Below are 72,089 nucleotides of genomic sequence, written 5' to 3'. Positions count from 1 at the left end.
AATCGAACATGTTTTAAATGAAATAAATATTTCAAAGCCCTCTAGTTATTCATCGACGGCTCCCGGGTTGAGAACCGCTGGTTTAATATATAATCAGGTGATAATCTGTATAAGGTAAAACGCATAATAATCAAAAACTTAAGATTTATTTAAAAGTTCGTAATAAACTATTTCGGTTCACAGAATTAAATGTTTAACAACGTTAATTACATTAGAGCGTGATAAATAAATTTGAAATAGATGCATGTTTGTTACAGACGTAAGTATAATATCGTTAAATACAGTCCGCTTAACCGTATGCTAATCTCTTGTAATAATAAAGTCAGTTTTTTAAATTATCTGTTGTTTTTTTTATCTATTATCTTAATAAATATTTTAAGTTTTATATACCATCTTATGTAGATAAATATTTGGTTATCATTGTAACTTTGTAGTAACATTACGAACTTGAAGATTCATAATTTATAATATTATAATTTTCAATACGTCAATACATATTATTATACTCGAAAAATTGTTGAAAAAATTAAAATATTAATCATGTTATGACAATAATTTGTTGTATATTGGTCAACGGGCGTATATCACGAGGTTATATTAATTTATGATAAAATATATTTGTTGATTACCTATTAACAATACATTTTATGATATAAATTATTTTTTGGAAAGAAATTGTTTAAAAATGTATGATTTAATTAGGTTAAGTCATTAATATTTTATTTATTATAAATAAAATTTATAATTGTTATTTATTGTTGCTTTTATTATTGTTCTATGCTTATATCTTTCTGTGCTTCATTAACCTTCGATAGTGTTATCTTATATATAAATACATAAAAATGTAAAATTAAAACTCTATTTTTATTTTATAGAATAAAATAAAAATTGATATAATAATCTGTAAAAAATAATTCATGATATCTAATTATGACTATAAAATAAATAAAAAAAGAAAAAAAACAAAAGAAATTATTATTAAGATAGACAGTAACACATTATATTAATTTTGTAAAAATTATTCAAATTGTTTTTCCCAAGGACGTAAAAGACTATACTCAAGTACTACACAACCAAGTACATCATTTTTTATATTTTTTATCTTACATGTTAATTTATATTTTCCATAAAAATACACCTTAGGAAAGTTATGATCTGATAATTTCTTTATGTCAAGACCTGTTGTTGTATAATTTCCCTGAAAATTTGAAAGATAATTTGTTACAAATACATATCTGATAGAAGTAGTACACATACTTCTAAAGTACAGTTAAATTAATTAATGAATTTTAATTACAAGAACCTGTTATTTTTTTTTTTTGAAGAAGAAGAAAAATGTCTTTAAAATTAACGTAATTAAATGTCATAAAAATTTTAAATTTAAAACATATAAATTAATAAATTCAAAAGTAATCAATACTACTGTAAATATTTAACAACTAAACTTTATTTTATATTAAATATAAATCAAAACATAGTATTTTTACCGAAAATGTTACATTTAGGAAATGATGACAATTCCTAAAATCGGAAGGAAATAATATCATCGCTTAGTAATATTTTGTCATTTCTTAACGATAGCAAACAAAGATGCCACATTTTTTAAATTTAATCTCACTAATTTAAATATTACTTTTATCAAACATAATAAATTATCAATTTTATTACTCTACTATTACCTCAATAATTAAATCAATAATCAATAATAATAAATCAAACAAATATATTTTAACTTTTTCTCTTCATTTTAATTTATGTAGTTTAAGCTTTTTATTATTTTTTATAGTTACAACATAGTGTATATTTACACATTTTAGATTCATCTAATAATATTCCTTTCTTCTCTATAACCATTTTAATTTTAAATAGGTTAAGTAGGTATAGACATTGTTAATAATTAAACAAAAAAATCATTGCAAATATTATAATATGATAGCACTTAATATTAATTTTAATTCACTGATTTTTATTTCGTCACCTTTGTTCAATTTATTGTTAATATACAAAATAAATTACTTATTTTTTTTTACATTACCGATGGTATTGGACAGCTAGTATCGGAAACGTTATAAGACTTCAGTATTGAATTCCATACGTTCCCTAGGAGTTTTTTCCAATTACTACATGCATTCTTTGAGGTGTAAACCATAGAGTTTGGTTTCCAACCCCCAATTGAATCCCAAGATGCAGCGTTTACATCAAGCTAAAAACAACATAATACCTTATTTTAAGCATTATGCAATTAGAATATTTATAATGCAAGTAGAAATTTAATGTTTTTTTTTTCATTTCATTCATACACTCAATAATTGAGTCCTACCAAATATGAGAGATTGAAAGTCAAAATTTTTTTTTATCAGAGCAATAAGTAATAAGGCCTCTTCATTCGAAACATTATGATAATACATTTATTGTAAATTATATATAAAACAAAAAAAAAATGGTGTTATAATTTAAAAAGTTTTTTGGTAGTAAATTCTACTTAATAATTCTATAATCATTTATTCATTTTTGAGAAATACATTTTGGTTTTGCCATAAGATTGAACAAAAAATTTACCATATATTTCGATAAATATGGAACTATAATATTTCACTTATTTTAATAAAAATAAACTTACTATTAGAGTGTCATCCAAAGGTAACAAGAATGTTAAATTTCCTTTTATCTCAGTTAAACTTAATGTCTTTTTACTAAAGTAAAAATTTAATTGAAATACATTTTTTGACTCACAGGGATATATTTTCTCAAACGCCATACGATATTCTCCCTGTAGTAAGAGTAAGAAATATACATATTTTAATAGAAATATTAAAAAAAATAAATTATAATTATAAATCGTGATTTTAATAAAAACACATAATATATTTAATAAATTAAGAAGATTAATAGTTTACCAAAGGTAAGTTGGGCATAAAGCTAGTATTTGAGTTTGATAAAGAGAAAAATACAATAAGCATAATCACTTTTGTTATTATCATTTTTTTACTTTATTTTAACAGTGATACTTTATTTTATAAACGTTAATGGCAAGAATGATCTTATATTATATAAAATTATAAATTGATATATTGTAGAGAGTTGTTAACATCATGAGCTGTTACCTCGAAAAGTATATTATATATCCATAACTACATAATTATATAGTTAGATTTAATCGAAAAAAGTAATAAAGTGGTTCCGGAAATGTTATAAAAGCAAATTTTAACAGAATAGTACAAAATTAATTATATTATAATAACGTGTAGTATATAGTATTTATAACTGATCAGCTTATCATAAAGTGAAATTATTAATTGCAAAATCTAAATTTCAATTAAAACACGTAGAAGGCAATAAGTTATTGAGTTTGAAAATAGTTTTATGTTTGTTATAAATTGCATTGATCAAATAGATTTTTAACATTATTTTTGGTCTAATTAATATAAATCAAAATGTCCAATTTTCAAGCAGTTTTTAAGTTCTATACGTAACTTTGTTTTGGCTCCTGATTTTGAATATATACGATTGTTTCAACAGATCAATAGGAAATACACTTTTTTTTTAGTTTTCTAACTTAACAGTACCATTAAAATTGATGGCACACGATGCATTTAAAAGGCAATAATACGTGTATACAGAAATACAGAATGTCGGAAATGCATGTCTATACTTTATAGAGTGATGCATTAATGTATTGTCATTCAAACGAACACAATAATAAAATAATAACATTACGAACTTGAAGATTCATAATTCATAATATTAAAATTTTCAATACGTCAATACATATTATTATACTCGACACTCGACAGTATTTAACAAACTGTTGAAAAAATTAATAAGATGATTAGGTTATGACAATAATATGTTGTGTATCGGCCAACGGGCGTGTATCACGCGATCATATTAAATTATGATAAAATATATCTGTTGATTACCTATAAATGATACATTTTATGATACAAATTATTTCTTGGAAAAAAAATAATTAAAAATCGACTATTGCAGTAACACTGATTAGCAAGAAATAAACTTTATCTTAACAAACTTTGAAAATTGTTTAAAAATTAATGGCTTAACCTTTTTCAAAGTTTTAAACGCTAAAATTGTTTTAAAAACCTAAGTTAGGTTTAACCTAATTAAGTGTCACTGTATAATATTTCACTTATTGTATTAGAAACATACGTACTGTAAGAGTATCAACCAAAGGTAACGGAATTTAAAATTTCCTTTTAACTCGTTTACATGTTTTTTACTATAATGACCATCAAATTGAAATAAATTTGTTAACTCTTGAGGATATATTTTCCTATATATCAAACGATATTCTCCTTACAGTAAGAACAATAAGAACAATACATTTACATATAGTAATAGAAATTTTAAAATAAATATATTAAAAATTAATTTGTGTACATACAACCTTTTTTATTGTTCTGTTTATATTTTTCTGTACAACATTAACCTTCAAGGGTATTATCTTATATATAAATAAATAAAAATATAAAATTAAAACTCTATTTTTATTATATTTTATAAAATATAAATTTATATAATAATCTGTAGAAAATAATTCATGATATCTAATTATATAATTTATATTACTATAAAAAAAAAAAAAATCAAAAGAAATTATTATTAAGATAGACCGTAATACATTACATTTATTTTCTAAAAACTAATCAATTAATGTTTCCCAAGGTCGTACAAGACTGTGTTCTATTACCATACAACCAAGTACTTCATTCTTTACATTTTTTATCTTTGCCGTTAATTTATATTTTCCATAAAAATACTCTTTAGGAATGTTAAGATCTTCTAATTCCTTCAAGTCGACACCTGTTGATATGTATGTTCCCTAGAAAATTCAAAGATAAAAATTTACTACAAATACAAAATTGAATGAAGTAAATACATATAACATTAAGTAAACTTTTTATAAATATTACATTTAAATTATACGAAATTATTGTATTATTGAAGTACATAATAATATATATATATATATATATATATTTAAAATAAATTTAAATATTAAGTAAATCTACAATGAGGTTTCTTCCTTAAAATACATATTTTATATAAAATATTACACATTTAAACAGTTATAATTTTTCTGCTTTATACATTTCGAAATTTGTATCGGTTAAGTCATTTTTCTAATTTAATTTAAAATAAAAATGTAAATACAATTATTAAAAGAGGTACGTACTGTCGTCTTCGTAACAATGCATTATATCAATGAGTACCTATTCAAGTATAAATTCTGTAGAGTTCTTTGATGGTGATAAACTAGATATCTACATTCATTAAAATGATTCAATAAAGTTTAACATTACCTACGGTTCATTCACCATATATAATCATTTTTAATAATCAATCAAAGAAAATCATTAGTGAAAAACATTGGCTGATAATAATACTATTTTCATCAATATAATTTCATTGATTTTCAAGTCATCGCATTTGTTATGCCAATAGTTAGTATATAAAATGATTTAATCAATATATACTTTACCACTGGTATTGGACAGCTTGTATTGGAAACGTTAAATGACTTAAATAATGTATTCCATACATTTCCTAGAACTTTTTTCAAATTACTGCATGCATTCTTTGTGATGTAAACCACTGAGTTTGGTTTCCAACCCCCAATCGAATCCCAAGATGCAGTGTTTGCATCAAGCTATTAAAAAAATAGGTAAGTAATTACTAAATATACCTAAGTAGGATTTTAAACATTATGCAATTAATTGTATTCAATACATACTTACAGTAAAAGTATCATCAAAAGGTATTGTGTTTGTAAAATTTCCTTTCAGTTCAGTTATACTTAATGTCTTTTTATTAAAATAAACATTAATTTGAAATAAATTTGTTGACTCACAAGAATATATTTTCTCAAATACGATACGATATTCTCCCTACAGTAATAAATACACATATTGTATGAAAAATCTCAAAAACAAGTAAATAATAATTTTAAATCAAATTTTTTACGTAATATATTTAATAAATCAAGAAGATTATTAATTTACCAAAGGTAAGTTGGGCATATAATTGCTTTTTGAATTTGACAAAGAGAGAAATGCAATAAGCACAAACACTTTCATCATTATCGTTTTTATTGACATTTTATTGCAACACTGTTAGATTATTTTATTCATATGCATAAGCTAGAATTATTAAATATAAAATAAAAAAAAATTAATAAATTGTTGTAGATTTTTTGACATGCTTGAACTGTAACCTCTAAAAGTTACCGGAAGTATATAATTTATCCATACACACGTAATTATATTAGTATATCTAATCGGAAAAAAAATAGCTAAGTGGTTCCGGAAATGATACATTTGCAAATTTTTACAGAATAGTACAACATTTTCTATAGAACATAGCTTTGTTTTACAATAAGATAAGACTAATGTATTTTTATACAAATGCACAGTCCTAATTTTAATATTATTATTATTTACTTACTGTGTTATCAAAATGAATTCATTATGTATATACCTAATTTAAATATTATTTTTAATTTTATGTGTACTTTAAATGCGAAGACCAAGACATTAAAAACTGTTAAGAAGTCCTACACTATAATAAGTTTTTAAATTATGAGTATTGTCCGACAAAATAATAGACCTGTATATTTTCGTTATGTTTACATTAATGGAAAAAATAAAAACAAAATATATTATAAAACAAACATAGACGTGCGCAGACTTTGACCGCAGAGAGGGGGGCCTTAAAAAAGTCCGAACTAAAGATTCTTGTATGACGATAACTCATTAATTAATAACTTTATCACATTTATATTTGTTTTATACTATTAAATCTGGCTGTTTATATTTTTCTGTACAACATTAACCTTCAAGGGTATCATCTTTTATATAAATAAATAAAAATATAAAATAGTGTTAATAATTAATTAATGTATACATTACCACTGGTACTGGACAGCTAGTATTGGGAACATTATAAGCCATAGCTATTCTATTCCATGTGTTCCCTAGAATTTTTTTCAAACTACTACATGCATTTTTTGTGATGAAAACCATTGAATTTGGTTTCCAACCCCCAATTTAACCCCACGATGCAGCGTTTATATCAAGCTATTAAAAAAAAGTACGTTATTTTAGATATTACAAAATTAGAATATTTAATATTCGAGTAGAAATTAATTTTTTTTTCCACTTAATTTATAAAGTAGATTACTATACCGGATATAATAACATTTTATTCATTTCTGAGAAAAACGTTTTGCTTTACACCTGAACTAAATAATAACTAAATATCTTGGTAGGTTTTTAAATATTTTGCGATTAATTTGTATTCAATATTACTTACTGTAAGAGTATCATCAAAAGGTATTGTATTTGTAAAATTTCCTTTTAACTCGGTTACACTTAATGTTTTTTTACTATAATAAACATTAAATTTACATACATCTGTTGACTCACAGGAATATACTTTTTTGTGTACGATACGATATTCTCCCTGAGGTAAGAGTAATGAATACACAATAAATTGTATAAAAAATATCAAAAACAAATAAATTATAATTATAAAACGTGATCTTAGTAATTACTTAATATATATAATGAATCAAGCAGTTTATTAACAAGTTAACTGCCATGGCTTTTTTTAATGTTTATAACATGTTGCTAAGTGTACCATTTCTGGTACACGGCTGAACATTATTATCGAGCCACATGTACCATTTAATGTACATTCGATTCATTGATATTAGTAACACCATGCGCCAAAATGGGTACACGTAAATGCGATTTTCCTATTAATTATGTTTGTGTGGCCTCCTAGCAATGTTTTAGTAAAAATAGCGAAACAAGTTTATGATTTTTTAACATTTTAATCAATATTTTTTATTAATGACATGATACTATATGATTATTGTGTTATAGCGTAATGGACAAACATTGTAATTAATTGTATTAATTGCTTGGCAATACAACAGTGTACCATATATGGTATATATGGCAGTAAACCTGTTAATTTACCAAAGGTAAATTGTGCATAAAGTTGGTTTTCGAATTGGACAAAGAGAGAAATGCAATAAGAACAAACACTTTCATTATTATCATTTTTATTGATAACTTTTCAGCACCGAAAGATTATTTTACAAATTTTCAACAGCAATAATGTTTAAATTTCAAATATAAATAAATTGATAAATTATTGGCAGTTTTTTTTAATATGCTTTAGCTGTATTCTCTAAAAGTTACCGGAAGCGTATAATATAACCATGTACACATAATTTTATAATTATATGTAGTTGGAAAAAGTAACAAAGTGGTTCCGGAAATGTTACATTATTTGCTTATTTTAACAGACAAGTACACAATTAAATAAGCTATTATAAGTTGTTATATGTAGTAATTACTATTTAGTTTATCATAAGATAAATTTGTTTATTGCAAAATCTAAATTTTAACTATCACACATACAAAGCTATAATCTACAAGTTCTTTTTTTTTAAAAAAAATTGTTTATCATTATCAATGATATATTATGCTACTTTCCGTCTATTTAATAACAACATTTTCAGAATTTTTATTTTAAAAATTTTCAACTTTGAAATATTTGAATTACTATTATTTTTTGACGAGCTTGAGCTGTAACCTCTAAAAGATACCGAACGTTTACAATTTATTCATACACACATAATTATATTATTATATCTAATCGGGGGGAAAATAGCAAAGTGGTTACGGATATGTCACATTTGCAAATTTTAACAGAATAGTATAAAATTACCTATGCGGCTACGCAATAATTAATTTTGTTTTTTTTTTTTATTATTAATTTAAATCAGTTTATTATTAACATTTAAAAAATACTTTATGCATGAAGGCATTATAGTTTGAATTATAATTATTAATCATTGATTTTCTCTTAAATTAAATTTTTTTTTTAACTGTCATATAGTACCAAAAATACCTACAATGATTATTATTTATTACAATCATTGAAGACACAAAAAAAAATAAATATCAGCTGACTAAAGATTAAAATATATTATTTGATCAAAATTGTAGTATTTTAAAACTTAAAATGATTATGACATAAATTGATTATTATCGGAAATAGTTATTAATTATAAACTATAAATAATCATTATATAGTCATAAGTTCATGTGTATTGTGTATAAATTGTGTACATAACACAACTTATTATATTAATTATCATTAGATAATTATTCAAGATTCTACGCACATCACGTCATTAATATAAACACATGGTATAATAATAATTATAAAAATAAAACATAAGAAAATAATTTTTTGTGCAACAAGTAAGTTTAACTATAAATTTCTAATATTATTGATTTCGTTTAGTTATTCTCGTCAACCGTAGTATTATTTGTGAGGTATTCTACAAATAGTATAATTATATCTTTAATATATTAATTTATATAAATATAAGCCATTACATCTTATATTCTTCCCCTTTTATTTGACATGTATTTCAGTAATAACTTGTGATTTTATCATCTATCAAATAGCATTTAAACCCTTTTAAAAAAAATTATTACAATAATAAAATAAACAGACATTTTTAAAAGACAATAAATAATACGTCAAAATAGTTTTAAAATGTCAGTTTTTAGAGATGATAATTTAAGTAATATATTTAAATGTTTTTAAAAATACAATTTTAGAATAAAAAAGTATTGATAATAACTAAATTATAAATAAATTGAATAAACATCAAGATTAATTTTAACTTCATTTTCAACATCTACTTTAACTTTACTTCAACCTCAATAACATAATTTGAATTATAATATAAATACAATAATATAATATAAAAACAAAAAATAAAACTAGAAAAACGAATTCAATAATTTATTGCGAAATTTAAATTGAGGTATATGTAAATTATTCTATTGAAAGAAAGTCTCTTCAAGTTCACAACAACAATCTTATTTTAGATTTTAATTTAATTTTAAGTTTCTCGTATTATTTTACTGTTTGCCCTCTTCCACTCAAACTAGGATACTTACCTTTATTAATATACATTTTACCTATGCCTATCTTACTTCTAGGTTAAATTAATTTAAAACTAACTGTATTTTATTATGCAGATAATTAATTTGTATCAATTCCAACAAATTTGAATAATTATAATAGTTATACGCAATAAAACTTTCATAAAATATACACATTAATTTTAAAATTTTATAATATATTATTACTATTAACCTATTCACACGCCGTTTTAAAGTATTTAAAATAAGCTACAGATACATGTATATCATTCGAAAAAATATTAAACCAGCCTATCATGATACTATAAATAAAATAAAAGACTTAAAATATTATTCAAAAACATGTTATGAATACATTATATACGAGTACTTATAGTGGTAAATGCTGAAAAAAATAGTCTTAACTCAGATTCGTTTTACTTACCTTTTTTTCATATTGCTGTGATTCCACAAAATGTTATTATTCTTAAGGATAACATTTTCCATTACATTTGAATATTGGTTTTTTTAATTTTTTAGCAAATATTGAGATTTTTAAATTCACATAAGACAATTTAAGTTTAAAACTTTTAAAATAATTTTCTTCTATAAAATGCAACTTGATATTTTATTATGTAGTACCCAACTAGTAACTTATGTATTAAATCAGATATTAATTACAATAATAACAACACTGAAAGGAATTATAATTATAACAAAATATATCATATTTTAATATTGAAAAATTTAATCAAATTTTTTTTCTCAAGGCCGTACAAGACTTAACTCAAGTACTAAACAACCAAGTACATAATTTCTTATATTTTTCATCTTACCCGTTAATTTATATTTTCCATAAAAATACATCATTGGTATAAGTTGTGATCTGTTAGTTCCTTCAAGTCAACCTGTCATTATAGTATATGTTCCCTAAAAAGTTTAAATATAATATTAAAAAGAATGACTGTTTTTTTAGTAATAATTTACTATTAATTAATAAACTATAAATGAATGTATAAGCCCCGCAGAATTATCTACTGCGTGATGATGATATACTAACTACTATCTACGTTCATTAGATTAATTCTTCCCTACAGTTTTAATTAGCCTACGGTTCAATTTCATCATCTATAATCATTAATCAATGTTAATAATCAATCAAGGAAAATCATTTATGTGAAACATTGGCTGATGATATACATTTTTTATTAGTATAATTTTATTGATTTTTAAATTTTTTTATATTAATAGTTAGTGTACAAAATTAATTAATCAATGTATAAATTACCGCTGGTATTAGACACCTAGTATTGAAAACGAGAAATGACTTAAATAATGTATTCCATACATTTCCTAATATTTTTTTAACATTACTACATGCATTATTTGTGATGTTAACTATTAAGTTTGGTTTCCAACCTCCAATTGAACACCAAGATAAAACGTTTACATCAAGCTATTAAAAAAATATATAACATTATTTTACGTTTTTAGTATTTAAGTAGAAATTAAATGTTTTTTCACTTCATTCGTGAATTAGATTACTTTACCCTAACAAATATGCATGATTGAAAGTGAAAACTTATTTTTATCAAAGCATACTTATTCTCCTTACTTTAGTTGGAACATTAAGATAATGAATTTCATGCAAATTATGTATTCAACGAAAAAGAATTATATTGTTACAGTTTAAAAAAGTAATTGTATAGTATAATGGTATTTAATAATTTTATAATAATATATTCATTTCGAAGAAATACATTTTGTCCATAAACTTGAACTAAATAATAACCAAATACCTATAGGTAGGTTTCAAATATTTGCCATTAATTGTATTCAATATAATATTATACTTACTATAAGAGTATCATCAAAAGATAAAAAAATTGTACTATTTCCTTTTAACTCAATTACACTTAATGTCTTTTTACTGAAATAAAAATTGTATTGAATTACATTTGTTGACTCATAAGAATATATATTCTTGAATACGGTACGATATTCTCCATGTAGTAAGAATAAGAAATATACATATTTTAATAGAAATATCAAAAAAAATAAATTATAAGTATAAATCGTAATCTTAATAAATACGTAATATATTTAATAAATCAAGAAGATTAATGGTTTACCAAAGGTAAGTTGGGCATAATGTTAGTATTTGAAAAATGCAATAAGCATAAACACTTTTATTATAATCATTGTATTACTTTATTTTAACAGTGATAGTTTATTTTATAAACGTTAATGGCAAGAATGATCTTATATTATATAAAATTTAAAATTGATATATTGTAGAGAGTTTTTGACATACTTGAAGTGTTATCTCGAAAAGTATATTATACATCCATAACCACATAATTATATGGTTAGATTTAATTGAAAAAAGCAACAAAGTAATTCAGGAAATGTTATATAAGGAAACTTTAACAGAATGGTACAAAAATTAGTTATTTCATAATACGGTGTAGTATATAGTAATCATTTCTGATCAGTTCGACATAAAATAAAATTATTAATTGCAAAATCTAAATTTCAACTATCACACGTAGAAAGCTATAAGCTATTGAGTTTGAAATTGTTTTTAAATTTGTTAAATTACATTGATCAAGGGGATTTTTAACACTATTTTTAGTCTAATTAATATAAATCAAACTTTCTAATTTTCAAGCAGTTTTTAAATTATATGTAACTTTGTTTCAGTTCTTAGTTTTTAATATACGAATGTTTCAACAGATCAGTAGAGTATACACATTTTTTAGACTTCTATGAATTGCTTTAAGAAATATATACCAGAATTTATATTTTCAATATATTTTACTAAAAATTAATAATGAAGAAAAAAGTTATAATTTTATAAGTATTCTGATATACCTGCGCTGTATACACCTTCGATTTTTCTACGTTTTATAAATACAATAATATAATTTATTTTTTTATAAATGTATTTAATATACAATGTTTACGTTAATAAGTTTTGAAATTATGTGTGTGGTTCGACAAAATAATCGCTCTGTGTATTTTCATTATGTTTAAATTAATGCCAAAAATAAAAACAAAATATATTATAAAACAGAACAGGTTATTAAAGAGCGATTGATTTAAGGTGTGATAAGAAAGCTTTTTTAAAAATTCATATTTTAAAGATGATTTTACGAAAAGCTCACAAAAATTGAATCTTTTTTTATTATTATGAACCTAATAAATTATTAACTTCAAAAAATAAAATAGTAATGATGTAAGATTACTAGTTTAAACCATTTATTATATTTGATTATTTGATCTAAAATATCCAAATGATGGTGTAAATATCTGCGTAGTTTACTATTAACAAAGTAGCTCAAAGATGAGATAAAAACATGTCCATTACTAATTCGTTACGAGAATTGTAATACAGACATAGCTAGTAAATTTAAAAATATTATTTTACTAAAATTTAATGGATTCTGTTTTTAACTATGAAAAAACCCGTCGCACAGAATGATGGTGACATGGTGTACCTAAATTGTCTATCTAATGCGCCGTGTTAACATTAAGTTATTTTTGTGGTTTGAATATCGTAGGTAATTATTATAATAATTTAGAACTAGAAAAACTTTTATTTGATTTATATGTTATTAATTTGAATAATATTGGCAGCAGATGCATTGTATTTTTGACAAAGAACCTCCTCTGCTGTGGGTTTAACCGAAAAAAAAGTAACATAATGTGTATATTATAATATAAACATTGTATACTATAAAGTATTTTCCTATGCGTTTTTAAACATTTTCAATGTATTGTAATTTTTTTTTTTTTAGCTCGCTGAAATATTTATTATTTACGCTTATACTCGTATAACACCACCACTATGACTTCTATTGCCATCTGATTATTCCTATCACATTTAAATAATGTTATGTTTTAAATTACATTAACCAAGCTCTGAACTTAATATTTCACTTTTTAGCAAGATTTCGGTTGTAACTAGAAAATCATGATGATCACACGATATATTACAAATAAGATTACGTATTTTTTTTTTTTTTTTTTGAGAATATTTCCAACATTCTAATAATAGACTGAAAATTGAAGTTATTATTGAATATTTTTATTACCGATTTCGGTCTTACCTCTATTTTATTTATCAGTTTTTTCGGTTGGAGTGGAAATATCATCTACAAAATCAATAAACCAGCCATTATGGCCAACAAGTTTCTTCTTTTCGTTTAGTCGTTTGGCATCATTGTATTGATTATATTGTAAGATCGGCCCCGACTAAAATATGTTTTGCTGTATCTATCATGCGTAATTTAAGTTTTGTTTTTACCATAGGCAACACTTCTTTTTTTGTGAAATTAACTTGCAAAGGATGTGATTTTTTGTTTTTACTCAGACGAATGACTCTTATAATAGGAGCCAAAGAAAGTTCGCTCAACATTTTTCTAACCACATTTTCTTTATCTATACTAAATATAATAATACTTTTAGATTTTTCCATACGCCTTTGAACTCCATGAACAAATTTAAATTCGATGTCTACACCTAATAGGTACTTAAGTGAATCAAATGAATTCATATGTTTACGTAATATAACAAGTTCTGCTTTGAGAGCTCTATTAGATCAAACCGTAATTTTTTTTTTTATGTGATTTTTTTTACAAACTTTAAAATGGCCTTATAAACAGCTTAAACTTATTACAAATTACATCATTAAATATACTAACCACATTTATTTTTAAGCAAATATTGAATATTTCAACATAATTTATGTTTATAACTCTATTTTTGTATTATTCTGTATAATTTAACTTAATAAAATATTCTGTAGTAATAGTAATAAGTAAGTGATGTATGATATCAGATCTTGATAGGTACTTCCTAGTCTCAATCTAAAACCATTTTATTGTTCAGTGTTCACTGTTCATGCTACTTTCCGCCGACGTGGCGTAAATGATTTATATGTTACGGGTATTGTTGTACATTTGGATAAGGTTTACATTAGCCAGTTAATATTGAAAAATGTTAAAAGTTATATATTAAACATACTATAGAGTTTTTTTAGCATTCTATACAACAGTAAAGCGTGTGACTGCCAGAGTATAATGTTTAGGTTTATCCATAAGTTTTTCACAACTAACATTGGAGATAGAATGAGAATCTCTTTACCGAATATTGACAGAGGATGAGAAGATACAAAAAACAATAATATTTCTTAATATAAATTTGCAGTTGTGTCTGTTTAAAATGGCCAATATTATAAACTTGGCAATATTATTGTACTTTGCCACAGTTATTCGCCAGAAATCAGTTTGGTGTTTGTCTGTTACTGCTTGAAGAGGTGGTACATGTAAAAATCATTGAGGGAAATTGTGAGTCTAATATCAGACGGTGGTGGTCAAGGATACAATTTAAAGTGCTCATATAAGAGGAAATGTAACACCAATCGATGTAAATGTAAATCACTTGGCATTTTGTTCAAAACGTCATGAGTGCCGCATGTAATAATAAAGGATAACACATTAACACTTTAATTCTATGCTTAAAATAATATTTCAATAAATAATTTCAAATTTCAAATAAAATTTAATATTTTATCATTAATAGGTTAGGATATTAAAAATGAAAAATGAACTCATATTAATAATATTATGTATTTTATGGTAATTACTAATTGTACAATATTATTAATAATTTAAAATGATTTCTATGGTTTTTAAGACATTATCCAAAAATTCATAGCTAATGTCATATTATTTGGTTATTTTAATTATGAAAGTAACATATTTTATTGTTATTTTGTTACATTTAATCAAATTGGTTTTTCCCAAGGTCGTAAAAGACTAAACTCTATTACCGAGCAACAAAGTACTTCATTTTTTACATTTTTTATCTTCACCGTTAATTTATATTTTCCATAAAAATACACCTTGGGAAAGTTTAGATCTTCTAATTCCTTTATGTCGACACCTGTCGTTGATGTATATGTTCCCTAAAACATTCACATTCAAAGATAAATATTGTTAAAAAAAAAAAAAAACAAAATTGTTGAAATCATACACAGGTCTAAAGTACAATTTTAATAACTATATTGCAATGAAATTATATGAATTTGTTAAAATGTTCAAGTGTAGTTTAAAAAAAAATAATAATAATATTATTTAAAGATAAAATTAAGCGTCTCATAAAATTTAAAATAAGGTTTTTCCCATAAAATATTAAAACAATAAATACATGAATGTATGCTCAATTTTTAAATTATAAGCGCTTACCATCAAAACTTAATTGATTGATTAAAATTAAATCAAAATGATATGATAACTACATAGTTCATTTATTATACATTTTAGAATCCATAGTCTTTCTGCTTTATAATTGTTGAGGTTTAGATCGGTACAGGCAGTTTTATTATTTATTATATTTTATTAATACGATATTAAAATTATATGATTTCTTTTTTTTAGGAACAATAATAATTAATCATTCAAATATAAATGAAAATATATTCTTTAAAGTTACCTACTACGTGTAGGTCGTGTAGGTAATACACACGATACTTACATTTGTCAGAATAATTAAATACAGTTTAAAATTGTCTATAGTTCAATTTTATCATCTATAATCTTTGTTAATAATCAATGAAGAAAAATTTTGTAAAACATTGTCTGATAATAACACAATATTTTTATTACCCATTATTATAATTTCATTGATTTTCAAGTCATTGCACTTTTTATATTAATAGTTAGAGAATGAATTAATCAATGTATAGTAATTGTATACATTACCACTGGTATTGGACAGCGATTATGGGGAAAGTTAAATGATTTAGATAATGTATTCCATACGTTCCCTAGGAGTTTTTTCCAATTAGTACATGCATTTTTTATGATGTAAACCATTGCATTTGATTTCCAACCTCCAATCGAATCCCAATATGCGAGATTTCCATCAAGCTATTAAAATAAAAATGACATGTTATTTTAGACATTATGAAATTAGAATATTTACAATTTGGATAAAAATGTAATGTTTTTATCACTTCTTTCATAAAGCCAATAATCACGTCCTAGTAAATATAAGAGTCAAAACACATTATTTTTATCAAAACATTAATAATACAAATATATGATACCACATCTATTTGTTCGTCCGAGTAAAGTTACTAAACTTTCGTCAAAACCCAATGATAATGGTGTATTATGTTAATAAGTGAATACAAATATTCTATTAAAATCTTAGAAAAATTAAGAGGAATCGAAGACAGAATTTCAAGACAGTAATTTGAATTTAATAAATTACTTAACCAAAGCAAATCATAATATTGACTCTTAAATTCTAAAGATTCTATATCTATCATTATCAGTGGTATGTCATTTTTGTGACATCTATGTGTTAACATACGACGAAATCGATTGAAATTGGAATTATAAATTATATTTTATTATAAGAAAAAAATAATGAGATACAATTTAAAAAGTTGTTAGGCAGTTATTTCTGCTTAATAATTCTATAATCATTTATTTGTTTCTGAGAAATACGTTAAGCCATAAAATTGAGCTAAATAATGACCAAATGCCTAAATGATTATGCAATTACGAGTATAATACTTTAGAATAGTTTTATTAAAAATGTACTTACTATAACAGTATCATCTAAAGGTATTATAAATGTAAAATTTCCTTTCAGATGAGTTGTATTTAATGTATCTTTACTCAAATAAACATTATATTGAATTAAATTATTTGACTTACAAGAATACATTTTCTCATAAACCAAACGATATTCTCCCTGTAATAAAAGTAATAAATATACATTTTTTAATTGAAATATTAAAAACAAATAAATTATAATTATAAATCGTGATCTTAATAAACACGTAATATATTTAATAAATCAAGAAGATTAATGATTTACCAAAGGTAAGTTGTGCATAAAGTTGCTTTTGGAATTAGACAAAGATAGAAATGCAATAATAACAAACACTTTTATCATCATCATTTTTATTGGTATTTTATTTCAGTAGTAATAGATTATTTTAAAATGTTCAATAGAAAGAATGATTAAATGTTAAATATAAATAAATACATAAAATGATGAAGGTTTTTTGACATGCATGATCAGCTGTAACCTCTAAAAGTAATAATTGTATAATATACGTATAATTATATTTAATCGAGAAAAAATAACAATATAAATACGTTTAGTATAAAATTGTTTTCAAATTCTAATAAAAACACAAAATAACTAATTTCGACGTGACCATATTGAGTATGAGTGGTTAAACATTACTTATAAAAACTCATCCCGGTTTCCAAGACTTATGGTTTATGAACTTATCATATATTATTGGCTATTCGTGAATACTAACCATGACATTTTTTACATACCAATTATTAAACACATACATGAAACTTTGTTTTTCAATAAACTAAAAATTATGCATTTTTCTACAAATCCACAGTCCTAATTGTAATGCTATTATTAATATAGTATCAAAATGAAACCATTATGTATATAATTTAAATATTATTTTTAAAAATAAAATTATTTTGTACATATTTTTATAAACATATCAATATATCTATAAATACTGTTATTATTAAAACGTGAGGCGATTTCTTATGGCAGTTATATCTGATGTTCTCTACTGGACTAATTTTCATGATTTCTTTTTCTAACGCAAGTACTCAGCGTTAATTATTTAAATAGTTATAAGAAGTATAAAGTTTGCCGTATCACTTTATTATTACAACTAAATCAATAGCAACAATTTATAAAGAAAAAAGAAAAAAAGAAAAAAAGAAACTTTGTTTTACCGATTTCAACCCTTTTTCAACACCACAGGAGGATAGCCTACCTGAAAATATATACTGCTCACATATTCATAATAGAGTCTTACGGGCAACACCAAGCTTAATGACTATAATATAATCTGACTAACTCACTGGCTGATAAACGTAGAACCTGAACAATGATAGATCGAGGCTTGCAATTTACACAGTACATTCGTACAACAAATTTAATGTCCAATAAGAAAGCATTTTACAGTGGTGCTTACACAAGTGTTTTGAAATTCAAAATAATCAATGAAAATATCTAAGTTTTGAACACTGTTAAACCGAATACCTATTAAATAACAAATTAAACAAAGGTTGAATCATATTATAGAATTGGCATTTTCAACAGGTAAAGAAGTGCATAATGTCAGCTAGTATAAATACAAATATGAACAAAACATCAAACTTGAATTTAAAAATAAACACACTTACGAGTTTCTTCGTTTTCATTTTTGTAGGCGTTTTTAGTATGTAGTTACTTCTATAAAATTACTCTCTAAAGTATTTCCGTTTTTATCTTGAGATTCAATCTTTTATTTCTTATTTAAATACAAAATAAAAATATAGTTATTTATATACTTAAATAAAATATTATTAATACTCATTTTATTTTTATAAATACATTACAAAAAAAATATATAATAATGCAGTTTTTATAGTCCACTTAACGATACTAATTAATCATAAATTTAATTAACAAATAAAAATAATATAATTTTTAAATATCTACAGTCTACACATTATATAATATTACATAAAATAAGAACCAACTAACTAACTAACTAACCAATTCATAATCTGAGAGACCATGATTTACGATCGAAATGTTCATTGTACTTTTATAACACCAATAAAGGGTGAATTAAAAATGTTTATTCCATTGTTTCCATTTTAAAAATTGTAGCTTAGAGTTGTGAAGATCTCATGAAAATAGAATATTATTTTATTTATATGTAATTATTTGTATTGGTAATAGTTATAGATAATAAAAATAATTATTATTATTTAAACCTTAAGGTATTTTCTATTACATAGTACAAAACCATCCAAATAATTATATTAAAATATTGTGCAGTTTTTTTTAACGGAGCTATAAATAAATGCCTATAATTTATTAGAGATAAATCCACATGCATTATAAATTTGTCACGGGCAATATCATACAGAATCAGCTAATAAATCATAAGATATTTCTGTGCCCCTTAATAATGTAAGTGTTTCTTACATTTACTTTATGATTACAATAATAATGATAAAGTCAATTATAATTTCAAAAACAATATTTATATACCCCTGACCCTTTACTATAGTGTAACTTTATACTTTCAACTTTTATATTGAAAACATATCATAATACCACAGGACACAGACTAATGTAGTTTTTGGGTTACTGTTTCTTTTTTCAAATATTAACGGTTTTTGAGTACATAAATGAACTGAAAGGATTATACAGTAGTGTAAAGTGTACCTATTCATCAAATAAAGAACTTAAATGTAATTTAATATATTCAATTTCAATTGAATAATAAATTGTTACACTCGAAAAACGATTCTGAGCAGAGATTTTCTATCAGACTATTATTATATAAATATATTATAATATACTATTAAATATTGTAATATTTTATTTTTAATATTTATCACGGTGTTAAATTATTATAAACGGACGACAACTTAACATTTTATTGATCTAAATTTTTAAAATCTGTCATTGTGCTTATAAAATATAATAATATATAAGTAAGAATTTCAAATTCCCACCCAACATTTTTTTTTAGTTAAAAATAAATAACAAAATTGGAATTTTTCGTTTAAACATAATATTTCACCCAAATGTAATCTTAAAATGTCTATAAAATTTAATTACATATTTGAAAAAAAATTAGTTCCAGTATAAACTGCTAATGAAGAATCTTTATTATATACTCAAACTTTTTGACTAAACAAAAAATTATTTTATCAATATTTATTTTAAAAAATTTTTAAAAATTAATCAAAAATATCATGTCTATAAATTATTCAAAAAGAATTAACATATTTGATTGAAAATTATACCATGTTTAGAAAATGCTAGTTATGTCATTCTTGCACGAACCTTTTTATTACAAATATCTATTTGTTATTAATATTCATTTTGGAATTATAATAAAATAAGAATATTTAATTTTGTTAAAAGCTTAAAAATAGCAATGTAAAATCGTCAAGATTTTAAAACCGTACTTATGTCAATAAATGCAGTTACCAATTATTATTTTTATTTTTTCTCACTAATTAATATTAAATTGAATTATTTATTTTTAAATTTTACGTTTTTGAATTTATAAACGATATTTATATTGTATTTTATTATTTATTTTTTAAATAATAAGATATTAAATATAATCGAATACTTTTAAAGGATTAAAAGTAATTCGAAAAGTATAATATGGTCATTATAATATTATATTTAGTATACGAAAAAAGGTAAAATATTATATTTATTAAATAAATTATTAGGGAATCGTTTTTTATCGAGTTGAGTACCTATAGTTGGTGATTAATAGGAAAACATATATCTACATTCTACATTGTAAAAGACGACGATATCCTACTATAAATTATAATTGGCAGTGAATAATGATCTAGATGTCAAATATTATCTATGGGTATTAAACATAATTATACTTTATTGAAACCTTTATTAAGGGTTATTTTAAAGAAAGAAATTAAAAACGTGATTAAACTAAGGACATTTACAGCTTACTACATTTTAATGTTTTACATTTTTTACATCAAAATTATATTATCAATAAATAAAGGTATACTTATTACACGAGTAGGTTGTAGATATTCAACAATAAACCATCATAATACTTACTGGTTAAACATTATTTCTAGCTTCTTCAAGACAGTGCTATAAGATTTCTACTCTAAAAATAGGCGTATACGTTAATGGCATCCTTTAATTTGGGCTATGGAGAGGGTTTGCTTAGAAAAAAACCTAAGCAGAATTTTAGTATTATTATTATCAATAACATACGTAAACACGTATACTTATACACGTTTCCACGAACAATGTTTTTAAATTACAACAAAATAACTAAACTACTAGTTATTAATAATAATTTGTGTGTCTAATTTCGTCCCCATATGAACTTCAAATGTCCATAAAAAATATTGTGCTTCATGCTTACATATTTTTGGAATTTTTTATTGATAACATCTGGTCCCCATAAAAGTATTTTGTTCATCACGAATTGAAAAACATCTCTATCGATAGGCTTGTACATCAAACAAAACGTATAAAATTATTGCTTTAACGAGATCCGAACCGGCCGAACCTAAATACCTCACCAAATTGCTAGTCTTATTAAAACATTAAATTACTTAAAAAGAATCGAGAACCGATTAATAATAGATTTCGTTAAAACTCGATTACGAGTAAATTTGAATTTAATGTAATATGCATTAAATTGGCTCTTTTAAAAGAATGTCCATTAAACCTATAGTATATAGTTTAAGAGTTTGTACAGAAAATAATATATTTGTTATAAATGTTTAGCAAATAAAATAAATGACGTTGTAGAATTTCAAAATTGTAGATATTAGGAAAGACGATACTGAAGTGTATGGTGTATCCAACTGCTCGTCCAATATTTGATCAACGAAATACGAGTCATCCAGTCGACGAAAGTCGTGTATCAGATATTTAATCGTTAAATACATCGGTTATTTTATCTTACTCAACAATTTCATGTTTGGCCGTTAATTATTGGTAAGTCCAGCTTAAAGACATAATATATTATATAAGATTTCTATTAGTTATTTTATATTTGCGTATGTCGTAGGCATATAGTCAAATCAGGCATTTAACTATATGCCTATTTCAAGTCAGGAAAATAATAAAAATGAAACATTTTGTATTATTTTAAAAATTGAACTATATTTTCTATTAATTATTTATTGCTATTCCTATTTAATTAAAAAAAAAACGATGTATATTTATTAGTATGTAAAACGTGTAGGTACATAAATTATGTTTAGTTTCGTGTCCATCGGTACTATTGTTTTAAAACTTATATCATAAATATGTATAGGTTATTATTAACTGGATGTGATAGTACGAGTTAACAATTTTTTATATAATATATATAATAGGAATATCAATAAATAATTAATAGAAAATAATACGTAGTAAAATCTTTAAAATAATACAAAATGTTTCATATTTATTATTCGCCTGACTTGAAATAGGCATTTAACTAAATGTCTAGGCGAATAGTAAAATTGCATGAAAATCAAATTCTCTAACTATTCTTTAGCAATAAAAGCGTAAATTTAACTAACAACATTTCTATAATATTTTCGACGTTTTATATAGTTAGCACAATTTAGTAACTATACGGTCGTATTGTTATATATATATATTTTCCCCCGTCCTTTTATACCGACGTGTAACGCATTGTAGAGCTACGTACACGCATTACACGATGAGTTTTTAAGGGTTATACATTTAAATACGAATCTAGAATCTACCGTATTATTGTCGACTGTACAGCCATAATAAACACCAACAGTCGGATATACACCATCGTTTACTACCAGCGGCCTAACGAATTGACTTTTGTCACTATCGCCATTCGTAATATTTTGGGTTAAAAAGGGAAAAAAAACACCACCATCATGCGACCACCCGCTGGCCTACACACATCTGCCTTTACACGCTTATGAGAAGCAGCTGGACATCGGCGTCGAGCCGTCTCGTGTTTGTAAACGATGTGTTGTTTTTTCCAATAATATAATGCGCAGTATTTCGTCACAGTATCTTTATTATTATTATTGTCGCCAAGACAGTCGTCCGGAGAGCATCGTTTTATGTTTTAATTTCAAAGAGTACCGCTGTGTATTGTACGCTTTCGGAGAGATCCGTTCCGGCCAAACGAGAACCTCTAGTAAAAAAAAAAAAAAAACAAACGTCAAACGTCAAAATATACCGTCGGTTAATATCGGCTGTTTATAATAATATTGCGATAACATTATAACAAAATCGTAGCGACGAATCTGTGCATACACAGAACACAATCGAGTATGTGCAATGAGTTAAACTCACGCACGATTCATAACGATACTCTTTTATGATAATAATATTTTATTGCTGTTTTAAACCGCGGCGGCGGGCGTAATGCGACGGTGTATAGCCGAAAGGGTTAAAAATAAAAACGATTTCGTCGGCCTATAGAGCGACGAGTGACACGTTTTGGTCATCGAGTCTTCGTGGGAACGGCGCCGTACTGCGGGCGCACAAAATATATACAGTCGCATTCCCGCGTCCCTATAGTCCGCGCCCACTATTTTACTTTTACCCGTCTCTCGAGCCGCATACGTACACACACACACAATAACGATATTTTATTTTACATTATCGTTTCGAGTTTAATAATAATAATAATAATACGCGTCGTGGGATCGCAATCCGTCCGTTGTGCTGCAGCAGCAGCAGCAGCAGCAGCAGCAGCAGCCGCCGAGAAATCTGGTTTCCAGAAATACGAAAACCACGCCCTTTGACCATCGTCTCCCCAATCCCGCCACACTCACACACACACACATACACACACACAAACACACAAACGCACAAACACAAATACACACACACACAAACACAAATACACACGCACACAAACACAAACACGAGGCTCATACGCACTCACAAAACCCCGACACCAGAGATACCCCGCCGCTCGTCGCGTCCAGCCCGGGAACGGGCGCCCGTTTGTCTGCCGATTTCCGGCGGCGCGCGGTCGGTCGGTCGGTCGGTCGCCGGTCGCACGCACACACACGCGCACACGACGTGCGTGCGCGCGTGTGTGCGTGCGCGTATGGGCTCGGGTACGGGCGCGTACGTTTTTATTTATTATATATATATTGTGTGTGTGTGTGTGTGTGTGTGTGTGTGTGTGTTTGTGCAGTACGCACACACACAATGGACCGGCAATACCCTCCGAAGCCCTGCAGCGGCGGTCATCATTCCACTGTCAACTCGTTTTCGGTCTGGTCGTGCGCATTATATATATTATATTTTGTCTTCTTGCAACAGTGTACTCTACCCGTCTTGTGTATATACACCCACTGTATCGGCCCTTCTGCACCGCACGACGGCGACGGCGACGACGACGACGACGACGACAATAACAACAATAACAATACCGAAATCGTGTGCGCGGGACGTTTTTGCAAGACAGAATCCAGTGTACGAGAGCACACACTCGGCGGTCGTGGTACGCGCCCGAACGGCAAAGTGCGCCGACGTCCGTAGTACATATTATAATATGACGCTGTGTAACTGCTGCACGGCTGTACGATAACAACATTAATATACCGTCGTCCATCACTCGACTCACATGGTTCTATTCCCGAAACCGCGTCATCGGGCCCAGCAGCAGCGTCGTACGCCATCAGGTAAACCGAAATTCCTATACGAATATTATATTTTAATATACCTATATACATATACAGTAGTTTTTGAGTTGCACTAACGTAGTACTCGTATTATTATTATTATATGGTCTGCTTGTATAAAATACCCGCGATTGAACGTTTTAATGCATGATACAGACAGGGTGTAGTGGGTCGACAACATGTCGAAACGTCTTCACGAATACCACCGTATTGAGGGGATTCGACGGTCTTTTGAGGAGTTTAACAATATGGGAAACTCTTTCCGTGTGTTTGCGCGCACTGGTCGTGTAAACGTGATCGTTGTAGAGTGCGTGTGATGACTGTGTGTAAAATAAATCGCGGAATGCTACCGCACGTGCACACACATGTCAACAACGCACCATACGAATATTAAATATTTTGTTTGCATTTTTTCGAAGGTTTTCAGTGTTTTGTAAATCGTATTAACAAATCGGATAAAACTTAAATATAATATATATATTAGTTCGTCATTAAATTTATTTGAAAAAGACACCATGTCATTTTTTAATTTAAACGTTATGAATATTTTACAGCCATCACAATTAATAAATAATATACAATGTGTAGAAAATATTTTTAAAAAAATAAATATTGTACTCGTAACGAACGACTTAGCGACCTAGCGCTAGGTCCGAGGACAACCGAAAAGACGACTCTAATAAAACCTACAGCACTTAATACAATTTAAGGTAAAGATAATTAGAGGTGACCAAATATCAGATAATAGAGTCGAAATAAATACCCAACACGCCATGTATTATAAAAACGATGCAGATAACGCATACCTATATACAGTCGTTGACCAATATTCCCGTACATAACGTAGATCGAGTGTAGAACGGCAAAACCTGTAGAGCGCTTACCAATTTAATACCTAAAATTCTTATTACCTCAACATTTTAAAAAACTAAATTTCAAAAGTTAAATAGCGATTTCATAAAAGTGGCATCTAATTCAAATGTTTGTTTTAGAAGTTTTATCCTCCGATAACTAGCATAAGGATAATTAATTCCCGGGTCATATAACGTGTGATTCCCGTTTAAAACAATTATCTACTTATTTTCATACAACTAAAAATTGATTCCTAAATGTACAATTTCGTAATCGCGTGATATATATATTAGGTTTTACGATATGCAGAAAAATGTAAAAATATAATATTATATCTAGTAGATTATTTATGTTTGTCTCTAGTAAGTCTTGTGACAACCAATCTAGTCACCTGTATATTTACTGTATAATATAGGTAAGTTCGTGCGTGATAATAGAAGTGATGTTAAGTGAGAAAATTAAAAAATTCTTATTGTTTAGTGGTTTTAAATACGGATTTCAAAATAAATCTATTGGGGATTATCGAGCGATAAATTTATGCAAAAAGCGATTGCAAATCATTTTTTTTTTTAATAAACTAAATATTATTGAAAAAAGTAACCTTAAAAAATATATTGTAAACATATTGAACAAGCAAGTGTTTTTAAGCATTAAGTTAAAAAGAAATTCGTAAACGCTCTTCACAATTAATTTGCTAAGAGTTACTAGTTAGTAGTTACTGGTGATATTGAACACCATAATGTTTTTTTAATGAGACAAAATATTCATATTAGTCGATCAAATAAGTTACTTAAATTACTTAAAACATTGTTAGAATTACATGTAGCGTTAGATAATTACGATAAATAACAAATTGTTAATAAAACAATAATAATAATTTAAGTATCGTAAAAAAAATATTGTAATTTGTACTTGTCTACATGATTTAGAGATGCATGGTCTGGTATAACATAGTCATTTTTTCTAGAAAACATAAAAAGGATCGTATTTCCTTAAATATCAAGTTTCTAAATTCGAAAACAAAATATGTAGCAATATGGCAAGTATAATGAGAAAATACCTAAAACGTGAAAACGATTTTCGAAACTCAAATAAACTATTTTACCGATACCTTATATTATATAATATAATATATTACAGGTGCATCTTTTTTGAAACACTTTTATTATAACTTTTTTTTATCAGTGGTCGCGTTTTTATTAAGTACATATTATGTACAAGTAAGCAATAAGTACGTGTATTCTTTAGATATAGGTAGATACATAACACAATGTGGGTTAAGAAATTTATTTCAATAACATCTACTAATAATTGATATAATGATACTACAATTTCCGATTATACTACAACTATTAATTTTTAATACGTTGATAGTTTTTAAATTTTCGTATTCTATTAAATTCGAGTGTAAAAATATCTAGAAAGAACATCTTCATAATAATCCATACCACACTCAATTAAAATATGATCATGAAAGAGCTCAGATAAGTTCAAATTAATTTACTTAATTTACCCTGGTCGCAGCAGCAGTTCACTCCAATCAATATAACTTTAACATATTGTATTACAGTAACAAAATGCTAAATCCAAGTAAATTATGCATACATATCAATATTATCCAATAACAGTTTCAATAATAATTCAATGATTAGTGGTCTGCTTATAAAGCCTACTCGTATAGGTAACGAGTTTTTATTTATCCATTGGTGATAGAATATTCTTGTATAAACTGTAAATCATTATATTTATAAATTTTTTTTAATGTGATAAATTGTAAATATTTTAATTCCGTTCTATATTTCTTTCCTCAAAATAACAATTATTTTCAATACCTATAAATATTCTTTGACATCTAGATCATTATAGTGGATATCGTTTTATTTTACTATTTATTTAGAACACTTCTTTTATCAATATTACTAATAGCTCTTTTTCATATATACGATTCCTTAATAAATGATTAAACAAGTAAAACATTTAACCATTGATCGTATAATAAATATTTATGCTGCCGTATACACCACACAAAGATTAGACGTTTATAACAGATAAGCCCGGATTAAGGGGGGGGGGCCAGAGGGAGCCATGGTCCCGGGCCCACAACGGATTTTAAACAATAGTAGGCCCTTGTCGAATAGTACGTTTTTTTTTTTTATTAAATCAGAAATATTTGGATATAGTAATAATAGTATATTTTAACATGTACACTGGTTTATATAAGATAAAATACAAAGATTTATAATGAAATAAACTTATATCATTATTTTTATAATAACGTTTCATATAAGCTATACCATACCTATTGCAAATTGTTCTCCAAATTAACTCGTGTAAAAAACAAATATAGAACAAAGAATTCTATAGAAAATTTTAATAGTTTTATGGTTTTGTGTACAGAGAGTAATGTTTTGGTGGTAATTATAATACCTAGGATATAATTAAAGAGTTTGCTTCCCAAAAATCCAGAAAAGATTATTTATAAAACATTTTTATTTCTATATTTAAAAAAAGTAAGAAATAAATTTATAAATTTAATTTTTTTTTTGTCTGAAATATTTTTATTTTTGGGTCACCAAAATTTTGATTATGGTAATAATGGGCCCCTAAAATTGTTTGACCCCGGGCCCAAAATTATCATAACCCGGGCTTAATAACATATATTTATCGATTTCCGAACCATCAGATGAGTAAATATTATCATCTGCGGTAAAAGATTATTTAATTTTCCATTTGGTGAACATCTTAACAATACCCCGCGAAATTTATACTTTATAACTCTAAGATCGCTTAACTCTCGAACAACTAACGGAAGAGAGAGTAAATATAACAATGTCTGGTTACCTTTTACAAAAGTATTTTCTCGCCACAAACGCCTTAATACACATACTTGAGATTAAGTACTCAAAAAAAAGGGTAAAAAATATTTTTATAAGGAAAACAATTAACTCTTATATAAAACAAATTGAAATTTAATAAAATCAATCTTACGATCAAAACAAAACAATTTATTTTTAAATGACCGATGTTAGTTTCCCAACTCGTGAAATACTTGCTTGTACCGATCTCATCGTTGCTGTCGCCTAATGTAGTCTTAGAAATTTTGTCGACTCGATATTCGTTGTTTTTTCCTTTATATTAAATAATAACTTGTGAGTAGTGTACTTTTTTTAAAACCACTTATACATACAACAATACTTTTTATGTTATTTTCAATATTTTAACAATATTCATATTAAACAAGATTGAAAATTAAAATGTAATAATATTATAAATGAAATGTTATAAATTCAATAACGTAAATACATCTATAAATAATATTTGATAGTATTAAAAAATATATATATTTTTATAAATTTTATGAATTGTTTCACTTGTTGAAAGCGCTTAAAAATTTAATACAAGATTTCACATAAGTTGTTTTTATAGCTCATGCTTAAATACTTATTACAAAGTTTCTCGTAACTACTGCAACCAAAAATTCTAAAAATATATAAGAATATATAAGCATAATTTACTCTCTTAGATGTTTGAAGCTAAATTTAGAAAAAAATAGTTATTTAAATGAATTTTAAAACTATTATCTATACTATATTGTATGTATACATGCCATTTTAATGCTTAAAAAGCTATGAATTTTAATCTATTGCTTATATTTATACCACAAATCTATTCACACTATTCTAACTCAAAAATTAATAAAAATTAACAAAAATACATAATATATTTTATCTTCAAAAAGATAAAGGGCTCCACAAAACACGTTTTTTTTTTTTATTTCACTCATAATGAGTTCACATTTTAAAACACAAATTTAATAAATAGATGGTACAATTACAATAAATTTGTCTTGTATAACTAAAACTTTAATATAGTTAAAATATATTTATTATTCATACATAAATATATAATACAACAAATCACGCAGTAAAAGATTACAATATAATTATTAATTAATACATATTTTTTTAAATTATTAAATATTAATATATAATGATATAATAAATTCATTATTTAAAAAATAATAATAATTCAACCTAACATATTTTTTATTAATAATAAAATAAATATTTATAATATCAATACCTAATCATTTAATAAAAAATACAGTTTAACCTATGTTTTTATGGCTGGGTGCTGATAGATCGTGGAAGATCATATTGACCCATAATTATTGTTGGCGTGCATTAATATTCTATCCTCAAATTTAAATCGAATACATACATTATAGAAACTTACTAATTAATGAAGAGGTACACTCAATTCTTATTAAACATCAAAGGTATTAAGTGCTTTCTCTCATTTTACAATATTTAAATTTTAAACATAATTTACCTACTTCCAATGGTAGAGAGATTTTCTTTTCCAAGCCGCCAATTTTAATGGTAAATGTATTGTACTAATAATAGGAAATAAACAGAAAACAGCTTAAAACCTATATTATTTAAAAACAAAAATTAAGAAAAAATCATTAAATTGATAAACAAAATCCATTTTAATTTTACGTTACATTACGTAAAATAAATTTAAATATTATTATAGAACTTTTTTGAACCTGATATAAATTTATAAAAAATGCGAATCTACGTTTCAGGGGTATACGCAATAATAATTAACAGATAGTATTAGAGCCATGCCTGCTGAATTTGAGAACTAATGCTTCCAATATCTATTGTTTAATGTTAAATTATTCAAAATGTAAAAAAATAATAACTAATGTATAATATACGTCTTTTTTATTGTAGCTGTAAGCTGTTATTAAAAACCAATGGTTAATATTATATTTTATATTTCATTTTAAATAATGTTTTACATGTGTCTTTCGTGTACGGTTCAACATTAATAAACTGATTAATTGTTTTGAATTTAGATACAATGATTATTTTACTAGTGTTGTTGTCTATGTCACACACCGGATTGACGGCCATTGCTGGATATGAAGAAGCGGAAAAAAACTTACTTACAAAATTAGGTAAAATTTATACGATAGTAATTTCAAACTCGATTCAGTGAAATTAATTGTATCGATTTATCAATGTATTATAAAGGTTTAAAGCGAAGACCTGTGGTAGATGAAAACTTAAAGATACCGCCTGCCACTATGGAGCTGTATAAATCAATGTTGGAACAAAATAATGTGACACCACATTTTCCTCTTCCTGGTTCGCACACAACGTCTGCTAATACTGCTAGAGCTTACTACAACAAAAGTAATAATAAAGTTTTCGTGTATCTAAAATGACCTATATTATTATTATTTTTACAAAAAGAATACAATAACCTTTATAACGTACAAATAACTTAAAATTTATGTTTTATACTTATCTTTATAATATTTTTATCAAAATAAAATAGATTTATATCAATTATATCGAATACTACGTTACCCTGAACTAATATTTTAGTAGAATATATTTGATGTATAATTAAATTAATTATTACGGTTATATTTGTATAGGATCAGCTCCAACCAATGCTAAGTCTAAAAAATATAGGCTGGAGTTCGATATAGATTCTCTACCGGAACAAGACCAGATTAAAGCTGCTGAAGTTCGTTTTACAATGAAATACGATGAAGTACTACGAAATGAAGAAACTATTTATATAGTTATACATGATATAATCCAACCTGGCAAGAAAGGCCTATCAAAACCTATTCTCCGGTAATTATAAACAAATATTTACTATGTTAGGTACAGTGAAATTTCCATACAACGAAGTTCTATTTAAAGAATTTTTTTTTTTTTTTTTGAGAACCATGACCCTTATTGTTAATTATGCGTTAATTCTGTTTAACGAATTCCTCTATAATACGAAATTTTTTTGTTCAGCATGAGACTTTGTTAAATATATGTTTCACTGTACCTATAATTAATAGCTAACATAAACAACGTATTTTATTTTTAATTGAATAACTATTAAATTAATGTAATATGTATATTTATGTTTATAGAATTATCGACTCGAAATCAATTAATATGTCAATAGTTTCAAAGACCGAAAGTTTTGACGTAACGCCTTTTATAGAAAGACTAGCGAAGAACAATTTCAAAGATAATCATGGTATGCTAGTACAATGCGTCACGGAGTCTGGTAGTCACACACATTTGCTCAACGTATTTGATTTTGTTTCACCTGACAATACATTGCTATTGGTCTATACCGATGACGGAACAATTAGTAAGTTAATACTGTTCTTACTATAAGCTCAACTTGACATTGATACCAGTTGCGTGTATAGGAAATAAAAACTAGCCTAAATGTTTGAAATGTATCTGGCCTTCCTATGAACGAGAAAGATTTTTGATACTTTTAAAACAATTTCTAATTCAAAATTATTTCCTAATACGGAAACCATTATAAAATCATAATATAGTAGTAATCTCGGAAGTCGTCAATATACTAAGAGTATTGTATATTCAATTTATTCTATTTTTGCTTACTATTTTACGATCAAAAACACTTTGTTTTTAATTATATATTTTTTAAATGTTTTTTGTAAACGACGATTATGAAAAGAACTAATTTATGTTTTGTTAGTGCATAACTGCTTCACTACAATTAAAAAAATTACACCACTGCGTGATAGTAATTAATAAGTAATAACGTTTGTTCCGACTGAACTACATACTCTATAAAATATTATAAAGACATTAAGGGGATTCGAAACCGACCATTTTTAAGTACGAGTAGTTTAATTTACTAAGTGTGTGCGTGCGGGTCGTGCAAATGTGTATGTAGAAGTGCGATCATTTTAGTAGCTGTCTAAATATATAGGTATGTAAAACAATTAGCGGAGCGTTCCTGCTCGTGCACGTCGTTTCAAAACATACGAGTATTAATTGTATTATCATTATTTATCTTTTTTTTTTTTATGTTCAGAAGTATTAGTAAATTCCCTACTAATCGTATTAACCATAATACGTATTAGGAATTTAGCATAATATTATAATGGTATTAGCAGCCTAATATTGTTCGATACAATTTATGAAAACACATTTGAATTCGTAATGATAATTATATAAAAAAAAAAAAAAAAAAAACATTCAATAAATAATAATTGTTCTCTCTAGTAATATTATTAAGAATTTAAAATTCGTATTACTTGAAATTAAAAATAATCTTCACTTTCAACAGTTTCTGTTAGGAGCAATTTCAAAGACAAAAAATAAAACAAATCATTTTTAGTACGTATATACTTAACACGACAATAGTTCTACACGTCACAATGGTCAATCGTCATTAAAAAATGCAATGAATTATTGCAGTAGTCAATAGTGTAAAATTGTGTTGTTGAATCGTTGTACAGGCGAGAAGAGCACGCTGGAGCAGATATCGCGGCGGAGCAAACGGTCGACATCCGAGGTCGCGAGACAGGAGAAGAGAGCGAAGAAGAAAAAGATCTGCCAACGGTATTCGATGTACGTGGACTTCAAAGACATCGGGTTCAGCGATTGGATCCAAGCTCCACCGGGATACGACGCGTTCTACTGCCACGGGGAGTGTACGTTCCCGTTGGCTAATCACATCAACGCGTCCAACCACGCGGTAATGCAGACACTGATAAACTCGTATAATCCGGCTACGGTTTCCCGGGCGTGTTGCGTGCCGACCAAGTTGAGCACACAGACGTTGCTCTACGTGGACGACGACGGAAAATTGGTGGTGAAAAACTACCCCGATATGACCGTCGAGGAGTGCGGTTGCAGATAAGAGCGGCAGTTATAACGCGCACGGTGGCTGTACTTTTCGATTCAAAACCATAAAGCGCCTGCAGTAACTGTACATAAAATATCGTGTACAGGATGATTCACAAAGCATATACATACACTCTCCTGCATTTTTTTTTTTCCACTTCAATAACGCAATTGTACAAAGTCTGATTTTTTTGGAATTTTTTGAATTTTAATCCAACATCATATTTTACAATAATTTTTGTTTGATTTTTTGTACTCATATATTATGTAAAAATGGTCCAAGTATGATAAATCCTAGATCAATAACTATCTCAAATATTATAATATATTATATTTCTGAAAAATAATTTTTATGTCCTTTAGGTACTTAATATTCTTAATATTATAAATATTTTATAAACTGATAAACAACTCTTTCAAATTTGAAATTACACGCATCGACATTTTCAATACAGTAATTGTCAACTGAATATAAATTACAGGAGAAAATGTGTGTTCTGAGTTGAAAAATAAAAGTTTGTTTCGCCACAGAAATCTTCTAAATAGTTTGAAAAATCTCGAAATTTTGATATTTAAGTGTATGTATTAAAAAAAAAAAAAATTTGAGAAATCAGAAATTAAATAAATTATTAAATGAAAAATTGCGAATTGAATGCAAGATGAAACACGATTTATGCCATAAAAAATTGTAGGATTAATTTTAACCCAGATATGATCGATATACCTACATATTATAATTATAATATTTCAAAATTATGTATACTTGCGTGCAAATATTCTTCCATTTAATCAAAAGTTATTAAGCCTAAAAGCTTAAAATAAAACCTATTTTTTACTGTTTTAGCTGTAACTATATCGATATAAAAAGATATTTATAATTTTGTACAAAAAGAATACTTGTAAATACATACAAATGGACATAATTGTAAAAAAAAATTATAAGTCTAGTCCAAAATAAATACATTTCCGTTTTAATGTTAAATAATCATGATAGTGTCTGGGACATGTTTTTATATTGAACATAAACAAGAACCTAACATGAATTATTGTTAATATTATTTCTATTCCTACTATACATTTAAGTTATTTATTAATATTTTGTTTTCGTTGTTATTTTATTAAATGGTATTGCATACTTTATTTGAATAAATATATTATTAAGAATAAAATATAATTACATTGTACCTAAATTTTTTTTCTTATTTTATTATTATTATTATTTTTTTTTTTTATATATAGCTGTTTGTTCTAGTATTAGGGTTTTATGATTCAAAAAATCAGAAATATAGATGAGTAAAAAATATTTGTTTTTGAACGTATTACCTATTCTTAAATGATTATTACGTCTTGAAAATCGAAAGTAAACTCCTCTAACCATTTTAAGCTTTTCAAACTTTCTAATCTTTAGCATTAACAAACAATATTAACAATATCAACCTAATTTTTATTATACTCAAATATGAAATTTTATTTGAAACAATTGCAGTACAGATTGCATTATTAGAAATATAAATAATATATAATTTTCTGAATTACCTAGGAAAATTAGGTATTAATAGAATAATTTTATTGCCAATAGCTAATAGTGATGCCCTATTGCTCTGTTACTTTGAAACAGGTACGTAAATGCGTTTAAAATTTAAATTCTGAAAAAAAAACCGGTCAAGTGCGAGTTGGACTCGCGCACCGAGGGTTCCGTACAAACCTGTAGGTATATAAGTAAAAGTTCATCCAACACGACAATCGAGTCATAGTTATGGTATTTTTATTGCAAAATGAAATTTATAATATTAAAATATGAAAAGCTGGAGAATCATAAATTAATGACAAAGGTATCTTTATTGTTCCAGTAATCCTTCATTTTATATTAACATATATCATTTATTTTATAATATAACAAGGGCAAGCTTTTTTATCAAAGTTATTTATTTACAGTTTTTTAGTCATTATTTAGAAATCTGGTACAAAAATGTTAATTAAAAATTAAATTTGAACCAGATTTGTAAATGGTGACTGAAAAAGGTATGAATAGTACCACATTGAACATTGAAGTTCGAATTAACAGATGAATAAGAATTTGAAAATATTATCAAATTTACTGAATTATTATTAATGTTTTAGATTCTGAACGAAGTGATGAATGTATTGATTTTACAATGGTGTGTGTTTTTTTTTTTTTTTTGTTTTTGTGTCAGTGTACAGCATAACTAGTCGAAATAATGCTCCAATTTCAAACAATGGGGGTGGTTTCCGATGTAAAAGTGAATATCCTTGAAGCATTATAGAGGTAAAAAGTTAACATTTTCCAACAGTTTTCAAAAAAATCGAGAAAAACAAAAAAAAAATGACGGAAAAACGGCAATTTTTACGCAAAACCAGTTTTCGACCAAATCGATTTTTTTTTATGGTTGTAATTCAAAAACTAATCACTGAAAATACTTGAAATTTTCACCAAATGTTAATGCCAGTAGTATCCGTATATAGTTAAATTTTCAAAAAATTTTGACTTTTTTTGAGTTATTTATAGACCACTGAAATTTTCGATTTTTTTGAGAAATTTTTTTTAAAGTGTCGATAAAAAATTTTTGGATGACCAAAAAGTTTTGAAAATTTAATACAAGATTCCTTATGAGTTGTTTTTAATGTAGCTAAAAAAAATTAAAAATCGTTAGTCACAATTTTTTTTTATAAGCGTTTTTAGTTCAAATTTTTACGAAATCTGTCGAAAACGCGAAAATTTGCAAGTAATTTTGAAGTTGAAAAATCATAAAATTTTTTTCTTTTATAACTAAATTTTGAAAATTTGGTACAAGGTTCTCCATAAATTTTTCTTCAAATATCTGTAAAAAAAACTCTACCGGATTCAGACAAAAAATTTTATGAGTGTTTGAAATTTAAATTTTTACAAAACCGCATTAAATAACAGTTTAGCCTCAAACGATTTTTGATATTTGTTATTATTCAAAAAGTATAAGTCGTAGATACTTGAAAATTTTACCAGTTATTAAGATTCGCGTTTTCTTTACGTGATTTAAATTTCAAAATATTTTGACATTTTTTGAGCTATTTATAGACAACTGAAATTTTCAATTTTTCTGAAAAAATATTTTTGAAGTGTCGATAAAATTTTTTTGGCCCTATCAAAATACTTGAAAATTTAATACAAAGTTTCTCATAAGTTATCCTTAAAGTGATTAATAAATTATAAGAATACATAGGCACAATTTTTTTTATTAGCATTTGAAGTTTAAATATTGACAAAAATTCGTCAAAACTATGAATACTTGCAAATTATTTTGTAGGTATATTTCATAAAAATTTTTGTATAAGTAGCTAAGAGTTGAAAATTTAATACAAGGTTTTTCATAAGTTTAGCTTACAATTATTATAAAAGAACTTAAATTTTGTTGTATTCAGGCCATTAAAACATAAACCACCTTTTTTACCAACCACTAGAAATTATATCCTAGGCTGACAAATCATCTTCGTTCAGAATCGTTTTTCGTATACAATGATAACTATCATTGGATTCAAATTTAACACTCCTATAATATATAATTATGATCCATACGGCACCTAATGTACAGCAGAGCGGTACTCACTTGCCCGCTTTTTTTATACTTTAACCCGGCAACGACGGGTAATTCAGCGTGTTATATTTTATTGTAACAAGCTGATTGAAAAATTTTGTCTCCTCTCAATACATAGAGGTAAATTGCGGCTATTGCGGTAACTACAATTATATTTATCAACGCGTTCATGAGATAAGAAGTAGTAACTTTGAAATTTTCAAAATTGTCAAAAATATTTTTTTTTATATGATGAAACTAAAAATTTATGGTTTTCGTAATTTTTCCTATATCTGTACTATAAGACGTGACTTCGTACGAAATTTCAAGCTTCTAAGTTCACGGGAAGTACCCTGTAGGTTTTGATTCTTGTGCGAGTTTCGAAAATTTGCGGAAATTTGCGACCTAAATGGCTGTATCTTTTGATTGCGTTGGCTTAGATGGTTGATTTTTCTACAGCTTTCAGGGACAGTAGACCTGAGTATCATATAAAAATTTCAGTTTGATATCTCCACGCGTTCCTGAGAAAAACGGTCTTGACAGACGGACGGAAAGACGAACGGACGGACAACAAAGTGATCCTATAAGGGTTCCGTTTTTTTCTTTTGAGGTACGGAACCCTAAAAACGCAAAAGTTGTAAAACGTTTTAAATCTGAATAACGATAAACGCAAAAGTTAAATAACATTTTAATTCTCAATAACGATAAACACAAAAGTTGAATAACGTTTAAATTTTGAATAACGATAAACTCAAAATTTGTGTAACGTTTTTATTCAAAATAACGTGAACATTTTTTTTTTAAAAATTCAAATGCAAGGGCGCATAAGAATATTAAATCATTCTGCTACTGAAAACGTATAAGATACTCTGAATTAAATATAGTACGTTATGCACTTATCAGATAGATATATTATATTAGGTTCGAAAATTTATGCGGGACCTTGTCTAAGTTAAACTTGCAAGTATTTTTATCAAGCGAAAAATTTTTATTGGCATTAATTTTGAAAAAAAAATGGAAAAATAGAAAGTTTAAAATACCTTTAAATAGCCTAAAAATAATCAAAATTTTTAGAAAATTATATTAGGCATAAATAAAAAACAATTATTTAATCATTCGAGGTGGTTTACCGCTTATATCACAAAAAAATCTCATGATTTGTTTTATGATATCACTACAAATGTAATATATTTTACTTTTAATATTACGGTAGATTGATTATTAAATCAATGTTCAGCATACACTTTTTTAAAATTATTAGTTTATAATTTATACCATATTATAATATTTTTATTAACTGTCAATACAATTTTACCATAAAACGATGTGAATAGGTTCATAGAATAAATAAGCCACGAATAATGTTTTGTAATACATAACAATAAACAATGAACATCGTTTCAACATGTGATTTCATCGAAATTTAAACTTAAAATGTCAACAAATATTAATTCTGTTTCTATATTTTTAATTTTTTTGTTCCATTGTAAAATGCTTTGAGTGAATATTGTAATAGATTTTCAAATCATAACTATAAAAAGGAAAAATTGTATTAATTATTTTTTAACATGCATAAAAAATTATAAAATAAATATTTAGTGAACAAGTTAAGACTCTATACATATTTGTTTTAAAATTACAACAAAATAACAAAAATCTTCTAACACTCGTAAAAACTTAATTTTACTTTCAAGTAGAATTTCGTTCTTAAATTAGTTTGTAAAACTTAAAATGAATCATGTATTACAATTTACATTTAAAAATATAAGTATGAATATTAGATTTTTTTAAATTTATTTACAAAATACTTATATAATTTTGGCGACTTTGACAAAATCCGTTAAAATGTTAGCTTCAAACGCTTCCTAAAAAATGTTGTGGATTTGGTCTCATCTTTTAGATTCTGAATGGAGTGATGAATGTATTGATTTTACAATAATGAATGTTTTTTTTTGTGTTTCTAAGTGCAATGTACAATAGGTTAGGTTGCTTCAATTGCTAATGCTTCAATTTAAAATTTCAGTGGTGGTTTCCAATACAAAATTGAATATCATAAAAATTGTAGTACTTGTTTGTATCTAAAGTTAAAATTTAACACAAAGTTTTTTCCAAAGATTTCTTTTAAATAACCATAAAGAAAACTGAGGGTCATTAAAGGAAAAAATGTTATGAGCATCTGCATTTTAAATTTTTACAAAGTTACATAACGTTAACGATTTTAAATACTTGTTAGTGTTCAAAAAGTATAAGTTATAGATTCTTGAAAATTTCAGATTGACATTTTCTTTACATAATTAATTCTTAAAATACAATAGAACCTCATTAATTTGGATTATTTGGGGCTCTAGGTTGTCCGAATTAATGAAAGTCCGTATTAAACAAAATAACCAAAAATCGTAAATTATAAATTTAAAAAAATTTATTGGATATTTTATTATACAAATTTCAAACTGAATATAAATACATATGTATGTCTTATAATATTTAACCTAAAAATTATTTATTTGTAAAAGTCGTTTTCTTGTTTATTTTAATCTATGACATAAATTAGCATAATTTACGTATTATAAACGGCTGTCCGGATTAAGCGAAGTTCGGACTAATGAGGTCCGGATTAATGAGGTTCTATTTTCACTTATTTTAAGACTAATACTAATATTAATAGTTACCTATTCTTTTTTAAATTATAACTAAATCTATATTTTCAACTAGGTACTGATTTGTCATAAAAAATTACTGTTTTTTTTTTTTATGGTTATTTTAAAAATATTAGGTATTATCTCTTTAAAGCAGAAAACAGATGCGTATATTTCTATCCACAAAATATTATCAAAATTGAAAATCAAAGCATTTTTAGTGCCTAGAAAAGTTATAAAAAATACAAAAATAAAACACTCACATCATATTGTAAAATCAATCTCTTCACTAAGAATTTAAAATTAAAACCTTCACAACTACCATTCTACAACACATTGAAATTTGAACCACAACTAAATGATTTAAATAACTTATTTATGTATTTCATTGATAAAAAAACTATTCAAAAATATTACTCAATCTATGAACAAAAGTATTTTTGTAAGTGTATAAGTAAAGAAGGTATGAATTAAGTATTATAATATTAAAATTATTCAATAAATACTTTGAGAGTATACCTCTTAATATAGAGTATAAAGTATTAACGGTTAAAATAACAAACAATTACTTACTTGGTATAAAAATATTTATTGTGATTTAAGTTTTTGAATATCTTAATGAATAACAGAAGTAAAAATGTGAAAAACAATTGAATCGGGAATTTCGAAAAGGGCCCATCTTGAATTTTTACCAAAATAAATTTTTCTGCATTTTTTCATTTAAACATATAGACCAATATTTTATGAGCGAAAAGGGACCATATCCGTTTTCTATTGTGATGAAATAAACATCCTATTTTTAGAAAAATTTCGAAAAAGACTCATCTCGGTTAATAATTTTAATTAAATAAATTTAAAAAAATAAATAATAATAATAATAATTACATTAATTATTAATGTAAGTAAAAAATATATAATAGAAATCATTTCCAAAAAAAGTACGTGATTTTATTTTAAACAATCATTATACGACTGCCTTAAATCTTTGTACAAAATATCACTTCCGAACTAACTTTGATACTTTGTTCAGATTAAATTAAATTACATAAATATTTCCGAAATTTTTTAGAGGCTATAATAGCTCAAGCATGTCAACTGCGCTAAATATTTGAAAATTTTTAATATTGAAAACTATTTGTCATTCTTCTTACCGAAAACATAATATAAGATTATAGATCATTGTTGAAATAAATTATATAAAGTATGAATATTGTTATAATTCTAAACTGTTTGTTATTCTTTCTATCAAAAACTTTTAAGATACATCATTGTTGTTAAAATTATCACAAAAAAAATGATAATATTAAAATTATTTGTTCTTATTGGATTTTCTTATTTGGTTATGTCAAAAACCACTTTTATGCCTTACTTACCTTTGGTAAATTAATAATTTGCTGCATCTTATTAACACATAACTTATATTTTTTAAGACTATCAACCATTATCAATTTTTTTTATAAAGTTTCAAATATAATATTTGTATGATTAATTCTTATTACATGGAGAATATCGTACGGTGTTTGAGAGAGTATATCCTATATATTTCAAACCAATCTCTATTTCATTAAAAGAACATCAAATATTACTGAAATGAAAAGAAATTTTACTCCGTTAAAACTTTTTGACGATGGTTATATAGTAAGTATATATATAATAGAAATTAGATTTACCAAACACAAAAGTACACTCTCAATTATTCAGAATTTTATACCAAACATATTAATAAAATTATCCAAAAATGAAATTGAAACAAGTACGGAAATGATGTAGCCAGTCGTAATAAGTTCATGTGAAAATATTGTAAACAAGGAATTTCTATTGTGGAAACAAAGATAGATAGCCGCAGAAGATAAACTACCTTACACTTTTATAGATGTTATAAATTGTTGTGATGAGTTACTATTTCCTAAAGTATACCAATATTTAAAAATTGGCACTTCGTTGACAGCGTAGAACGGAGCTTTTCAATGTTAAAACATTTGAAATCATATTTGAGGAATTCCATGGGAGAAAATCGTCTAAATGGATACTTATCCAATCAATGGATACCAATAAAAAGTAGTGAAGTGGTCGATATATTTTGAGAAAAAAATAGAAAATTAATGTTTTAAAAATTCTAAATATCTAAATAATTATTATTATTTTTATTTTTATTATGTGATTTAATATTTTTTTTTATACATATGGTTAAGTAGTAATTACATATTTATTTATTGTTAAGTACAATATGTCAATTAAAATATTACGAAAAAAATTAGTAATCTATGAAAAAGGAACGATATGTTTTGTCATGTTCAGGTGTCACGTCATCGCCAATATGTTAATTAAAAAAATTAACCCCCCCCCCCCCCCAAAAGTTCAGGTCTAAGTACGCCACTATATGTATTGTTGTATTCCATTGATAAATAATGAAGATTAATAAATAAATTATTGGTGAAATATCATTTTAAAATAATACTCAATCTTTATTTTAACTTTTTTGAAAAATGTCTATCGATATATTTTGTATAATAAATTACAGACAGTTGACAAGTAAATTTATACATGAGGAGGTCGCATCCCTTAATATTATTAATTACTAATGAATACAAAATGTAAAAATTGTGAAAATTGTGAAAAATAACTAATGTGAGTAAAAAATATATAATAGAAATAATTTCTATACAAATCATTTCCAAAAAAAGTACGTGATTTATATTTTAAACATTTTAAACAATCATACTACGAATGCCTTTAATCTATTTTCAAAATATAACTTCCGGACTAACTTCGATACTTTGTTCAGATTAAATAAAATTACATAAGTACTTCCGGAATTTGCTAGAGACTATAATAGCTCAAGCATGTCAACTGCGCTAAATATGTGAATGTTTTTACTATTGAAAACTGTTTGTCATTCTTCCTATCAAAAACATAATATAAGATTATAGATCGTTGAAATAAATTATTAACAAAAACATGATTATAAAAAAAGTTTTTGTTCTTTTTGAATTTTTTTATTTGGTCGAGTCAAACACCATTTTTCTGCCTAACTTACCTTTGGTAAACTATATTCTGCAAAATTTTACTAACATACGAGTATATAACCTATATTTTTTTTTAAATTCTAAGGATTATCAATGTTATTAATGAAATTTCCAATTTAATTTTTTAAATATTTTTAAATTTTACCCTCATTACAGGGAGAATACCGTACGGTATTTGAGAGAGTATATCCTTGTAAATCGACAAATACATTTCAAGCCAATCTCTATTTCAGTAAAAAAACATCAAATATTACTGAAATGAAAGGAAATTTTACAGTGTTAAAACCTTTAGATGATAGTTATACAGTAAGTATATATATATTTTAATAATGATTGTAACAATAATAGTATATATTTATTTAATAAGGTAGGTCCCTTAATATGGGGAAATTTTGTTTATGTGAATTTAAATGACCCATGTCAATAGTTAATCATAGAGTTATCGACTAGAATATATTTTCATGGGCACAAAACATTTAAAAATAATACCTATACTTTTCAACTCAAAATACATAAATTATTACTTATATAGCCTGTTTGTCAAATAATTTATTTTATTCAGTCATATTATTTGATTTTATTAAGATTTATTAAGATTGAAATGAAAAGCATTAAATATAATTTAATTATAATTTAATAATTATAAATTCGATTTACTTGCTTTTATATAAACTTAATAAATATAATATTTTTTTAATAGTTTGATATAAACGGTGCATCTTGGAGTTTAACTGGTGGTTGGAAGCCGAATGCAGTAGTTTATATAGCGAAGAATGCGTGCAGCAATATGAAAATATTCTTTGGAAGTGCGTGGAATTCTTTAAAGGAGAACTTTAACTTTTCTTCGTATAACTGTCCAATTTCACCGGTAATGTAAAAATACAATAAATCAAATTTTATATTAATTATGAATTAAATAAACATATTATAATGTTATAATTTTTCATTTGTCATTTTATTATATAGGTATGTTAAACTATTTTACTTCAAAATGCCCTCCAACAGTGGAACTAATTTTTGAAATTATAATTATAGTCATCAATGTTGTATTTATGACGCAAGCACACACTTTAATAACAATATTTTTTCAGGGCACGTATATTTCATCAGGAATGGATTTGAAGAAAATTGAACACCATAACTTTCCAAAGGTGTATTTTTATGGAAGATATAAACTAACGATGAAGATAAAAGATTTGGAAAATAATGTACATGGTTGCTGCATGTTTGAATTGAGTCTTATACGACCATGGGAAAAACCGATTTGATTAAATTTTACAAAATCACAATATAATATTATATGTATTACAGAATTTTAATAATAATAATGACTTATCCTATGTATTTTATTTTATTTCTTGATATTATACAGCATAACAACTAACAATAAATAATTATATTTACCAAATTACTTAATAAGTAATATCTAATGACTAATATAAATTTTCTTATCATATTGTGATACATTGATAAATATAACTAATCAAACAATCAGCTTAATGATTATAACTAATATCGATGAAAGTCATTATTCTATTAATTGGATTAATTGGTCAAATTAATTTTTACATGTTTAACATGTTTCACATGTTTGCGATTAATTTTCGTAAAAAATTGAATTCTCTCCGTTTCTTTAATCAACTTGTTTTTACATATCTCATAGTTTTATATTCGTTTTTCAATATTTGGTTGGTAAATATAACTAATGCATAATTGACTATATAGCACATTTATTTATCAAAGTTGGTGGTTAAAAGTTACCCGGAAATGACGGTAGAGGAGTACGGATGTAGAGTAAATCGACAGTTATAGTGGCTGAACATTTTGATCCAACTTCATTACACATTTATGTCCTACGGTAACTTCACTATAATACATTAATACCTTAATATAATCTAAACTTATAACAATCACAACCAACATTCTACAAACATGTTTCAATTTAAAGCATAACTTAATGATAATATTTTATATAACTTACATATGTATTCAATTGATAAATAATAAAGATTGATAAATATATTATTAATGAAATATCATTTTAAAATAATACTCAGTCTTTTTTTATACTATTTTGCAAAATGTCTATCTATTCGTTTTGTATGACAAGTAACAATAATAAATTACAAATAGTTGACTGGTTAATTTACACATGAGGAGAAAGTCACACATTTATCACAACCCTTAATATTATTAATTTTCATAAAAAATTGAATTCTCCCCATTGCTTTAATAAACAAGTTTTCACATATTTCATAGTTGTATATTCTATATTCAATCTTTGGTTGCTAAATATAAATGATGCAAAATTGACTAGGTATATAGCACATTTATTTATCAAAGTTGGTGGTTAAAAGCTACCCGGTAATGACATTAGAGTAGTACGGATATAGAGTAGATTGACAGACGACAGTTATAATGCCGAACATTTTGAACCAATGTCACTACACATTTGTCACACCGCTTAATATTATTAATTACTAAATCTTATAGTTAGCAAGTCGTGCACCACTTAATTTATAACTATATATATACTCAGGATAACAAGATCATTATTGAGTAAGAAAACGCAAATTCTGGTCTAACATCTAAAGGTGTAAAGTAAATAATATTTATAAATCTGTATTCACGATCCCGATTATTAGTAATAAATAATAATATATAGGCTTAAATCTATAATAGTAAAGTTAGGATAATAACTACTCCAAGCTTCTTCAATTATTATTCGTTGAAACTTGAAAGCACTCGATCGTAACATCCAGGTTAATATATTATTATAAGGTAAAGTCTCATTAATAACAACGTACGAGCTTATTTTTGACTCATTATTTCATTACAAAACTGAGGGTCATTATAAGAAAAAACGTTATGAGCATCTGCATTTTAAATTTTTTCAAAATAGCATAACGTTAACGATTTTAAATACTTGTAAATGTTCAAAAAGTATAAGTTATTGATACTTTAAAATTTCAGATTGACATTTTCTTTACATAATTAATTTTCAAAATATTTCACTTATTTTAAGACTAATACTAATACTAATTGTTACCTCTTCTTTTTTATATTATAACAAAATTAATATTGTCAACTACTGATTTATCATAAAAAATAACTGTTTTTTGTTTTATGGTTATTTTAAAAATATTAGGTACTATCTCTTTAAAGCAGAAAACAGATATCTATATTTCTATCCAAAAAAACTATCAAAATTGAAAATCAAAGCATATTTAGTTCCCTGAAAAGTTATAAAAAATAAAATAATAAAACAGTCATATTGTAATCGCATCATATTGAAAAACCATCGCTTCACTCAGAATTTAAAATTAAAACAACCACAACCACCATACTACAATACATTGAAATTTGAAGCACAACTTAATGATAATGATTTAAATAACTAATTTTTGTATTTCATTGATAATATACTATTTAAAAACAATATTCATGTATCTACAATAAATAAATAAATAAATATAATAATATAATGTAATATAATAAATAAATATATAAAGTACAATAAAACATAATTCTTTACTAACAATGAAATGTGGACTTAGTGATCTAATTTTAACTGCTTCAAGACATACAATGTTACTATAATATCATATAAATATTAAATAGGTAGTTAAGTATATATTATACAATACACATACTGTAAGAGTATATTTGTAAGTGTATAAGTAAAGAAGGTATGAATTAAGTATTATAATATTAAAATTATTCATGAATACTTACTTTAACAATATTTTTCTTATTGTAGAGTAGGTATAGACTATAGACAGTACGTTATAGAACCGTTATTCCGTTTTGAAATGCCTATTAAGTTCTTTTATTTGAATTCTTATTGACAGAAATAAGTAAGTATACGTTATACATACTGTAAGAGTACGTTTTAAGGTGTATAAGTAAAGACGGTTTAAATTAGATATTATAATATTAAAATTATTCAATAAATACTTTGAGAGTATTCAGGGCCGACGCAAGCAATTTTTTATATGTAGGCAAAGATCAAAATTGCCGCCTCTTATTTTATTATAATTTATAGATAAATGTCATATGTAGGAGCAAAACAATTAAAAAACGTTTTACACTTGTCAATTATTATCTAATAAAAAAGAAATTACTAAATTAATATTACATAGATTGTTTTTAAGGTATTACAATAGTTATTATAAACTACAATATTTAGTTATAATTTTTAAAAATGTATTTTTCTTGCTTTTGATGACGCAAAATCTTGAACTAAATCGTCAATGTCAAGATCATTCGCAATTTGATTTTCAATTGAAATTGTTGCCAATCCAACTAAACGATCCTGTGAAATTTTTGATCTTAAATAGTTCTTACTTCTTTACAATTTTTAATTTTGAAAAGCTTCTTTCAGCTAAAGCTGCAGTTACTGGTATTGTTAATAAAATTCTTAGTGCTACGTATTAACGTATACATTAGGAAATAATTCTAATAATTTGTTTTCAAATATAAATTATTGTAAAATTGCTTTTGGATCATTTTCATTTTTCAAATGTCTTTGTAATGTATTTATTTCTTCACAAAGTTCAACAGAATTTATATCAGAATTTAAACCGTCATTTGAAGAAAGTGCTAACTGAAGATCTTTACAGCACTTCATTAAATGTTCATAATTATTGACATTAGAAATATTATAAAGAAATGAAAATAATTTACTATGGTCTTCGAGTTGAATAAATCGGTCATTTATTAATTGGAACGTATTGTCTAATATTTGATGAAAAAAATATATTTTGAAATTCTGTTTAGGATCTGTTATAGGGGTATCACGAGATTCGTAATCAAAATGAGTTTTTCTATGTCGAATTCGAAATTGATTTAACAAAAACTATCTAGTGCGCCAAGTTCATTTGCTAAGTTACTTGTTTGTTTAAGTATTTTTTCAACATTTTCATCACTACGATATTTTTGTAAAAATATTTTGGTATTGTTTATCTTATTGATTGATTCGATAATATTTAATGATATAGATTGTAATAATTTACTAGTGACATTAATTTCGCATAACAAATCATACCAAATTACTAAACTACATAAAATAACTAAAAATACTCTGAGTATTCCTCTTAATATAGAGTATAAAATATAGACGGTAAAAATAACAAACAATTAGGTACCTACTTGGAATAAAAATATTTATTAGGAAATTAAGTTTTTGAATATCTGTATGCATATACAGAAGTAAAAATGTAAAAAACAATTAATGTGACTATGTGAGTAAATAATATAAAATAAAAATCATTTCTATACAAATCATTTACAAAAAAAGTGGGCAAGTGGGTATCGTTCTGCTGTACATTAGGGGGCGGAGTTGACCTCGGACTAGGGTAGGTTAAATTTGAATGCAATGATAGTTATCATTGTATACGAAAAACGATTCTGAACGAAGATGATTTGTCAGCCTAGGATATAATTTCTAGTGGTTGGTAAAAAAGGTGGTTTATGTTTTAATGGCCTGAATACAACAAAATTTAAGTTCTTTTATAATAATTGTAAGCTAAACTTATGAAAAACCTTGTATTAAATTTTCAACTCTTAGCTACTTATACAAAAATTTTTATGAAATATACCTACAAAATAATTTGCAAATATTCATAATTTTGACGAATTTTTGTCAATATTTGAACTTCAAATGCTAATAAAAAAAAATTGTGCCTATGTATTCTTATAATTTTTTAATCACTTTAAGAATAACATATGAGGAACTTTGTATTAAATTTTCAAGTATTTTGATAGGGCCAAAAATATGTTATCGACACTTCAAAAATATTTTTTCAGAAAAATTGAAAATTTCAGTTGTCTATAAATAGCTCAAAAAATGTCAAAATATTTTGAAATTTAAATCACGTAAAGAAAACGCGAATCTTAATAACTGGTAAAATTTTCAAGTATCTACGACTTATACTTTTTGAATAATAACAAATATCAAAAATCGTTTGAGGCTAAACTGTTATTTAATGCGGTTTTGTAAAAATTTAAATTTCAAACACTCATAAAAATTTTTTGTCTGAATCCGGTAGAGTTTTTTTTACAGATATTTGAAGAAAAATGTATGGAGAACCTTGTACCAAATTTTCAAAACTTAGTTATAAAAGAAAAAAATTTTATGATTTTTCAACTTCAAAATTACTTGCAAATTTTCGCGTTTTCGACAGATTTCGTAAAAATTTGAACTAAAAACGCTTATAAAAAAAAATTGTGACTAACGATTTTTAATTTTTTTTAGCTACAATAAAAACAACTCATAAGGAACCTTGTATTAAATTTTCAAAACTTTTTGGTCATCCAAAAATTTTTTATCGACACTTAAAAAAAATTTCTCAAAAAAATCGAAAATTTCAGTAGTCTATAAATAACTCAAAAAAAGTCAAAATTTTTTGAAAATTTAACTATATACAGATACTACTGGCATTAACATTTGGTGAAAATTTCAAGTATTTTCAGTGATTAATTTTTGAATTACAACCATAAAAAAAAATCGATTTGGTCGAAAACTGGTTTTGCGTAACAATTGCCGTTTTTCCGTCATTTTTTTTTTTGTTTTTCTCGATTTTTTTGAAAACTGTTGGAAAATGTTAACTTTTTACCTGTATAATGCACCAAGGATATTCACTTTTACATCGGAAACCACCCCCATTGTTTGAAATTGGAGCATTATTTCGACTAGTTATGCTGTACACAGACACAAAAAAAAAAAAAAAACACACATCATTGTAAAATCAATACATTCATCACTTCGTTCAGAATCTAAAAAGTAAAAAGAACGTAATTTTATTTTAAACAATCATAGGTACTACGAATTTAATCTATGTACAAAATATCACTTCCGGACCAACTTCGATACTTTGTTCAGATTAAATAAAATTACATAAATATTTACGGAATTTGCTAGAGGCTATAATAGCTCAAGCATGTCAACTGCGCTAAATGTGTGAAAATTTTTAATATTGAAAACTGTTTGTCATTCTTCCTACCGAAAACATAATATAAGATTATAGATCATTATTGAAATAAATTATCAATAAAAACATGATTATAAAAAAAGTTTTTGTTCTTTTTGAACTTTTTTATTTGGTCGAGTCAAACACCATTTTTCTGCCTAACTTGCCTTTGGTAAATTAATATTATGCAACATTTTATTATAATATAACTTATATTTTTTAAGACTATCAATGATTATTAATGTTTATTTATGAAGATTAAAATATAACATTTTTATAATTAATTCTTATTACAGGGAGAATACCGTACAGTATTTGAAAGGGTATATCCTTGTATATCAACAAATACATTTCAAGCCAATCTCTATTTCAGTAAAAGAACATCAAATATTACTGAAATGAAAGGAAATTTTACAGTGTTAAAACCTTTAGATGATAGTTATACAGTAAGTATATATATATTTTAATAATGATTTTAACAGTAATAGTATATATTTATTTAACTAACTAGTTCACTTAATATGGGGATATTTTATTTATTTGAATTTAAATGACCCATGTCAATAATTTATCATAGAGTTATTAACTAGAATATATTTTCATGGTTACTAAATATTTTAAAATAATACCAACTTTTGCCCTCAAAATACATAAATTATTATATACCCTGTTCATCAATTAATTAATTTTATCATATTATTTGATTTTAAGATCGAAATAAAAAAAACATTAAATTAAAATTTGAGGTTATTTGTTTAATATACTATTTTTTCATTAGTTTGATGTAAACTTTGCATCTTGGAGTTTAACTGGTGGTTGGAAGCCGAATGCAATGGTTTATATAGCGAAGAATGCATGCAGCAATATGAAAATATTCTACGGAAGTGCGTGGAATTCTTTAAAGGAGAATTTTAACTTTTCTTCGTATAACTGTCCAATTTCACCGGTAATGTATAAATATAATAAATCAATTTTATATTAATTATGAATTAAATAAACATATATAATGTTATAATTTTTCATTTGTCATTTTATTATATATATTAAACTATTTTACTTCAAAATGCCCTCCAACAGTGTAACTAATTTTTTAAATTATAATTATAGTCATCAATGTTGTATTTATGACGCAAGCACACACTTTAATAACAATATTTTTTCAGGGCACTTATATTTCATCAGGAATGGATTTGAAGAAAATTGAACACCATAACTTTCCAAAGGTGTATTTTTATGGGAGATATAAACTGACGATGAAGATAAAAGATGTAAAAAATAATGTACATGGTTGCTGCGTATTTGAATTGAGTCTTATACGACCATGGGAAAAACCGATTTGATTAAATTTTACAAAATCACAATATAATATTATATGTATTACAGAATTTTAATAATAATAATGACTTATCCTATGTATTTTATTTTATTTCTTGATATTATACACCATAACAACTAACAACAAATAATTATATTGTCTATTATATTTACCAAATTACTTAATAAGTATAATATCTAATAACTAATATAAATTTTCTTATCATATTGTAATACACTGATAAATATAACTAATCAAACAATCAGCTTCATGATTATAACTAATATCGATGAAAGTCATTATTCTATTAATTGGATTAATTTGTCAGTTTAATTTTTACATGTTTAACATGTTTCACATGTTTGTGATTAATTTTCGTAAAAAATTGAATTCTCTCCGTTTCTTTAATCAACTTGTTTTTACATATCTCATAGTTTTATATTCGTTTTTCAATATTTGGTTGGTAAATATAACTAATGCATAATTGACTATATAGCACATTTATTTATCAAAGTTGGTGGTTAAAAGTTACCCGGAAATGACGGTAGAGGAGTACGGATGTAGAGTAAATCGACAGTTATAGTGGCTGAACATTTTAATCCAACTTCATTACACATTTATGTCCTACGGTAACTTCACTATAATACATTAATACCTTAATTTAATCTAAACTTATAACAATCACAACCAACATTCTACAAACATGTTTCAATTTAAAGCATAACTTAATGATAATACTTTATATAACTTACATATGTATTCAATTGATAAATAATAAAGATTGATAAATATATTATTAATGAAATATCATTTTAAAATAATACTCAGTCTTTTTTTATACTATTTTGCAAAATGTCTATCTATTCGTTTTGTATGACAAGTAACAATAATAAATTACAAATAGTTGACTGGTTAATTTACACATGAGGAGAAAGTCACACATTTATCACAACCCTTAATATTATTAATTTTCATAAAAAATTGAATTCTCCCCATTGCTTTAATAAACAAGTTTTCACATATTTCATGGTTTTATATTCTATATTCAATCTTTGGTTCCTAAATATAAATGATGCAAAATTGACTAGGTATATAGCACATTTATTTATCAAAGTTGGTGGTTAAAAGCTACCCGGTAATGACATTAGAGTAGTACGGATATAGAGTAGATTGACAGTTATAATGCCGAACATTTTGAACCAATGTCACTACACATTTGTCACACCGCTTAATATTATTAATTACTTAATCTTATAGTTAGCAAGTCGCGCACCAGTTAATTTATAACTATATATATACTCAGGATAACAAGATCATTATTGAATCAGAAAACGCAAATTCTGGTGTAACATCTAAAGGTGTAAAGTAAATAATATTTATAAATCTGTATTCAAGATCCCGATTATTAGTAATAATATATAGGCTTAAATCTATAATAGTAAAGTTAGGATAATAGCTACTCCAAGCTTCTTCAATTATTATTCGTTGAAAGCACTCGATCGTAACATCCAGGTTAATTTGTTATTATAAGGTAAAGTCTCATTAATAGCAACGTACGAGCTTATTTTTGACTCATTATTTCATTACAAAACTGAGAGTCATTATAAGAAAAAACGTTATGAGCATCTGCATTTTAAATTTTTACAAAATCGCATAACGTTAACGATTTTAAATACTTGTAAATGTTCAAAAAATATAAGTTTTACATACTTTAAAAATTTAGATTGACATTTTCTTAGAAAAACTATCTTGTACTCCAAGTTAATTTGCTAAGTTACTTGTTTGTTTAAGTATTTTTTCAACATTTTCATCACTACGATATTTTTGTAAAAATATTTTGGTATTGTTTATCTTATTGATTGATTCGATAATATTTAATGATATAGATTGTAATAATTTACTAGTGACATTAATTTCGCATAATAAATCATACCAAATTACTAAACTACATAAAATAACTAAAAATACTCTGAGTATTCCTCTTAATATAGAGTATAAAATATAGACGGTAAAAATAACAAACAATTAGGTACCTACTTGGAATAAAAATATTTATTATGAAATTAAGTTTTTGAATATCTTTATGCATATACAGAAGTAAAAAATGTAAAAAACAATTAATGTGACTATGTGAGTAAATAATATAAAATAAAAATCATTTCTATACAAATCATTTACAAAAAAGTACGTGATTTTATTTTAAACAATCATAGATACTACGAATTTAATCTATGTACAAAATATCACTTCCGGACCAACTTCGATACTTTGTTCAGATTAAATAAAATTACATAAATATTCACGGAATTTGCTAGAGGCTATAATAGCTCAAGCATGTCAACTACACTAAATGTGTGAATGTTTTTACTATTGAAAACTGTTTGTCATTCTTCCAATCAAAAACATAATATAAGATTATAGATCGTTGTTGAAATAAATTATTAACAAAAACATGATTATAAAAAAAGTTTTTGTTCTTTTTGAATTTTTTTATTTGGTCGAGTCAAACACCATTTTTCTGCCTAACTTGCCTTTGGTAAATTAATATTCTGCAACATTTTATTATAATATAACTTATATTTTTTAAGACTATCAATGATTATTAATGTTTATTTATGAAGATTAAAATATAACATTTTTATAATTAATTCTTATTACAGGGAGAATACCGTACAGTATTTGAAAGGGTATATCCTTGTATATCAACAAATACATTTCAAGGCAATGTCTATTTCAGTAAACGAACATCAAATATTACTGAAATGAAAGGAAATTTTACAGTGTTAAAACCTTTAGATGATAGTTATACAGTAAGTATATATATATTTTAATAATGATTTTAACAGTAATAGTATATATTTATTTAACTAAGTAGTTCACTTAATATGGGGATATTTTATTTATTTGAATTTAAATGACCCATGTCAATAGTTAATCATAGAGTTATCGACTAGAATATATTTTCATGGACACAAAATATTTTAAAATTATACCTATACTTTTCAACTCAAAATACATAAATTAATACCTATATAGCCTGTTTGTCAAATAGTTTATTCAGTCATTTTATTTGATTTTAAGATTGAAGTGAAAAGCATTAAATTATAATTCGATTTACTTACTTTTATATAAACTTAATAAATAAACTTATTTTTTTAATAGTTTGATACAAACGCTGCATCTTGGAGTTTAACTGGTGGTTGGAAGCCAAATGCAATGGTTTATATAGCGAAGAATGCATGTAGTAGTATGAAAATGTTCTTTGGAAGTGCGTGGAATTCTATGATAAAGAATTTTAAATTTTCTTCGTATAACTGTCCAATTTCACCGGTAATGTATAAATATAACAAATCAATTTTATGTTAATTATGAATTAAGTAAACATATCTAATCGGAATTCATCGCAATACTATTATAATATCAAATACGATAAACTATCCTCTTTATATAACTTACGATTGTTGAGTAACCTACTGTCCTACTTGTACGACTTTAATGTTAAGAAAATTGATAACTAAATTTAACTAAGTATAGTATATAGACAATTTTAAAAACCATTATATCAACGACATCCATCTTGCAAAATGCACTTCTATATGAAGTATAATGCCGTATACCACTTAAAAGGACGTAAAAGTCACTTACAACTTAAAGTATTTGTTATATTTCAAATAAAGGATTATTTAATATCGCATTGAAACATGAGATACCAAAATTTACGTAATAACGCTCACTGTTTTAATTTAATTTCTCCGGTTATAGTCGGCGGTTTTTTGCGTTCTTTCTCTTGTCCGTTTTATAAATTGTGAGTCCTTAGATTCACTTAGTCTTAGTCCTTAGTCACTTTTGAGTTGGTCTAACTAAAATCTTTCCGTTAAGGTCCATTTTTAAGTTTCATTACAATATACTGCCGCCATATACTCTCAGTTATTTAAAGTCTTATCGCTGTATCAGTCTTTTCTGTCGTGCTACCGCTTGCCACCGGCTAATTAACTTAACCGTAGAGATACGGGTTCGCGACTCATGCCATATACACCGTGTGCTCTGTAGCACACTTAATGTTGTGATCTCATATTAACCGTGTGCCCAGTGATTATCATTTTCACGGACCATAATCGTTGGAGTCTCATACTACACTGCGTGTCAAATAGCCTTTCTTCTTTGTACAGGGTGCTGCAGTGAGTAATAATCTCTCATATCGGTATTGTCATCTCAAAATTGTCAACACTTTTACTATTCATACCACAAAAGGCAAGACTCGTTCCCTGCTATTCACACTGTGAATACTTGTTCTTCTAAAAAATCGCTACCTGTCTCTGAACCGACTATGAGTGATTTGTTGGTGGCCACATCAAACTAGCAGTCTTCCCAATCTGATATTTTAATTTCTAACAAATTCTTGGCTGATACTTTTTCAAGCCAATTTTCCGATTTGAATAAAATTCATAAATAATATAAATAACCAAGTGGTCGAACTTAAAACAGAGAATGATCTCCTACGCAATGAACTTTCAGCACTCAGATCCAAGGTTAGGTACTAGTATTGATACTACCTTAGTTGATATAGCACCAATAACCTCTGTCCAAATTTTTCAAGAATCTGTTGAAAAAGACAAGGGTGCTTTCAATGTCATAGTTTATAGCCTTCCCGAGTCAAGTTCTACAGATATTTTTAGCCGTGTTCCTGATGATAAAACTAAATTGTCTGATATTGTATTACCTCTCTCTATTAATTTACCATCAAACTTCAAACTGATTCGACTCGGAAAACCGTCTTCTGAAAATCTTCGTCCACTCAAAATCATTTGTAAATCTAAGAACGAAGCAGTTTCCATTATCTCTGACTTTGGTACAGTCAAAAAAAATGATCTTCTTATCCCAGATAATTTCAAAATATTAAGAGATAAAACCACCCTTGAACGGCTGTTACTTCGGTCTTGTCATGCAGAGTTGGAGCTTTATCTCAATCTGGAGAGGCTGATCTTAGTATTCTTACATAAATGGTGTTGCAAAAATAATTTCCCATCGGTCAAAAAACTACCAACAGCAACGGACTACAATCAAGTTGAATTCAGTCCTGAAACTTAGCTAGATAAGCTTAGATAATAATACTGATGTTCCGAGAATAACCAGCAACAATCATAATAACGTATCTTTCGGATTTTACTAGAATTTTCGTGGTCTTAGATCTAAGTTAATTAATTTTAAATGTAATATTGTTTGCTTTGTACATATATTTTTAGTGATAACTGAAACTTGGCTCCATGATGTTTTTCTGACCTCTAATAAAGTTTAAAAAACTATAATATTTTTAGATGTGACAGAAGTAGTTCTAGTAGTATTTGTTCAAGAGGCGGTGGTGTCCTTATTGGTATGCGTTCGGACATTCCTTCTCGTTGTATCTCGGATTTAAATATAAATAACGAACAATTGTTTGTAAGATTGTTATCAATTGTTCTAAGTTTATTATTGGTGGTTATACATACCTCTTAACTCTCCGACGCTGTCTTACGAGATATTTATGAGCACTATTTCAGATTTGATATCTTATCATGTAATCCACGCGTTTATTTTTTGTGGTGATTTTAATTTACCTGGTATCTCTTGGTCTAATTATGACACAGTTTTAATATACTCCACTAAAGCTAGTTTGCAAATTCATTGTGTTCCCGAAACTATTGCACTTAATAACTTCTTCCAGATTAACAATGTTTTTAATTATTTTGGTTCCCTTTTAGATCTAATCTTTGTTAGCCATGACCAACTCAGTATTCATACGCTCCTTTTCCCATCCCTTCTCCTTTTCACCCATCCTAAAGTCGTCTCGCCAGTAATTAGTTCCACTCAATCCTTCTTTGACTTTCAACGAGCCGTTTATGCAAGTATTAATAACTTTTATTATCGTACAACTGGGCTAATACTATTTCACAGCTCGACTATAACGGTGCAGCGCGGACCCTACTCATAGATAATAAAGAAATGGATGAGCCATCCCTATACCTTATACACAGAGCGTTCTGTGGTCGTAGAGAACTTATGTTACCACAGTGGTTAGACAGTGGTTACCGGGTTAGGTATATTATATATATATTATTTATGGTGATAAGCTGATAAAACCTATAATACCAATATTCAATAACCTGTGCTACATTTTGAAACCATATTGGTAACAAAAGTTCTCTTCCGTCACAGATGAGTACAATAGCATGACCCATCAATTTCTTCATTATCTATGACCCTACTAGATGCCTTACATACATCAGTACTTCGCTTTGTGCCAAGTGTAAATTTTTTTCCTTCTATTTTCCTGATTGGTTCTCTATGGACTTAATCAGTTTGGTATTCAAAAAAAAAAAAGCTCATGCAATATTTAAAAACACTAAAAATCTTGACATTTGTCAAAGTTTTTCCCTTCTTCGGGTTCAATATAAATATTTGTCCAAACAATGCTATATGTTTTTTATAAGAACCACTGAATCCACTTTCAATTCTAATCCTTCTAAATTCTGGGAATTCATTAGGAAACATAGATCCAGTCAATCTATCCCAAAAACTGTTAGACTAATTGGAGCAGCTAGTGAAAAATAAATGATGTTGCCACTCCATTTTCTAAACATTTTAATTCAGTATATTTTAACTCTCATGTAGACTATGTTCCTTCTTCGGTTTCCAATATGTACCACGATTTTTCTAGTAATTGTCTCTTTGATTTATGTCAAATCAAAATGGACTTACCTAACTAAAAAATAACAAATCTATTGGTCCTGATGGCCTATCTGGTATTTTTCTATATGATATTATGATATACGTTCCTCGCTTTGTGTTCAACTTTTACTGCTTTTTCGCAAAAACCTTGACTCTGGTGTCTTCCCTGAGATATTTAAACTCAGTTCTGTAACGCCAACTTTTAAATCGGGTGACAAATATGATGTAGGTAACTATCGACCTATCACAATAATCAGTTATATACCTAAACTCTTCGAATCAATCGTTCTGCGTAGCATTCAGCCTTCTGTTAATGTAACTTTAGTGGATAAATAACACAGATTTCGGCCGGGTCTTTCAGCAACTACTTGCAACTTGGTATTTGTTAATTAAGTGAAAAACGCATTCTCTAATAGTAACTAAGTAGATGTAATCTACACCGATTTTCGAAAAGCATTTGACAACGTTCACCAAAAGACTCTGGTGAATATTCTCGAATCTAATGGATTTGGAGAACCATTACTATCCTGGTTTAGCTATTATCTAACTAATCGCACTTAATATACAAAGTTTTATGGTAAGAAGTCTGAGGTTAATTTTGTTCCATTTGGGGTCCCTCATTGGGGAAACTTTTCCCTTATACTTTTCATTAATAGCATCAAGTGTGTTATTTAAAACAATCAATTTTTATTATTTGCCAACGATTTAAAATTATTTTTAGAGATCCGTTCTAAAAATGACTGCATTTTACTTCAAAGGGACGTTGATACGATTGGCATATGGGCTAAAAACATTGGACTTGAATTTAATATTTCAAAGTGTCATTCCATGTTTTTCCACAGAATCCAATTACCCATTATATCTAAATACGCTCGGTATGATTCCTTACTCACCAATGCTGATAGTATGGTAAATGATTTAGGTATTACTCTTGATTGGGAACTAACATTCCACGATCATATTGAAAAATCATGCTGCAAGGCTTTGAAAACACTTAGCTTTATAAAAAGGGTCTTCTTGGAATTTTATTTGATATCACCACTTATAGCGTTATTCTGTACACTTGTCAGGTCTATCCTTGAATAAAGTGTTGTTATTTGTGATCCACCTATATTGACCACATATCGCTTGAATATGATCCTGTACTTAAGCGGCTTGGATTAACAAACCAGATGGCCGTGTACCTGCAAATAAAGTGTTCCTACGTAACATCATAAGTGGCTCTATAGACCGTCCTGTATTGTTAAGTCAGCTAAATTTTAAAATCCCTATATTCCACTTTCGAACAACTTACCCGTTTTTCATTCATCTTTGCACCACTAATTACTCTCGTAATATACCTATGTTTAGAATGATACGTATTGCTAATGAGGAACCCGATGTTTCATTTTTCTTAATAATTTGTAACTTTGTCTTTATGTTAATATAATTTATAAGTATTTTTCTATTATTATTATTATTATGTATATATTTTTCTGTACTTTGGGCCATAGCCCGTTTTGTAATAAAAATTAAATATTCTATACTTTTTATGTGTTTAATAAATAGTTAAGTTGATCTTACCTATCAATTGATTATGCATATGCCTTCAATAATTTATAATCTAATATCTGTGTACTGTGTAATTATCTGAATTGTATTTCATAGTGTTAATGTTTTAATATTTAATGCATCTATATTCTATGTATATTTTCATTTGTCATTTTATTATATATGTTAAACTATTTTACTTCAAAATGCCCTCCAACAGTGGAACTAATTTTTTAAATTATAATTATAATCATCAATGTTGTATTTATGACGCAAGCACACACTTTAATAACAATATTTTTTCAGGGCACGTATATTTCATCAGGAATGGATTTGAAGGAAATTGAAAACCATAACTTTCCAAAGGTGTATTTTTATGGAAAATATAAACTAACGGTGAAGATAAAAGATGTAAAAAATAATGTACATGGTTGCGGCGTATTTGAATTGAGTCTTATACGGCCATGGGAAAAACCGATTTGATTAAATTTTACAAAATCACAATATAATATTATATGTATTACAGAATTTTAATAATAATAATGACTTATCCTATGTATTTTATTTTATTTCTTGATATTATACAGCATAACAACTAACAATAAATAATTATATTTACCAAATTACTTAATAAGTAATATCTAATGACTAATATAAATTTTCTTATCATATTGTGATACATTGATAAATATAACTAATCAAACAATCAGCTTAATGATTATAACTAATATCGATGAAAGTCATTATTCTATTAATTGGATTAATTGGTCAAATTAATTGTTACATGTTTAACATGTTTCACATGTTTGCGATTAATTTTCGTAAAAAATTGAATTTTCTCCGTTTCTTTAATCAACTTGTTTTTACATATCTCATAGTTTTATATTCGTTTTTCAATATTTGGTTGGTAAATATAACTAATGCAAAATTGACTATATAGCACATTTATTTATCAAAGTTGGTGTTTAAAAGTTACCCGGAAATGACGGTAGAGGAGTACGGATGTAGAGTAAATCGACAGTTATAGTGGCTGAACATTTTGATCCAACCCCATTACACATTTATGTCCTACTATAATACCTGAATATAACTAAACTTATAACAATCACAACCAACATTCTACAACATGTTTCAATTTAAAGCATAACTTAATGATAATGTTTTATATAACTTACATAGGTATGTATTCTATTGATAAATCATAAAGATTGATAAATAAATTATTAATGAAATATCATTTTAAAATAGAAAGTATGAATAAAATATTATAATTAAAGTTAAGATGTTGATGACTTTTGCATTTTTTTTCTTAGATTCTATAGGTATAGCGCTATCTTATCTAAAACTTTGATTCGTAATCCCTTGATGCAGAATATTCTAATTTAATTTTAATTTTTTAGTCATTTTTAGCTTTAAATTCATTTTTTTAATTTTTAACGTAATTTTTCAACATTTTATGTAACTTTTTAAATTTTAGGTAATTTTTCACAGTTTTTGTACAAATTAGTGTATTTTTCTCAAATTTTAGATTTTAAACAAAATTTGTGTAACATTAAAAAAAATTATTTTAATATTATTATTATGGGGTTATTGGTGTTATACATTGATAAAACAAGTTATCTTTCAGAAATACTCATATCATATTCGCTTTAATTTTTTTTTTAATATTTTCCTTTTTAATTTATTTTTAATAATCTTAAATAATGTTGAAAACATAAATGTATACTACATTATAATTCATATTTTAAATCACTATTACACTCATTAGCACGCCCATATCTCTAAAAAAAATTATTAGACTTAATAAATTATTTTCACTTATTTAATTAGATTGTTATAGATCATTTTTAAGTTCATTTTTTGAAGTTTCATAAGCTTTTTTGCAATTTTTTAAGGTGTTTTTGTGTGTTTTTTAGATCATCAACATCCTAACTCAATCATAATATTAAAATTATCCAAAAAATACTTTAAGAGGATTTCTCCTAAAATATAGCACCGAGTATAGACAGCAAAATAACAAATAAATTACCTAATTGGAAGAATGAAAATTTTTATTATGAACATAGGTTTTTGAATATCTGAATGAATACACAGAAGTAAAAAATGTGAAAAACAATTAATTTGAGTAAAAATATATAATAGAAATAATTTCTATACGAATGCTATTAATCTATTTTCAAAATATCATTTCCGGACTAACTTCGATACTTTGTTTAGATTAAATTAAATTACATAAATATTTTCGGAATTTGCTAGAGGCTATAATAGCTCAACAGGGAGAATATCGTATGGTATTTGACAGGGTATATCCTTGTAAATCAACAAATACATTTCAACCTAATCTCTATTTCAGTAAAATTAGTCATGTCGTGTAACACATTTATCTGTATTTTACACAGTTTAAATGGGCAACTCCTGCTTCGATATACTATACACATAGTCGTTCAGTTATTTTTTTTTTTTTACTTAGCTTGCAGCCACGAACGTGGCGCAAGATATAAAAAATAATTAATTTGTATTTAAAACTTAATTTTGTTTTAATAACTAAGTTATGATACAATGATGAGTGAAATTCAATCATCTATTTCGATAAAGAAAAAATCCGAAGATTCAATAAAACAATTCCTAGTCATAGCAGAAACACCAAATACATTTTACTTAAACACTTCTTCTGAATAATGCATGATTATTTCAAAATAAATGGTTGTCAACACAAAAAAAAGTCGGTAAGTGGGTACCGCTCTGCTGTACATTAGGAGGTGGAGTGGACCTTGGACTAGGGTAGGTTAAATTTGAATGCAATAATAGGTATCATCGTATACGAAAAACGATTCTGAACGGAGATGATTTGTCAGTCTAGGATATATTATATTTAAATATTGCCATATATTCTAATTTGAAACAAATATTTTATTTTTCAATTAGGAGTATTAGGACGCATTTGTATAAGACATGGTTAATCAATTTTTCCAAAATCATTGCATATAGTTATCATAATTCATATAGATAATATCTATTATCTATGATAATTCATAATACCTTATATTATTATCATAGATATACCTGGTATACCAAAGTATGATTGTAGATATCCCATATATATTATCTACAATCGTGGTATACACAAAAAACACGGACTAAGATAGTATCCATAAAGACTCAAGAACTTCAAATGCTAATAAAAAAAAATTGTGCCTATGTATTCTTATGATTTTTTATAAGAATAACATATGAGGAACTTTGTATAAAATTTTCAAGTATTTTGATTACAACCACATAAGAACAAAAAATATTAATAATAAATTACCATGCTAACATGATGGAAGATGGTGAGAAATCCAAAATCCAAAATAATCCAAAATATAGAATGTATAACGAATCTTGTATCACATTTATAAAAATAAGTATGAATATTAAATTATTTTTGGATTTAACTACAAAATAATTTTCTAATTTCAACACATATGACAAAATTTTTCTGTTAAAATTCTAGTTTCAAAAATGTTATGGATTTAAACTCATCTTCTTTTAATATAATTAAATATGAATTAAGTATTATGCTACATTAATTATTTAATATACTTATGTTTACATTGAAAGTATCACCAAAGATATTAAATATTTTTGTATTCCCTATTAATACATTAATTATGTACGTCAATAAAAATCATAAAAAGCATGTTAAATAAATATATTCAAAAATTAATTTAGCAGTCGCGTACTGCTAAAAATCATTTAATTGTCTGAACATAGAAAAATCCTAATAGTACGATTACTTTTATTACCTATTTTAATTTTTTTGTTGATAATTTAGTTTAAAATTGACTGGGGATATAGTGAGTATTTATTTTCAAGTACTCAACATTAAAATGAATAATAGTTTGATAAATATTTAAAATTATAATGATATACTGATGAGGGATTGACATGCTTCAATGATAACCTCTAAAATTTTTCGGAAATATTTATATAATTATATTTAATCAGAAATATAAAATGGGTTCTGAGAGAACGGAAATGATAGATTTGCGAATATTAACTAAATAAGTTAGATAATAAAAAAAATCCCGAATAAATGCATTTTCATCACAATATAGATTATACGTACATGATTCCGCTAATAAAAATGTACAGAAAAATAAAATTCGTGACGACTTCGTATTTTCAAAAATATATAATGGAACCACGGAAAATGGAAAATGTAGTAAACTTGTACGGAGTTTAAAATAAGTTTAAAGAGTTTAAATTAAGTAACACATATCCTATTAAACGACCAAAAATGTCAAACACATTAATAGATAGATTTTTTATGATTTTGTTAAATACGTCATACATTGAATGGACTTCTTAAGTACCATTTTTCTAATAGTTCCCAAAACTAGGAACAAAGTATAAAAAAATCCGAGTAATAAATATAATAAAAACTTAGCAATATAACTTTTCTTTAAGTGAAAGGATAAAAAAAAACTGACAATGAAGAACTTGTATACTGTAATATCTATAGTATTTACTGTAACTAGTAAACCTTTACCATAGACCGTCAAAATTACAAATAATGCATTACAATAAAAATATTTGTTTATGAACTCAAGTTTTTGAATGTCTTAATGCATATACAGAAATAAAAAAATTATAAAACAATTAATCCAAATAAAAATTATATAATAGAAATTATTTCTGTACAAATACTGTTTAAAAAAGTACGTAATTTTATTTTAAATAATCAAAGTACCTACGAATTGTAGAATTAGATGCGTAAAATATTATTTTCGAAGAAAGTACGAGTATGTTGCTTTTTTTTAGATTAAATTAAATTACAATCTGAATGTGACTTCTCTTTTCATGTCTCATTTCATTGACCATTGTATATATTACTGAATACTGATATATGCTTATTATAAATACCATAACAGATTGTAAATAATCCAATATATGTTAAAAAAAAAAAAATTAAATTATTAAATTACATAAATATTTCCGGAAATTTTTGAAGGCTACAGCTCGAGCATGTCAACTGCTCTAAATTTATGAATATATTTTATAATTCAACGCTATTAATCATTTTTCCTATTAAAAACTTATAATAAACTCGTTAATTGTTGAAATAAATTATCAACAAAAATGATAATATTAAAAGTATTTATTCTTATTGGATTTTTTTATTTGGTTAAATCAAAAACCACTTTTATGTCTAACTTACCTTTGGTAAATTAATGTTCCGTAACATTTTATTAAAATATAACTTATATTTTTTAAGACTATCAATGATTATTAATATTTATTTATGAAGTTTAAAATATAACATTTTTATAATTAATTCTTATTACAGGGAGAATACCGTACGGTGTATGAAAGAATATATTATTGTCAATCGACAAATACATTCCAATCTAATCTCTATTTTAATAAAAGAACATCAAATATAACTGAAATGAAAGGAAATTTCTCATTTTCGAAACCTTTGGACGATAGTTATTCAGTAAGTTAATTTTATTTTAATAATGATTGTAACAATAATAGTATATATTTATTCAACTAGATCCTTAAGATGAGTATATTTTATTTATTTGAATATAACTGAATAATGCCGCTAATTATTAACAGTTATTAAAAAGAAAATGTTTTTATTGACTAAAAAATTGAATATAATACAATATATTCTACCCCTTCCTGAAATACTCAAATTATTATAATACAGTTAACGTAAGTTTCTAAATGATTGATTTTATAATTGAAGTGAAAAAACATTAAATTCGAATTTGAATTACCTTGTTCCATATAAACTTATAAGTATATTATTTTTTAAAAAGATTGATATAAACGCTGAATCTTGGAGTTTAACTGGTGGTTGGAAGCCAAATTCAATGGTTTATTTATCGAAGAATGCATGTAGTAGTTTGAAAATGTTCTTTGGAAAAGCGGGGTATTCAATGTACAAATCGTTTAAATTTCCTAAGTATAGCTGTCCAATCCCTGCGGTAATGTATTAATATAATTTATTTATTTTGTGTTAATTATTAAACTATGGATTAAATGAGCGTAGCAAATTAAGACTCTAGATTTTAAAAAAATAATTATTTAATAAATCCTTTTAAAAAAAATAGAATTTTAATTTGCCATCTGTCCCTTCAGGAATGAAATCCTAACTACGCTCATGTATCCTCAAATAACTTTTGACAATTTTAATTGTTAACTGTTACAACAAATATGAAAACCCTTACCAAAGCAAATTCTTGTAATTATAATAATGGTTATCAAAATTGTATTTATCGCACAAGTATACACTTTAACATCAATAATTTTGCAGGGCACATATATTTCATCAGGAATTGATTTGAAAGAAATTGAAGACCATAACTTTCCAAAAGTGTACTTTTATGGAAGATATAAAGTGATATTTAAGATAAAAGATATAGAAAGTAATATACTTGGTTGCGGCGTTATAGAATTGAGTCTTATACGACCATGGGAAATACCGATTTGAGTAAATTTTACAACATTTTTATAATTATAATGATTTTACCTAAGTTTTTTATTTTATTTCTTGAAAATATACGGTGTATGCAATAGATATTTTTATTGTCTTATTTACTAATCGCCTAATTAGACTAACTCGTTAAAAATTGTTTTTAATTATAGTATAATAAATTCTTATACAATTATATAAGTTCCTATAAATAGGTAATGTATAAGCATATAAGAGAGAAACACGAAAGGACCATTTTATTTCAATAATAAAAAGTATCTGGAATTTATTGGGTGGGTAATTCAATTTACGCGCCTTGATGTGAATGATAGGCAATTTAATATACAATGATAAAAATGAGAATAGGGAATTTACGTCACACAGGATTAAGGAAAATTATAGCTCAGTTATAGGACATAGTGTTACGGACCTATACTGTCCGTATCGATTATTTTATATGCATAAGATCATACAATGTCAAATTTCCTAGGTAACTTATAAAATTAATACTATAGGCACACGAGTACAGGACACGAGAGAGTAGAATATTATATTAATATAATAATTTGACAATTAAAGTAAAATCACACGTCTCTTTACAAAAGTCGAAACTCGGTGTCTTATCGATTCGATAAGAATCATGGGTAAGAATACACAAGCAGTCGTTCCGGGACCCCTCGTATGACGAAGTCACCGCCCACTCTTGTAAGAAATCATATATAAGAGGGATCGAGACAAGAGCTCGACAGACGGTTACTGTATAACCAACGAATAGGGATATCTATGACACTCAGAGGCCAGTCGTAACACCACTCACCATCTTATTTTATATATTTTTACTTTAAGCTTAAAATATTTGTATTTGTGCAAGAACTATTTTAATAAACAATTAACTTATACTTGAACAACACGACGTATTCATTTTGTACGTTGATGCATGAATCGACCTAGTCGGGACGCAACAATAGTAAATAAAGGACTTAACTCATAACTTAAAAGTAGAGCCGGACGATTAAGGACGACGTTTAAGGCCTCGAGACTTACATATTTATGAGAATAAAAATGTTTGGGTATTAATATTTTATGCTGAATCATTAGTTTTATATTACATAGATATTCACTGCTGTACAAAAATAAAGCAACCGATTTCACTGCCGTTAGCCATTATAGAATACTTAGATACAATTATGAATATTTATTTAGGTATAACTTATTTATAGTTTTTATTTTAACATTTGATTTTGATTTTTGACTAATAACCATCATTTTATTCTCTACTCCACATATAAGAAATATAAATGACACAATGTAAGTAATAATTTTAATATAATTTAATTTTTGTTATTATCATCTTACAAACCAGTCGCTTTTAAAATTATACACCCAACCACCACTCAGCAAACCAATTGAAAGCTTCATTAAAATTATCCTGTCGATAAGCTTTTTGTTTTTCTCCCGATAATATACCAGGTGTATCAACAAAAGTAATGGAATCAATAATGGAGAATTCACAACTCCACAATTAAGTTTTTTTTAGAACGTATTTCCAAATCATGACAAGTCACCAAAATGTTTTGTTGAGTCAGCCACAAAAGCATTACCAGGTATAGATTGTTCATTTGTTCATTATCACCACCCATGATTACCGTATAATATATCAATATATGTAACGATAAGAACGACGAACAATTCATGACAACTGACATGTTAACATATGTACAAAAAATACTAAAAATAAGAATAATACCTAATTAGTGCATTTTGCAAAGTATCCAAAAATAATATGAAATACAAATCAATAAAAATAACAATGCTAATAATCTGATAAATGTGGTAACTAAAATTCACAGCAATATAAGTATAGAGAAAAGTTTGAAAGAAAATTGACTAATGGGTGACGGGCGTATAACCACTGACTACAAAATACAAATTTCAGTATAAAAATCTGCCGTCTGGACGTTATGTGTACGACTAAGCACCTGTTTATCGCTAGCGATAAATATTCAGCGTGAGTAGATTATATTTTTTAATTACAAAATTATGAAATAATTAAATAACTAAAATCGTTATTCTTCATTTAAATACCAAAACTTGAATTTCAAACGTAAATAAAAAAAATTGTATTTGGACCAAAGAAGTCCGTTACTTCAGTACGAACACTACGAACTTCTTATGAGAAAAAATGTGTGAAATTGTCAAGCCTTATCTACAAAATATTAAACGTTCTATAAATTATTGACTGCATTGACTAATTTATCAATTTTGTAAAAATTTGAATTTGAGTTGCTTATACAAATATCCTACTTATGTATTTTTAATATTTTTAATATTTTGAAATTTCTATAATAACAACTTACTATAGTCTAGTATTAAATAATTGGACCTAAAGCTTTTTGGCTAAACCCAAACATTATTATTTATTATCATCCATCAACATTATTAAAACAAACAAATCAAATTTAAAATTACCATAGTCGATATTTTTTAATATTATATCAAAATAACAACTCAATTAAAGCCAAATCGTTATTATAAGTATCAAATATTCAATGTCGTCAAAATTTAAGTTTCAGTCGCTCGTAAAAATTATTTTGAATATTAATTAAACTAGAAATTTTTTAATTTATTTAAAATAAACTTATGAGCAATCTCATATCAATTTTAAAATGACATGTGATAAAATTAAAAATTGTACCAATGAATTTTAACTACAAAAAAATTTAAACATTTTCGTAATTTTGATAAATTGAACAAGCGTTCGAGCTGTTTGAAGTAAGAATTTTGTCAAGATTTGTAAATTATTTTGTAGATACTTAAAGATTTAAAAATTTAATATGTGGTTTCTCAAAAGTTGTAACTTTGAGGGATACTAGAATTTAAAAAAATTTGAGCGTACCTATTTATTTAAGAAATTTAAATTTGATATTTAGACGTAAACAAAAAAATTTCTCTTCAACTGATTTTTGTTTTTGTCGAAAAATATTAACCGCAGAACCTTGAAACATTCCACTATTACTTAAATCGTCATTTTCTATACTCAATAAAATTTTCAAAGTACCTTCTCCTTTTTAAGACTCAAATAAAAGTTATATGTAGACATTTAACAATTTTAGGGTCGGTCAATCAAAAAGTTTGAAAATTGAATATAACTATATAAGTACCTAATGCAAAGTTTCTCAAACGTGGCACTTTATTAATGAAATAAAAATAAGACTAAGAAATATACAATTAATACGATTTCCCATACGATAAACATTTGTACGAAATGAAATATTTTTAACAAAGAATAAAGATTTCAGTTATTTTGTCGTAAATATTGTAATTGCTCAAAAATACTATTCACGGGAGTTTGAAAATCTTACATATAGGTACAATTGTATGTTATACACACAAATGCACATTGACATTTTCCAAGCATTCAGATAATAGCTGATGCATTGTATGCTATTGCTATTTATACCAAGAACCTATTCAGCTACAATATTCATATGCCGTCCGACGGTTTCGACTTGAAAATTACAAATAATAATATCACAATGGTATACTAAATTATGATAATCTAAGTCAATAATATTTTGTCAAAAATAATTGTCCAATTACCTACCGTTTAGTGTTTACTACTAGATTTACATTCCCGCCAGAACCCATGTTGAAGGATTGAAACATTTAAAGACATTTCGCTCTCCTTAAAGTGATGACGAACACGATGACAATTTAACAAAAAAAAAATTCCACCAAAACAATCGTCGTTCGCTGCGCAAAATCTGAAAAACTTTTAATCTTTCTGATTTTTCGGTTCACGGTTAATAATATGTCACGTCCCTCGGCGGTTTAGTCCGAGGTTTGGAGCAAGTGGTTCTCCGGTGTGCGGGGGGGGGGATGAGACTACGGACTACAACTACAGTAATAACCAAAATAAGTTATTATTATTATTATTATTGTAGGCACAAGTGGCAACAGTGTGCGAGACGTGCGCGTAAGGTGTCATCAGCCTGCAGCTCTCGTTCCATCGTATTATTTGATAATATATTTTCCACGGCCATACCTCCCACCACCGCCCCTTATGGCCAGGGCATGATGTACTGTAATGCACTCGTGCGCAATGGAAAAACGTATAATGTATTATTAACCGTATTATATGACTGAAGAGAAAAAAAAAATGATAACGGCTGCAGCAGCTGCTGCCGCCGCGACTGCGGTGCAACGACGACGCGCGCACGTAGTTTACAAACACATTTCTCGCGCGTACGCGCAGGCACGCGGCGCACGTCTCGACGAAAATATTTGGCATGTGTAAGCCGATAGCGGACCGTATCTAATATCTATATAATAATAACACGCCGATGTAATAATTATAATAATATTAAAATGTTTAATTTATTGTTATTGTGCCTACCCAGTAATCGCAAATAATAATAATATTGTTTTTATACGCACACGTATATATATATATATATATATTTTATAATAATAATATTGTACGAGTAATAATAATTAATTATAGTAGGTACACACACATTAATTGAACGACGTTATCGCCGTCGACTGCAGCAGGACGTGATTAGTTGTAAACACAACAACAGATTACGGAAGGACGCTCGCTCGCTCGCTCTCTCTCCTAATAATATACACCTACATAATAACAATACTGGTGGTGTCCGTCGTATTGTTGTCGCACGGTTCGGTAAAGTGCGTTTGAAAAAAAAAAAAAAAAAAAAAACCCGAAAAACAAACAATCGTCTTCGGTGTCGTTTGCGGATGGTGCGAGATTGTCGACGGACCTCATTCGACGAGTTGAATTCAACGGTAATAACATTAATATCGTAACATTCGTCGTCGTCGTCGTTATTGTCGTGTCGCCTGAACCGTCGTGACATACACGCGCGCGCGCTCTCCATCCAACGGACCACCGTCGGAGACGCACGTCGCCGTTATTGCGTTCAAGACATCGCCAAACTTCCATATACCGACTGCGTACGTCTTATGTTAAACCGGGTGAGTGTAAAAAACATGTACTCGTGTGATGACTCCGAGTTCCCCCGAACTGGCTAGTAGGCATCTGTGCAGACGACTGGTGTATTGTCGTCGTACCTAACCGTATCCGACGGATGACGGCGCTACACGACTGTCTGATCGCACAGGTTCCCGTCAGCTCTTGTCCCCCGATGAGTCTGGCCGTGTGCTTCACATTTTTTTTTATCCGTATCCACCTAGATCGGTACTAGACACTAGGCCGTCCGTCGAGAATTTATATAACGTTTTAGCCGACTGTTTAGTCATAGGCGGTCATGATTTAAGTGGTTACGACTATTGTAAATCATCTCATCTATTCTCTCCGCCTGATATGTTTGTATACCAACTGTGGCATTTCGTGTCATTGGGTTCAACATATCTATGAAATATCTTTACTAAATTGTTAATGATTACCTAATTAGTCAATTTAAAATTATTTCTCCGTTGAGTTTAAAATAAGTAGGTACCTGTAGGTACCTATTTTTTAACATAGTCATTTTTAACTTACTTATTTCTTTAACTCTGTACCTAATGTCAATCGATTTTTTTTTTTTTTTAATTCATTGTTCTCATCAGAATTTTGGTACTTTTGAATAAATTCATAACTGGGGAGTCAGTTATCATCTGATATATTTGATACCTATAAGATTAGTTATTATAACAGCTCTTTAAATAAAAATTTATTCATTCATAATTTCTTATAAAAATATGTAAACATAATTTTAGAATTTACTTCAAATATTACAAAATAACCAATAGGTACTAGTTCAATAAATTCGTGTCTATTTATTTTTCATCTTAAACAAAATATAGATTATTTTATGTTTTTATTTATCACCTATTGTCAGCTACTACTTTAGTCCTAAGTAATTATGACAATTATGTGCCATGTGTCTATAATAGACCTTAATTCATTAATATTAAAGTCTAATAAATAATTATTTTACAATATTACAACAATATATGAAACCAGGAATGGTTGTTGTTTATAAACAAATATTCTTTGTTTATTTTTTATTGTGAAGCTATCTATTCAATAATCATGAAAATAGCTTGTTTTGGAACCTTGTTCCCTTATTAGTATTGC

At 26.2% G+C, this 72,089-nt stretch overlaps 8 protein-coding genes and 1 pseudogene across 9 annotated transcripts in view; 5 read left to right on the top strand and 4 right to left on the bottom strand.

Moving 5' to 3' along the window:
• Window positions 1-1,018: 1,018 nt before the first annotated feature.
• LOC114122525 (uncharacterized) lies at window positions 1,019-3,010 on the bottom strand. Its single transcript, XM_027985207.2, has 4 exons — window positions 2,898-3,010; window positions 2,621-2,770; window positions 2,036-2,203; window positions 1,019-1,198 (listed from the first exon to the last, which is right to left on the bottom strand). The coding sequence occupies exons 1-4, from the start codon at window positions 2,979-2,981 to the stop codon at window positions 1,019-1,021; spliced, it is 582 nt and encodes a 193-aa protein (XP_027841008.2). The 5' UTR covers window positions 2,982-3,010.
• A 1,623-nt stretch (window positions 3,011-4,633) lies between these two features.
• On the bottom strand, window positions 4,634-6,144 carry LOC114122512 (uncharacterized). The gene is made up of 4 exons (XM_027985193.2): window positions 6,021-6,144; window positions 5,757-5,906; window positions 5,501-5,668; window positions 4,634-4,840 (listed from the first exon to the last, which is right to left on the bottom strand). The coding sequence occupies exons 1-4, from the start codon at window positions 6,114-6,116 to the stop codon at window positions 4,661-4,663; spliced, it is 594 nt and encodes a 197-aa protein (XP_027840994.2). The 5' UTR covers window positions 6,117-6,144; the 3' UTR covers window positions 4,634-4,660.
• Window positions 6,145-6,899: 755 nt separating this feature from the next.
• LOC126552408 (uncharacterized) lies at window positions 6,900-8,084 on the bottom strand (annotated as a pseudogene).
• A 7,581-nt stretch (window positions 8,085-15,665) lies between these two features.
• Window positions 15,666-17,994, bottom strand: LOC114122516 (uncharacterized). Its single transcript, XM_027985199.2, has 4 exons — window positions 17,868-17,994; window positions 17,592-17,741; window positions 16,739-16,906; window positions 15,666-15,942 (listed from the first exon to the last, which is right to left on the bottom strand). Exons 1-4 carry the CDS (start codon window positions 17,949-17,951, stop codon window positions 15,763-15,765), a joined length of 582 nt encoding a protein of 193 aa, XP_027841000.2. The 5' UTR covers window positions 17,952-17,994; the 3' UTR covers window positions 15,666-15,762.
• Window positions 17,995-24,545: 6,551 nt separating this feature from the next.
• On the top strand, window positions 24,546-35,036 carry LOC114122517 (protein decapentaplegic-like). Its single transcript, XM_050207712.1, has 6 exons — window positions 24,546-25,225; window positions 30,945-31,046; window positions 31,123-31,284; window positions 31,533-31,737; window positions 32,028-32,254; window positions 33,384-35,036. The coding sequence occupies exons 1-6, from the start codon at window positions 25,168-25,170 to the stop codon at window positions 33,785-33,787; spliced, it is 1,158 nt and encodes a 385-aa protein (XP_050063669.1). The 5' UTR covers window positions 24,546-25,167; the 3' UTR covers window positions 33,788-35,036.
• Window positions 35,037-42,855: 7,819 nt separating this feature from the next.
• On the top strand, window positions 42,856-50,330 carry LOC126552782 (uncharacterized). 2 transcript variants are annotated; one of them, XR_007606202.1, is made up of 5 exons: window positions 42,856-43,018; window positions 43,159-43,308; window positions 43,703-43,870; window positions 44,094-44,860; window positions 50,270-50,330. XR_007606202.1 is itself a non-coding variant. In XM_050207715.1 (4 exons), the coding sequence occupies exons 1-4, from the start codon at window positions 42,935-42,937 to the stop codon at window positions 44,268-44,270; spliced, it is 579 nt and encodes a 192-aa protein (XP_050063672.1). In that variant the 5' UTR covers window positions 42,856-42,934; the 3' UTR covers window positions 44,271-44,946. The 2 variants fall into 2 exon arrangements, 1 of the variants encoding a protein (XP_050063672.1); XM_050207715.1 differs by lacking the exon at window positions 50,270-50,330 and having other exon boundaries at window positions 44,094-44,946.
• Window positions 50,331-53,586: 3,256 nt separating this feature from the next.
• On the top strand, window positions 53,587-60,696 carry LOC126552781 (uncharacterized). Its single transcript, XM_050207714.1, has 4 exons — window positions 53,587-53,824; window positions 53,949-54,098; window positions 54,451-54,618; window positions 59,830-60,696. The coding sequence occupies exons 1-4, from the start codon at window positions 53,741-53,743 to the stop codon at window positions 60,004-60,006; spliced, it is 579 nt and encodes a 192-aa protein (XP_050063671.1). The 5' UTR covers window positions 53,587-53,740; the 3' UTR covers window positions 60,007-60,696.
• Window positions 60,697-64,596: 3,900 nt separating this feature from the next.
• LOC114130300 (uncharacterized) lies at window positions 64,597-66,077 on the top strand. Its single transcript, XM_027995246.2, has 4 exons — window positions 64,597-64,728; window positions 64,853-65,002; window positions 65,334-65,501; window positions 65,831-66,077. Exons 1-4 carry the CDS (start codon window positions 64,645-64,647, stop codon window positions 66,005-66,007), a joined length of 579 nt encoding a protein of 192 aa, XP_027851047.2. The 5' UTR covers window positions 64,597-64,644; the 3' UTR covers window positions 66,008-66,077.
• Window positions 66,078-70,270: 4,193 nt separating this feature from the next.
• LOC114130297 (protein Mo25) overlaps window positions 70,271-72,089 on the top strand; it is a 6,056-nt gene continuing 4,237 nt past the window's right edge. Inside the window, exon 1 of the mRNA XM_027995242.2 lies at window positions 70,271-70,984. The gene's annotated coding sequence lies outside the window, so the exon portion shown is untranslated. The remainder of the gene's footprint in view (window positions 70,985-72,089) is intronic.

The sequence above is a fragment of the Aphis gossypii genome, chromosome X, assembly GCF_020184175.1.
Source record: "Aphis gossypii isolate Hap1 chromosome X, ASM2018417v2, whole genome shotgun sequence".
NCBI lineage: Eukaryota > Metazoa > Arthropoda > Insecta > Hemiptera > Aphididae > Aphis > Aphis gossypii.
The sequence above is the reverse complement of the archived record's forward strand: the minus strand, read 5'-3'. Positions and strand labels throughout refer to the sequence as shown.

Coding starts and splice junctions, on each gene's coding strand:
- LOC114122525 (XM_027985207.2), bottom strand. CDS start 2,981: ATGATAATAACAAAAGTGATTATGCTTATTGTATTTTTCTCTTTATCA. Junction 2,771..2,897: donor TTATGCCCAACTTACCTTTG/GTAAACTATTAA, acceptor CTCTTACTACAG/GGAGAATATCGTATGGCGTT. Junction 1,199..2,035: donor CTAGCTGTCCAATACCATCG/GTAATGTAAAAA, acceptor TCAAATTTTCAG/GGAAATTATACAACAACAGG.
- LOC114122512 (XM_027985193.2), bottom strand. CDS start 6,116: ATGTCAATAAAAACGATAATGATGAAAGTGTTTGTGCTTATTGCATTT. Junction 5,907..6,020: donor ATATGCCCAACTTACCTTTG/GTAAATTAATAA, acceptor TTATTACTGTAG/GGAGAATATCGTATCGTATT. Junction 4,841..5,500: donor CAAGCTGTCCAATACCAGTG/GTAAAGTATATA, acceptor TGAATTTTCTAG/GGAACATACATATCAACAGG.
- LOC126552782 (XM_050207715.1), top strand. CDS start 42,935: ATGATTATAAAAAAAGTTTTTGTTCTTTTTGAATTTTTTTATTTGGTC. Junction 43,019..43,158: donor TTCTGCCTAACTTACCTTTG/GTAAACTATATT, acceptor CCCTCATTACAG/GGAGAATACCGTACGGTATT. Junction 43,871..44,093: donor ATAACTGTCCAATTTCACCG/GTAATGTAAAAA, acceptor ATATTTTTTCAG/GGCACGTATATTTCATCAGG.
- LOC114122516 (XM_027985199.2), bottom strand. CDS start 17,951: ATGATGATGATAAAAGTGTTTGTTATTATTGCATTTCTATCTTTGTCT. Junction 17,742..17,867: donor TTATGCACAACTTACCTTTG/GTAAATCATTAA, acceptor CTTTTATTACAG/GGAGAATATCGTTTGGTTTA. Junction 16,907..17,591: donor CTTTAGATGATACTGTTATA/GTAAGTACATTT, acceptor TTATTTTAATAG/CTTGATGGAAATCTCGCATA.
- LOC126552781 (XM_050207714.1), top strand. CDS start 53,741: ATGATTATAAAAAAAGTTTTTGTTCTTTTTGAATTTTTTTATTTGGTC. Junction 53,825..53,948: donor TTCTGCCTAACTTGCCTTTG/GTAAATTAATAT, acceptor TTCTTATTACAG/GGAGAATACCGTACAGTATT. Junction 54,619..59,829: donor ATAACTGTCCAATTTCACCG/GTAATGTATAAA, acceptor ATATTTTTTCAG/GGCACGTATATTTCATCAGG.
- LOC114130300 (XM_027995246.2), top strand. CDS start 64,645: ATGATAATATTAAAAGTATTTATTCTTATTGGATTTTTTTATTTGGTT. Junction 64,729..64,852: donor TTATGTCTAACTTACCTTTG/GTAAATTAATGT, acceptor TTCTTATTACAG/GGAGAATACCGTACGGTGTA. Junction 65,003..65,333: donor CTTTGGACGATAGTTATTCA/GTAAGTTAATTT, acceptor TTTTTTAAAAAG/ATTGATATAAACGCTGAATC.
- LOC114122517 (XM_050207712.1), top strand. CDS start 25,168: ATGGTTCTATTCCCGAAACCGCGTCATCGGGCCCAGCAGCAGCGTCGT. Junction 25,226..30,944: donor GCAGCGTCGTACGCCATCAG/GTAAACCGAAAT, acceptor TTTTGAATTTAG/ATACAATGATTATTTTACTA. Junction 31,285..31,532: donor TAGAGCTTACTACAACAAAA/GTAATAATAAAG, acceptor ATATTTGTATAG/GATCAGCTCCAACCAATGCT.